The sequence below is a fragment of the Abramis brama genome, assembly GCF_963993115.1.
Source record: "Abramis brama genome assembly, chromosome: 20".
NCBI lineage: Eukaryota > Metazoa > Chordata > Actinopteri > Cypriniformes > Leuciscidae > Abramis > Abramis brama.
The window spans coordinates 12473043-12545131 of record NC_139982.1 but is presented as its reverse complement, the minus strand read 5'-3'; the positions used below and the strand labels follow the sequence as shown (position 1 = coordinate 12545131).

Here is a 72089-nt window from a genome sequence, read left to right as displayed (position 1 = left end):
TTGGTTCATTCACACTGCCAGTGATTTTCCGGAATCAGAGAGTAACACACAACCCGTAAAAATACGTGACATCGATGTGACTTGTAATGTCTCAGCAGCGTCTTAAGTTTGCTTATGAGCTGCAATTTCTCTCTTGAGAAACCACGCTTGTGCATTTTTTTCTCTGATTCGATCATAAACTTGCCCATTACGTACCGTTTCAATTGCTGGCGAACGATCCCGGCTTCAGCGTCACTACGACACGGCATTATTACAGCTTTTGTTCACACAGCGCGCGTTCCAGGACTGAACAAGGCAATGTTACTAGGTCCCCAACCCGGCATCGATGCCGGCATCAATCCTGGGTCGTGTTTTCGTTCACACAGAATGCGTTCTGGCAATTTCCAAGCAATTTGCCAGGATCATCGCGCTGTGTAAAAGGGGCTTTATACTACTGATTATGAGAGAATAATTTAAAAGGGAAACATGTCCTGTGATATCTGGCACCAAGACGTTAGCAGCAGATCCTTCAAGTCCTGTAGGTTGCACCGTGAATCGAACTTGTTGATCCAGCACATCCCCACAGATGCTCAACTGGATTGAGATCTCTAGGCCAGTTCAACACCTTGAACTCTTCATGTTCCTAAAACCATTCTTAATCAATGTGTGCAGTGTGTCAGGATGCTTTATCCTAATGAAAGAGGCACTTCTCCCAGGGAACACTATTGTCATTATTGGGGTGTTCCTGGTGTGCAACAATGTTTAGGAAGGTGGCACATGTCAAATTTACATCCACATGAATGGCTGGACACAGGGTTTCCCAGCAGAACATTGACCAGAGCATCACACTCCCTCCGCCAGCTTGTCATCCAACGGTGTATCCTGGTGCTGTCACTGGTAAACGCTGCACACGCACACGGCCGTCCACATGATGTAAAAGAAAACGGGACTTATCGGACCAGACGACCTTCTGCCACTGCTCAAAGGTCCAGTTCTGACGCTCACGTGCTTATTGTAGCCGCTTTTTGGTGGTGGACAGGTGTCATCTTAGGCACTCAGATTGGTCTGCAGCTACGCAGCCCCATACACAGCAGAATGTGATGCACTGTGTGTTGTGACATTTCTCCCATTACCATCATTAAAACTTTGTATGACTTGTGCCACAGTAGACCTTTCCCCTACATGAGCATCGATGAGCCTTGGGTGCCCAACACCCCGTCGCTGGTTTGTGTTTGTCCCTCCTCGGACCACTGTTGGTAAATTTCTCACCACTGCTGACCGGGAGCAACCCACAAGCCTGCCGTTTCAGAGATACTCTGCCAAAGTAGCTTTTGGCCCTTGTCGCTCAGATCTTTATTGCTGCACATTTCTCCTGCATCCAACACACTGATTATGATAACTGATTGTTTGCTTACCATCTAATCTACCCAGACATTAACCCTCTGGGGTCGGCAATCACGCCGGCGTGATCTGCTCGCTTTTTTCTTATCAGTGTTTTCTTATTCTGCCTTCTCTGTCAGTGAAGTGAACACAGCCATGTTGAAGACTGCAGTAATGTTTTTCATTTATGTTATGGCAGTCCACTCTGCTTATTGTTTTTCGAGAATGTTGCATTCCTGTTTGTCATTGTGCACGAAACTTCACACCAATAAATCATCAAGAATATTTGTTGACTTGTGCGCGTCTCAAGCGCCCTCTTTACGTTCGTCCTAATGCATGTTAGTTGTCTGTGGATTTGCCCATATTTGGCATTTAAAATGGAAACGTCTTTAGACATGGAAAATCGATTTTACAATCGATTCAATGAACACTTATATCTCAAAAATCGAACAGGATTTTTTCACAAAAGTGACAGCCCTAATGTACACACGTTGCTCACATATTATGGTAGCCCTGTTTGTGCTAAATATAGAGTAATTATACCTTTGCCATTAATATGTTTATAAGCAACTGAAAAAAGCACAAATGTCAGGGCATGTCAAAACATCTCAAGGACCCCAAAAAACCTTAGACCCGAGAGGGTTAAAATGTGGCCTTGTTAGGACTGGTCAATGTTTTTGCTCATCAGTGTTTGAGACCTATTTTTCAGCGGCATTCAGTATAGGATTTGACTGTTTAAAGTGAAAATGAAGTGTCAAGCTAACATTATTTAGTAAATTGTTTTCCACTCTAATAAAAAATTATAAAACAAAAGGTAAATTTGGAATCACAGTAGGAAATATTTATTTTGCAGTTTGCATCAGCTTTGATCTCTGAATGTTGTGGAATGACAGACGGGTGTTTATAATGGTTGTAGTTCATTTTAATTTTTGACAGTAATTTTAGCAACATAATTGTATAGCCAAGGATAAATATGGAAATCTTGAGACAGTGGGACTTGAGTTTGAATGTGTATCGTTCCATGCTGAAAAGTATCTCCGTTTCAGCACCAGTTTTTGAAAATGGACTCTTTTGTCCTTTGCTATAACTATGTAAAAGCAATGCAATAGTGGCCTCCCTTTTGTCTTCTGATGCCCTGTGGCTTTCCAGTTTCCATTTTTCACTGTCTTGGTCTTAATCCTTTACTATCAGTCCTCCACTGTCTGACTTTAAGTGTCTCTCTAATTATCTCACATTTATTGTGTTTGTTATATAATTTGATTAGATTGGAAATCCATTAAATAAAGTTAACTTGACTGCTTCATTTCCACTTTAGTTCATAGATTAAGTGGGCTATTTCACTCTGCTTTACTCACTGCTCAAAACTGATGTACTTCACCACAGTCTGGTTGTCATTATCCAGCCAAACAGCCCAAATATCAGTCGCCGTCAAGACAAAATCCACTACTGTCTCCTGTTTCACACAAACACATATAATTTTAAGTACAATTCCATCAGTAATCATTTAAAGGATTCAATGTTTACTGTACTGAACTCTACCTGTGTTGAAAATAGAGTTGAGATGTGATCCAGGCTATAGCGATTGTTCTCATTGGCCACCAGCTGCAGCACACAGAACTGACTGCGATTGGGAACTGCGAGGTAGACGGCGAGACACAGACCGATGGATGAGGAGAAGAAGAGTCGGAGCTTATGAGCATGTGCTGGAGAAACCTTCACATCCTCACGACCCACGGGCATATACTCCAGCATATCAGTCACCAACAGACACATCTGATGCTGAGAGACAAACAATTTATACATCAATGTGATTGTCATGAAACAGGAGATAAAGGAGTCAAACGCGCACAGATGACATTACACATAGTTGCTGACATTTAAAGACACAGTAATTACATCTTGATCTGAGAATGAAGTTGGATGTATGGATAATCAGGAGCCAAACTGACCTTAAATGACCACATCCGCAGCTTATGATCTTGACACAGCGCGAATACAAACGTGTCATCCTCTAGCTGGTGAACAGCCAGACTGACGGCTACATCAGACGTGCTCTGATCTCCCCTGTGAATGGGATCATCCGTTTAAAAAGTTTCTGCTCTGTTTTGTATTGTGTGTGATTCAATTAACATTTAAATTGTATGCAAAAGAAATAATGTACCTGATAGCAGTAGGCATCCAGCCGGCCAACCGCTGCATCATTGAACTCTGTTTTAACTCCAGAATTGACACGGCCCCTTTTTGTAACAGAAAGAGGAATCATGATTTAGTAAAACACAGGAATCTGCACATTATGTTAACCCATAAGACTTTAGAGTTCATCTTCAGAACACAAAAATGAAAATATTTTTAATATTCTCTAATTATGTTTTTCTAAAAATGTAAAAACGTACAAAGACATAGTAATCCATATGAATCAAGTGGTTTAATCCAAGTCTTGCTCAGCCGCATCTAACTTCCACTGTAAACACATGTATGATGCAAAACAAAACCATCGAGTGAAATACCGGAGTGAACATGGCTGTGAACGACTTTTGCAGATTATGTGAAGTAAATCTACGCATCCACGGTACAATCAGCGTCTACGTCACGGCTCTCAGCCCGCCCTCTGTTCGTTGATTTGCCGGCTGTTTTCAGGCCGGAGGAAAACGGAAAGCTCTGACGCTGTCTCAGACTGAGTACAGAAGCGAAATGAAATTGAGCGGAAGTACGAAGTCTGACGTAGTCAGGCTAAACATTTTTACCCTTTTGATGAAATTCAATTCAAATTCTGTAATTGTTTAAAAAGGCAAGAACTAGGGGAACTACTAAAATAGTGGACAAAAACCTGGCGAAAGTAAATAGTTCTTTACTAAATGCCCTTTGTGTTAACATTACATTTTTATAAGGGTATTTAACATGCCACTTAACTTAATAGTATGCCAAAATTTAAGACCTTCACAAACATGAATGCTCTTTGCAGAATTTACAAATATTCAACTTTTTACAAATTATGTTTAGAAGACATATACCAGATGAGTCTTATGGATCAATTTCATGCTACTGTCATGTCCTTTTTGGGGTTTGAAATTGAACAAAAACAGCTTCATCACAATGTCGTCTTTTTTGTACCAAAGCAGAAAGTCATGCAAGCTTGAAACATGACAAATGTCTATGGCAAGCATCCCAGTTGCCAACATCATGCAGCAACGGCTTGAGACAAAGCATCGTTTCAAATCCCTTTGTCCTTTTGGCATAAGCAAGTGTGTGTACAGCCGTTGCCAAAAGTATTGGCCGTGACATCAATTTAGTTTCTCTCAAAGTTTGCTGCGTCAGTATTTGTAGATAATTTTTTTCACATGCTTCAAAGGTATACTGTAAACAACAATAATCATAAGTTTTAAAGGCTTTTTTTTGTGGCAACAACATTCAATATATGCAAAGATTCAATATTTACAGTGCTGTTGACCTTCTTCATGACCTCTGCAATCCACTCTGGCATGTTGGATATCAGCTTCTGGGCCAAATCCTGCCTGATGGCGATCCATTCTTGCCTTATTAGTGCTCGGAGTTGATCACAATTTGTGAACTTCTGCTTGTCCACTCACCTTTTGAGGACGGATCACAGGTTCTCTATGGGATTAAGATCCATGGAGTTGCCTAGCCACAGATCCAAAATGTCAATATAATGATCTCCGAGCCACTTCATTATCACTCTTGACTTGTGACATGAGGGGCTTTCGCACCAGAGGAACGCTTTCATAGTTCCTAGAACTATTGGCGAAAGTACCCGGATTTTGGCGCAGGAACTAGGAACGATTTTAGTACTAGGAACTCTTTTGGAGGAACTAATTTATTTCCTACTTCAGAGTAGGGTCTAAACCAGCACTATAGGACGTTAGTGTACACGGATTGGACGAACGCACGCGAAACACCAGCACCCGCCCTTTTTAAAAAAGCTATGTAAACTCAGAGATTATGACCTATAAGTTTACTCCAGAAACTAACTATACGAACATGGATAGATGGGCCTCTTAACCTTTACGCTAAGGAGAAAATCCACCGCAACTTTGAGGGGACCAAGTGAAACATGATCATGCATTTCTGCTCAGCTAGCGACATTGGGCATCAACCACACGGCATACGCTAATAACTTTTCATATACTGTCTAATTTCTATGTATAACAGTTCTATCTAATATCGTATCAACAGATCGTAAACTAATGAACACGGTGAATGCGAGCACTGTTTGTTTGCTCAGGCTCTGGCATTCTCAGCGCCAACAAAATAAAGGTCTGCCGTGCCGTCAAAAAAGTCACAACAACGAGGCCGGCTTACGTCACTTCAAAGTTCCGCCCTGGTGGCTAGTTCCTAGAACTAAGTTCCTAGAACTATCCGGTGCGAAAGCCCCTATGGTGCTCCATCATGCTGGAAAACGCATGGATCTTCACCAAATTGCTCCTGGATCGTTGGGAGAAGTTTATCTTGCAGGACGTTTGATACCATTCTTTATTCCTGGCAGTGTTTTTGGGCAGAATTGTGAGAGAACCCACTCTCTTGGATGAAAAGCTACCCCACACATGGATGGTCTCAGGATGCTTCACTGTTGGCACGACACAGGACTCATGGTAACGTTCACCTTTTCTTCTCCAGACAAACGATTTTCCAGATGTCCCAGACAGTCCGATGGGGGCTTCATCAGAGAAAATAACTTTGCACCAGTTTTCTGCTCTCCAATCCCTGTACTTCATGCAGAATTTCAGTATGTCCTTGATGGTTTTCTTGGAGAAATGGCTTCTTTGCTGCCTGTCTTGACACCAGTGCTTCCTGAAACAGGCTTTTCCGATGTAAATTTGGGACTTTGAGCGTTCCTTCTTTTCCCTCTTCTTTGCTATTTGTTCATCGGAACGTCGTCTCAAAATTCAAGAGAATGTAATTCTAACGTTAGTCGTTGTCTATGACATCTCTCCTCTAGCTAACTTCCCTCTTCATGCTTCTCTCTCCTCCACTCCCCACACCCCTTTCATGTGCACGCGTTCAGCCTAAAAAAACGTGACATCGCTTAGAGCACCTTTAATTATTTAAAATGCATCTTATCACTCTGCACATTAATCCAGAAACAATGTGAATCAGCACGACAACAACTGAAGCAGAAACCTTTGTGAAACAAAATTTATGTCAATGCCAATTCTTTTGGCCACGGCTGTACTATGTTAGCAATAAAACAGGGCATCCATTTTGTGTAAATGATCCGGCTCTATGCTGCATCCAGTGTACATAGCATTGATTAAAATTAGTTCTATTTGCTTCTGATGTGCCGTGCAGCTCACAGCCTGTGTATATTTTCACAAGTAATTTACCAATTATTAGACTCAGATATTCGATATGCCCCCTTGGCATATCACAATTGGAAATTAAGAAACTACAACATTAACAACTTTGCAATATATATATATATTTTTTTTTCAAACTTTAAGGATCCACAAACTACAGGGTAAAGCTGCGTTCACACTGCCAGCGACTTGGGTGGGTGTTCCCACTATTGGTTGCTTATGAATGACATTCACGACTTCACTCCTATTAGTTGTTGCTCATGAAAGCCACCCTTCATTTGCACAAAGTTAAATCTCAACTTTGTGTTGCTGGATACGCCTACTTCCTGTCGCCAACGGTCACAGGAAATCGCCAGCTCTCCGTTGTAATTAATGGGATCATGTCGCTTTGTCACTGCGTGTCGTTGGAAGTGTGAAAGCAGCTTTAGACAGATAAAGATCACTATAGATAGATACAAACCATCTTGATCGTGAGGAGGTAACGTGACTATAATAATGCTGCCTGACGGTGAGGCAAGAGCAAAGAGAGCTTCCCCTTGATGACTGATCCAGGCGGCAGATGTGGACGGAGAGGTCGACTGTGTTCCCTGTGCAAACGGGAGCACATAACTGTGGGCTGGCTCATTTAAATTCAGCTTCCCAATGTCTGTGAAAATGGACTGCATCTGGAGTTCAGTGACCAGATCCTATAAGAGAAAAGGTCATACAAATTATAGATCATATCCATAAGTAATATTACATTACATTTATATTTCTTATATGCAAAAAAAATAATAATCAAAACTTCAGGACATCAGCACTGAAATTAAATAGTTGCAAGAAGGTGTTTTTATGTCCATAAAAACTTGAAGCACACTTGCTCCGTTCTGGATATGAACTGTGATCCGTGTTGATAAACCGCTCTCATACGCACTCCGCATGTTGTTGTTAGGCTACATATTAAATATTGTTAAAGTCATATTTTCCATGCTTTTGGTGGTCAAACTCCAGCCCTGACCACATCATGTGGAAAATTCAAACAACACTTTTGTGCTATTGTACTGATACACTTATGACATGTGTTCGAACGCAAAGTTGAACCATTAGAGGTGAACGAACAACACTGTAACTAGGGATGCTAACGATTAATCGATGATCGATTAATAGATGATCGATTAATAATATAATAATTTAATCGAATAAAAGTTATCTATTGTCGATTAAGCAAGGTCATACGCATGCGTGTTGCTCGCGTCAGTTTGAGCAGATATAATTTGTAATATGTTTATTTTGTATATATCCGATTAATCTCATATTGGATGCGCTTTCCATCCAACGGTTAACCCGTTGCAAAGGGTTTCAGTTTACCGTGTTCATTCAGCGCTTCAGCTTGCGCAGCTCAAACAGCAATGCTCTGCTTATAATAACTATGATTGGGACTGTCATGTTACATAACATTATAATGAGAACATTTTAATAAATCGTTGTGAATTCATTGAGTTTAGTTGTCATGTTTCAGCACGTCCACAACAGGAGTTAGACATTATGACAAGCAGGCACAACTGAGGCTGTTGTGACAGTTGTATTAGTCGTCATATTTGATTATTAAATAAGTAATTTAATTAAATGATCAATCACATCAACTCATTTTACAATACTGCTAGCCCTTTATTTAGACTAAAAACCACTCGCATTCATTTGGTGAGGAACAGCGTTTTGAGCAGCATTTGCACACCGTCATGCTATTGGCTAAATGCCACTGCAGCAGACACATATTGCAGTATTAAGGCTAACTTAACGATTCATCGACCGTTAATTTAAACGACGATCGATCATGGGAATTTGTGTAAATTGACATCCCTAACTGTAACGATCTTGTGTGACATTTGCATTCTCCGCTGTAATGCGATCTCATGCATAATACATCGCAGTGATTGCATTAAATTAAGTTTATTCTCATGAATAATACAGAGAATCAACTTTGCTTTTTAAACCAGAAGAATGAAATAGCGCAGAAAAAGCCACTTTTCTCTAAATAATAAAGTGTTTTTGTTGTTTTCATTGATGTGCATCTTGTACATATCTGTTAACATCTCAAGAAATGTTTTAGGCTTTCATGACCCTTTAATATGTAGCTCTTTGTGACAATTTGTATCGGGGGTCTCTGCTCCACATCTAACGGATAAGGAGCCGTTCACATATCGTGTCTAAAAATGCGTGGGAAGTGCGGCCGCGCCACTTTCTCCTTCTTTCCACAAGCGCTTGCGCTCCCATGGTGTGTTGTTGCTATGCAACCATGAACTGCGCTCTCAAAGATGACGAGGAAGTGTCAGCAAAAGATTAATTGATTTCTAGTCCTTGCATTAGCTTTACTACTAGATATATTTATGAAGATGAGAAATAAAAACCCACCCGTACAGCTATGATCAGCTGTTCGGTCGAGCTTTCGGTGTTGTTACGGAAAAGCTGAAGCTGATCTGTTGGTTTTTGTCACATGACCTGAGGTGCGCTTGCGGCATTCTGAAAAGTTGAGATGTATTCAGTAAAGAACCTGCGCCTACATTTGAAATAACGAACTTGAGCGTGCATAAGACGCGATATGCGAACGGCCCTAAGGGGTCTTTGCCCTGAAAAACATTTAAGACTCCTGACTTATTCTATGGCTGGAAAACTGCATGCACAATTACAGGTTGTCCAGGACTTGTTGGAAGGCTGATAATTACGAATTGTATCCTCATAAACTGAAAAAGGAACATCGATAATAGCAATACTGGACATGCTAAGCTCCAAATTTAGCTGCATCTGAAGGGGAAAAAAACATGTTGATTTAGTAGCAGTGAGAAAAGCGTAAAGATCCTGTCACTTACACTGTGGTACATGCGAGTGGGGTGCGGCAGAACCAGGCGATGGACTGATTGGCTGGTGACGATCAGAATGAGGACGTTGTTAAGGGTCTCTTGTATATAAACTCCTCCAGGCAGCAAGAGGCAGTGTGGGATACGCAAGCGGACAGCATTATTCAGAAGATTAGTGTCCAGCGACTGCTCGACAAACTGAACAGTGTCACCTGAAGTGGACCTGGAAGACAGAAGACATCCTAATGTGTAAATACTAAAAGGATAAACAAACTTATTTATTTTAACAGAGGAAGTCAGTGATATTGGGACTGTATAAAATAAATGTAGAGATACTGTACATCCCCCCGTAGAGATAATTTCATTTTCATAAACGTGCACAAATTCATTTGACAATGTAACAATGTAACATTGTTAGAATAGCGTTACATCAGGGTAGAAAACATGCATATTGTATAATATCCTTTACATCATTACAATATAGGGCTGCACAATTAGTTGAAAAATATCAGATTACAATTATTGCTGCAGTGATTAATTCAAATTATAAATTACAACACTATTTACATCTACTCCTATTGTGTCCGTTTTGTATTTACAGCGTGTTTTTGGCAGCGGTTGAATATTGTAATAAAACAAAGACTAGGGCTGGGTATTGACACAGATTTCACAAATCGAATTGATTCCAATTCTTGATTTGATTTGTTAAGGCCCCGTCCACAGGCATTCAGTCGTTTCACGGCTGACATTTGCTAACACTGAATGCAAGCATCATGTTGTGTCAAAAGCAAAAATACACGCAAGTCCAACTCAAATGTTTAATGTCTCTATTTGCAGTAGTTTATATCCAGCTGGTCAATTTTGTGCATTCATTAGCCAGTGAAGTTGAATATTTAAAGCTAGCGACGTAAGAAAGCAAATTGATATGTTCATGCAGCTGACAGAAAAACAAACAAATCAGAAACACATTCGATTTTATCATCACTGCAATACATATTTTGTTATTTTGATTAGATAATCATCTAGTGTTCTATAATAATAATAGAAACAAATGAAGTGCAAGACTATATATATATATCATATACATTTATGTAATTTCAATGCTCTGGCCTTTGTGTAGATATTTAAATATGGCCATCTTTAAGCAGGACTGTTTGGATTTATATGAAATGGCAACACTTTACAATACGATTCCATTTATAACATTAACTAAGGTTAATGCTATAGAATTATTGTTCATTGTTATTTCAACAATTACTAATACATTTTTAAATGAAGTTTTAATGTTTATTTGTTAACCTTAGTTAATGCACTATGAACTAACATGAATGATCAAGGTACAATTGTATTGCTCAAATATGAATAAATACTGTAAAAATGTATATTGTATAATTCAAGATTCAAGAGTTTTATTTGTCATTGGACAGTCTCCTGCACAACGAAATTTACAAACAGGGCCACCCAGGTGCAATATCACCATCTACGATAAAAACATGTAAAGGGGTTAATAAATAAAGATAAAATAAAATAAACAACAGTAGCAGCACCACTGTTAAAATCATTTGACACACGCGTGCAGACACACAACAGAACGACTGTGAGAATGCAAAGTCAGTCAGTGGTCTGCTTCATTTAAAGTTCTGACTGCCAGGGGAAAAAACTATTTCTCAGCCTGTTGGTCTTGCTTTTGAGGGATCTGAACCTCCTCCCTGAGGGCAACATAGTAAACAGGTGATGGTCGGGGTGAAGATGGTCTTTAATGATCGACCTGGCTTTGGTGAGACATCTAATCCATATAGTTCATGTAAGCTAGCTAATACATTCTTGTTTACAAATGGGATTTGCAAAGCGTTACCTATGAAATTTGCATACATGTTTCTAGGTTATAGCTAAAGAAACACATTTGAACTAATATTTTAATGTTTAAATTACTTTCTTTAAAATTTGTTCTGACATCATCCAGACCAGCCAGCCCTGGTCGCAGCAGGTAGTAGCACACACCTGTCAACTCAAAAGCAGCCAACGTTACCTGATGCTTTTAAACCAAAACTCCCACCCACATCTCAGCGCTCTCAAAAGATTACAAATGCATTAATGTGCTTCATATTGTAAGGATTTATGGCCATACAGCGTTGTCGAGTATAACGGATTCAGGCAATTGCTTCATGAGTGTGAGCCACGCTACACAATACCAACACGTCAGTTTTTAACAGAAACAGCAATTCCCCGGTTGTGTGATGAAGTTAAGCGAGACGTTCTGCTGTCACTCTCTGCGATGCTCGGACTTCGAGAGCAACCCAATCAGATGTTACGATAACCTGCCACTACATATCTCCACAATGGGAACTTGTCTCGCGCATTCTGCAGAGTGATGTTTGACAATCACACCGGAGCAAACATGGCATATTTGCTAAATGATGTGATGCACGAATGGGGAATAAAGACAAAGATCCAGTACTTGTGACTGATAATGCATCTAACATGACAGTAGCTGCAGAACTTGCCAAATTAGTCACTCAGCCGTCACCAACCCAAAATAGTCTCGTTCGTTTGTGCACAACTAACTGAATGGGAGAGACACTGAATGAGAGAGAATTATAGACGGTGCACCAGCCCACTTTTTTTTAACAGTAGGCTAGTTGAAGTAACAAGTTAAGACCTAAAGAATCGGCAAACCAAATCACAATATTCACTTAGGTTATGTTGTCCTGTGCGTTTTCAACTTTTAACGAACACTGCGGATCACAGGATGTGGATGCAACACAAACTTCAAGGTAAGTGTTTTTACTTACTGTATGTTGTGTTTTGTTAATAACATATATGAAATTGTCACAAATACACACACCATAATCTGTTTGCTGTGTTTATACACATGTGTGTAAAGGCCTATAGGCTACAGTATAGGCTTGGGGTCAAAAGTTTGGATGATGATTCTTTTTTTATGTCTCTTAAGCTCACTAAGGCTGATTTTTTTTATGAAACATACACTGATATTGTGAAATATTATTACAATTTAAAGTAGCTATTTTCGGTTTTAATATAATTACAATGTCATTTATTCCTGTGATGTAAAAGCTGAATTTTCTGTATCATTAGACCTACTCCAGTTTTCAATTTCACATGATACTTTAGAAATCATAGTAAAATGTTGATTGTATGCTCAATTATTATTGGTGCTCAGTTAAGAAAGGTTCTTAATTTTGATCAATGTTGATCAACTTTTTATTAATTTATTATGTCCTTGCTAAATAAAAGTATAATTTTTTATATTACTTAACCAAAATCTTTGAATTGCTGTATATATTGGTTTTCAGAAGAAGAAAAGAACTACAATAAGCAGCACAACTGTTTTCAACATTGATAATGTTTCTTGAGCATCAAATTCATAACATCAGTAGCTATATTAGAATGTTTTCTGAAGGATCATGTGACACTGAACTAATAATGCTAAAATTCAGCTTTGATTACAAGAATAAATTACTTTACTATATATTCACATATATATGTAGTACTGCTTTACACTGCAGTATTACATTGGAATAATATTTCACAATATTACTGTATTTTTGATTAAATAAATATAGCTTATATATAAGGGAACATTAAACTTTGAGAAACATTAAAAAATAAACTTATTAAATCTTTTGACTGGTAGGCTACTGTGTGTGTATTTATGTGTCTGTGCGTATATATCATTTAATTACGACGATTACTATTATTATTATTATGTATGTGGAAACTCATGACTCAATTAAGTCAAAATGATTTAACTTTTGAAATTTAATTATGTACTATCGAACATCCATTAAAAAAAAAAAAAACTTTAAAACTTAAACTTAAAAACACTTAATACTGACAAGTTACAATCTGTCTTTAAACCAAAGATACCACACAAAATAATAGACTTGAGTGCAAACTTCCATAAAATAGCACACTACTTCTCCTAACAGGAGTAAGAAAACAAGGGTGTGTGGCATACAAAAAGTTCAACAAAAATAATTGAACTTGTGAAATTAAATATAAATAGTGCAATCAGTCTTTTGTGTATAATACAGCATGTGGGCATATTTTGTTTTTATCTGACGCTCCTGTCACTCCACTTCTCAGGTCGTCATACATCTCCCAGACAAATGGAGACCTCCTGCAATAGGCCACATAATGTCCAAGAGCATCCTGGGTTAAGCCTCCTCTAAAAGCAATGACTGCCCGTAAAGTAAATCTCTTTCCCTGGAGCATCAGATTAGAGGGAAATTCACTCAAAGGCAATTCTGTGGAGTTGCTTCCCTGGTCAGTGTCAATCCACATAAGTTCTCCCAGACTGTAACTGTGAGAAACTTTCCCTGCACAGAGCACTTTTTCTGAGGTATCTGGCTTGATTGCAGAGGGACACTGTGACGGACTTTGGATCGGCCTGAGGCAGGGGGACTCCGGAAGGTCAAGGCCTTCTTCCACCACGGTCTGAAGATGAGCCATGCCAGAAGCCTGCAGTACAGCAACAGAAGTACAAACAAATGCAATTTCCCTTGTGACTTGTTTGCTGAGACACAATACTGTGAAGAGCACTGTTTTGTTAATGAAACACAAGTGCGTTTTGTCATTGACTTTTCAATGATAGTGGAGATGTGGCATTGAGCATCGATTTGGAGGGCACCAGACTTCAGTCGGACAGCTTTGAATATTTCGCTCAGCAGTTCTGCTCTCTGTATGTAGGCCTGTGCATTCAGACCCTTTGTGGTGATGGATTTCACTAGCTGGAGGAGGTTGTTGGAATCCTCATTGCAAACAATATTTTCTAAAGTGACACTATCACAGTAAGCACAACATAAGCATTGACAAAAAGCATCAAATGCACATGTGTTCAGCACAGAGATTCTTGATTTCCTGAGTTTAACAGGCTGTTGATTGTTTCCATTTTTCAACAGGTCCACTTTGAGTCTTTTCCCTCTCACAGATGGATCTGCATGGAGCCATTCAGGACAAGGAGAGAGGTATGAACTCCTCTTCCTCTTTTTGGGTGGAACTGCTAAGCCTCTCCAGTTTTCAACAGCTTCTTCATCTGTTGGATGGATGTTTGTGACGGTGTCAGACTTCCCAGAGCAGGAAGCATCCATTTCTGGCTTTCCATCTACACTGGAGGTTGTGGTGGGTAGTGGATTGACTCCTGTGTCGCTCACTGTCGTAACAGCCTCATCCTCTTTACCTTTTTCCACACTCTTTTGTTTTGCAGAAAAAATACGCATGTTGCCTTCAATGAAGGACAGATGTCAAGCAATGAATCGATCCACTCGAATAGGCAAGTGTTCATGCTTGAAAAGGCCGCGTTTGATGTTTTTAAACTCGGCTTCGACATTGGCTGAACTTGCGGTGATTTTGGAGCTCCGGAAGTGAGGGATCATTACATCTGTCAAGCCAGATTATATTTGGAATAATCTCAGGGAGGAAGTGCATATTGTCATGATCACCATTAGATGTGGCAAGTGACCTGCTCTCCTCACATATATCTGTTACCCACTGCTGCAGGTCTGTCAGTGTTTGGTCACATGGATCCACTTCTTCCAGGTCCGCACCCTCTACATCTGGAATGATGACACACTCTTCTGCAATTCGGGCTTTTAGGTATTTCTTGCACCTTTCTGAAATGAGGGGGGCTCCAGAGCTGTCACTGCCCTCTGTTTAGCTGAGAGCCACAATAGTAATGCATCTTAGTAGCTCTCTTGCATCGTCCATGGATTGTGACATGAGAAGCTGAGCTATTGACCTAACAAAGAAATCTTTAATGCGATGTGTTTTTTTTTTCAAGCAGTCCCACCGGCAGATCATCTTAATGCAGTGTGCAACATCAACCCGCACAAAACAAGGTGGGACTTTTGCTGACTGTCTACCAAGTAAGACACCACAACACTCATTGATGTAGGTCTTAAGATCAGGATGAGAAGTAAAAGCCTTGACCAAAGCTCCGAGCAAAGCCAGAGAAAAGTCACTCACAACCTCTTTTGGAGTAGGTGCACCTGCGCGTATCCATTCTGTCAGCCAATGTGTTATGGCATTAACATCATGTCTCTCTGACTGCATTTGCACCACTGGGACACTTAAGCTCTCACCCCCTGCCACAACACCCTGATATAGGAATATGTGGCCAGACTTGCCATTTGGTCTCTGTAGTTTCCTCACCACTGAGCCAGTTGCATCAAAAACTCACAGTGGGGTTAGAAGATGTCTTTGATAATGTCTTGTACATATACATTTGTGTTTGACTCCAATAGTGACAGAAAAACTTGTCTAGTCCAATGTCTTTAATGCTACCACTGTGAGGTGCACTGTATTTTAACATCTGCAATGACAGAATAGGATCCTTGTCGCCTAATTCTAAATCATTTCTCTCTTGCTTTGCGCAGGGTGGCCAAATTAGGCAGATGACTTGGCTCAGGATCTCCAAAATCCATCAGCTTTGATGCCCTCCATACATGGGGTTCCTTTCTTCCCTCACACAGTTCTTTGGATATCTGCACACGCAAGTTACCAGACATCGCACGCTTGGAACAGCCAGTATGCAGGGAGTCATCAGTGTTTTTCAGTGAACACCTGAACATCATTGTGCTGTTTATTTCAGGCTTTTTGTCACATTTTATGTGAATGTGGCCACGACACTCCTTACAGTTGCCACTGATAACAATATATTTGTCTGTGACTGATGGATAGACCTTGGCTCTTTTAAAAGCAAATGTGCAGGGGCATTTCACTTCTTGCCAAATGTGATGATTTATCACATGCGTCCAGATACCAGGCTTCAAAATTGTGTATTCCCTTTTTTTTGTTTTAGAGAACTTGTTTTTGTATGTTACTGTTTCAGGCATGAATTCAATCCATTTCTGAAATGGAACTTCAAAATCAAAAGTGCAGCAATCTTTTGGACTGGAGGAAAGGGACCCTGGCTCAAAATCAGTGTCATCACTACTGCCACTTGTTTCATGATCACTTTCATGAGTAAACCCTAAAGCATTCCAGATGTTGTGTCTGTTTAATTTAACAAAAGTGTATAGTGCCTTTGCAGTGATCTTGTTGTCTAGCTGTTTACTAAGCTCTGTCCAGATGCTCTGATTAGGAGTAGCTATGTTGCCATTTTGGACTATGGCCTCTTTAGATGAACACAGGACTGTGAAAATGGAATCCCTATCGACTGCTGGTTTCTTGGGCATCTGGCATAAGCGAAACATAATTACCCTCAATTATCCTGACTCCAAAAATATCATGTACAGCATAAATTTGTTTTAATATATTACTGTATTGGTCTGAATATAAGGATAATATAATATAGTAAGGATAATGTAGATGGATAGATGGATAATATATCTTATATTAGGACCAATATGGTAATGTTGACCCTTAGATTGTCAGTGTTTATTGAACCGAAAACTCATTGCTAACACTAATTTAGCTATGAAATGTTAAATACAGTTGCACATGGTCGTTTTTTAATACTAAAAGGCAACTTTGTGCAACTGTAATCAGCATTTCATGGCTAAATTAGTAATATAAGCGTTATTAATTAGGTTTCTGTTCAATAAGTCTTAGCTCTCTTGAATGTTGTACAATTATTCTTGAAGCTACTAATATTGTAACTGACAGTTTTAAAAATACTTACATTGGCCAGAAATTTGGATTAGTAATGACTTTTGTAGTTTGATTTATATCGACCTTTTCTCCACTAACTCTACACCATTTTATACAAGAGCATTCTTGAACAGAAGTGTCACTTGCCCCAGTGGTGGCAGTGAAGTGTAGCAGATGAGACTCATAAAAATAAAAAACAATCAGGAGAGATAATTGTTTATTGAACAAATTATGTGATGACAGAATGTCTTCGTCAATTCTACTTTAAAAGTGTGCTCACCTCGAGGATAGTTTGCTGTTCTCTTGCCCAAAAATGCTGAAGTTACATTAAACTATGACTTGATGGCACACGCGCACAAATCGACAAAAAGAGTGGCAGAAAGAAAAAGTCTGACATAATGTCTCAACAACATGACGTTTTTAATAAACACTACAGGGACTACAAAAACACTGATAAGAAGTTGATGTTCTATTAAATCATCTTTATTAGCATCTAACATTTTAGAGATTGAATATGACAAACCCGAAATAAAATTCGGCTAGGCTATACTGACTAACTTCACACAAAAATACAGAGCTGTCTATAACTATTTTTGATCTTGTGACAATTGATTGATCTATTTTATTCAGTCAGCCTTGTATAGGCCTAATAAATATAACATTTAATTTGATTTAATTTCTAATATTTTAAAACCCAACGCGTGCAGCACAAACAAACATTTTAACGGCACAAACGGAGCACAAACGAACGAGACTATTTTGGGTGAATTTGGAGCATGTGGGGGGGCTGGTGACGTCATCAACAATAATTTAATGTATAATATTTTAAAACCCAACGCAGCACAAATGAAAATTTTACCGGCACAAACCAGCACAAACGAAGCACAAACGAACAAGACTATTTTGGGTAAATTTGGAGCATGTGGGGGGCTGAGTGACCTCAGAATGACCTAAAAAATATTATTTTAATATCTAAAAAACCGAAACAGCACAAACGAAACTTTTTACAGCACAAACGGAGCACAAACGAACGAGACTATTTTGGGTAAATTTGGAGCATGTGGGGGGGCTGGTGATGTCATCAACAATAATTTAATGTATAATATTTTAAAACCCGACGCAGCACAAACGAAAATTTTACCGGCACAAACCAGCACAAACGAAGCACAAACAAACAAAACTATTTTGGGTAAATTTGGAGCATGTGGGGGGGCTGAGTGACCTCAGAATGACCTAAAAATATTCTTTTAATATCTAAAAAACCGAAAACTTTTTACAGCACAAACCAGCACAAACGGAGCACAAACGATTGAGCATAGTTTGACGACGTTTTGCGTTGGGTGGGGGGCCAACTTCACGCAGGTTGGATTATTTACTTCAGCTGAAAAACTTCAGATGCGAGCTGTTCATCATGATGGTTTTGAATTGCTTGATATGATTAGAATCACTTCAAAAAGGAAGATACAGTTAAGTGCAACAAGTGCATCACAAATCTGTCATAATACGCTTCATAACATTATGAGAACATGACTGTAAATTAATGTTGTGAATTCTTGCTCACCAGTATTTCAGTGCGACGTGAGCGCATTGTGGCGGAAAGAGCGCATCTACATTGTCAAGCCTTCATGACAAGCACAGTCAAGTTCACTTGAGCATTCGTAGCATTTTGTGCCATTGTAAGTTGTAATATGTTTATTTTGTGTATAGATATGTATATATGATTAATCTCATATAGGATGCGTTTGGTTGAGTTGATGAATGCAGTAAAGCGTTTCATTGTACCGGTGATGATCTTCCGCTTTAGCAAGCGCAGCTCAAACAGCAATGCACATAAATAACTATGATTGAGACTGTCATATACATGACATTATAACGAGAGCACTATTGTAATAAAACGTTGTGAATTCTTTAGGTTTAGTTGCATTCTTCAGCAACCGTTGAGTTCATTACATTCATATAAGATGTGTTTTGTTTGAGTGTGTGTGTGTGTGTGTGTGTGTGTGACAGTGTACGCGCACACTGTATGGTTGCAGGCACTGAGCTATGGCCTATAGCTTAATAATAGTCATCGATCTAGCCTGTGACGTGGTTGTGTATGATTTGGCAATAGGGGACAGCCTATACGCTGGTGAAAATCGGGCCGACTCCCCGAATATTTTAAACATCTTTAAGTTATCAGGAGGTCCGGAGGTGCTTGTAACGTGCTCGGCTTGGCTCGTAATTCCTCTCACACACCGCGACCATACGAGCATCAACGCAATTTCCCCCGAGATAAAAAAAAAACATCTGCAAGCTCGTATGACAGCAAAAATCCACACCGTGTACGCCCGGGGAGAGATGGATTTTTTTTGTCTTTATTATTATTTTGGGCTGTATTGTTTGGTTATGGTGTTATGTTTCAAAAGGCAGCAATAAATAACACTTTAAAATCTAAGGAGTGTTCATGTGATTACATTGTTGTGAATTTAATGAATGCATAATAATTGTGAAACCGTGATTATTCCTTAGACTATAATCGTACCAACAAAATCTATAATCATTGCATCCATAAAACAGATTTACAAAGACGCACATACTGTAGAAAACACAGACATTCAAATGCTTGCATGGCACATGAAAACAACATGACAGCGATTAAATGCAGGATTTAAAATTTGGGATGAACTAACCATTTACAGTTTGGGAATAGTCATTTTGACATGCTTTCTTGCAATTAGAACTGTGATTGATTGCATCGATCATCTGAAGCGCTCGCGCTGGAACGGCATGAAAGCACAAACATCAGAAGTATAGAAGTATGATTATTCAAAGAATTTTAGATGGTTTATTCTTCATTTGTATAATCCATTAATCGCGGGAGAGGCGGAACATAGCGAGAACAGTAAGAGTGTCTGTGTAAGAGATCCAACGAATGCCTGCATTAAGAGTGTGAGTACTGCGCGAGAATTTTTTTTAAATGTATGGAGTTTCAGTGACATTACTACATTAAACTACTATATATAATGTTGAATATAATGTATAATAATGCAATGGGGGAATATTTGTGGGCCCTGATAATAATAAAATAATAATAATGATAATAATAAAAAAAACTCTTTATTTTGGCTTAACATTATCGTGACAGTGTCGTTTAATGAGTTCAGTATCCCAATTTTTTTATCGAATCGTGACATGAGTATATTGTTACACCCCTAGCCAATATATCGGTTATCGGCTTTCAAATATAAATAATTATCAGTTATCAGTAATGCTACAAACAATCAAGGTCTTAAAATGCCCTTAGTCAAAACATATCTAAAGGAAACAATTTGATCTTAAGCCCGGGACACACCAAACTGACACCAAAGAACTAGCGCTGATGTTGTCGCCTCGCATCAGGGGAAAAAGCTGCACTTGAACACAGCGAGAGAACTACAGCCGACTGTCAGCTAGAATGGCCATTCCCAAACTGTGGTCCGTGAGGGTACTGCAGGTGGTCCGTGGAAAGGCAAAATAAAATATAAAATAGTATTTTTTTTACCTTCATTTTACAAGGAAATTCCCATAAAAAAATAAAGAGTAAAAAGAATATGTAGGCCTATATTGATATAAAATTTAAATTAAATTGTCAAGTTATTGTGTGATTGCTAAAATAGGCTAGTGGCGCTCGGCCGTGTCACGTTCAAGTTCAGTGCCGTTAGAATCACAACATGGATCGGTGGATAGCAACAGGTTCTCTGAAGAGAAAAGAGGCAGAGGCAGATATGTTCTCATTATCACATCACACGCATAACCTATATAGGCAGTTTATATGAAACGAAATGTTTATAAATGGAATGAATAAGGCCTGTTATTATTTTAATTTTCAGTTAGTTTCTTGATCTCGCGTTTCTGAAATGTTTTGCGGATGTGCTGTTAAGTAACGTTAGACAAACTCAAGCCTACTTTTTGAGGACTTGTAAAACTCTTAAGATTAATAATCTATCCCCTAAAATCGCCAAAGGTTTTGAAATGTTGACTATATCCAAGTGTTCTTATTACTGTATAGATTTCATACTCCATTGCTATGGAAATAAGCCTGTTGTTCAAATGAACCTGATTATGCCCTCGGGCGCTTGAGTAACGTTAAGTTAAATAAATAAATTAAATATGTGGCAGCCGTTGTGTGCAGAAAACTTTCTTTTAACAAGCCTGTTGTACTGATGTGATGACCAGTTATAGTTTTAGAGCTAGTAAGCCCAATTAGAGGTGCGGATTAATTCAGGTAGGACTGTGTGTAGACATATTTTATTATGTGTATTATGAGGTGGTCCGCGAACATTCTTGATTACAAATAGTGGTCCACACACACAAAAAGTTTGAAAACCCCTGAGCTAGAATGAGCGTTCTGCACCTGCGTGTAAATGAGACAACTGTCTATTTCTGCAGATATATTCATCTATATTCGTCATTCAAAAAGGGAAACCAACGGTGCAGATACACAAACCATAAACAAAGCATTGTGTGCTTACCGTTTTTGAATATCAATTCTGCTAAACACTTTCTTTATTCCACTCCGCTCATGTTAATATTGAAATATTGAATATATGGCTGACCGTCAGCTTGGTGTGTCCTGGGCTTTACATGTCTTAAAACATTACTTAAAACATTTTGGCACACTAAACTGCACTGTGATCTGCTGTTTAACCAATAACGTCACACAATTTTGATTGCAATAATAATAATAAAGTACAGACTCAAGGACACTTCAGTATATATTTCTAATGTTGTTCCAGGCACTCTTACCTAATCCAAGTTTCTGAACATGAGGAGGGAGATAATTTCTAAGAAGGTGAATCACTTTTTATTTGATGGAGAAACTACAATATAGGCAAAAGCATTAAGTTACTGTATCAAAAGAGAGCCTACTTAAGAGTTACATAATAAACCTCAACAACATCATTCAAACGAGTGAAAAGCTCTCACCAGTGGATGAATCTGTTGCTGGTGACTGAGAGGAGTTTCCCACTGTCCTCATAAGAGAATCCACCAGCACTGTCTGCATACTTAACACCGCCAGAGTTCACCCCAACACCTGCTGGACGCATACAAACACTTCAGTGAGTGAGTGGATTTATATTTCTCATCATATAAAAAACGCTTAGGCATATAAATTGTTTTCAGTGTTTAAATGCCAAAAAAGTGATAACTTCAAAATGTGTTTAAGTTACATATGCATACACACACACACACCTAACATATTTAAGTGCGACACACTTTTAAACAAGTTTATCTAGCGCGGGTTTGGTCCTTCTGCAAAAACAATCTCCTAACAACACGTTTGAGACTTTTGCCCTCTAAACTAGAGGCAAGTTATGTAGTAAAACCCTTTAAAAAACTGTAATTTCTGGATACTGACAGCAAATATCACAGTCAGATTAAAAAAAAATATATATATATATATATATATTTAATATAGATTTATGTGATCGTTATACAGTATGACCCACAACACCAGTTGTGAGCCTGCCATGGCGTCACACACGAGCTGCTAACACTAAAGCCACCATTTAATCGCTCAGCCTATTTTAACGCACATCTGATTGAAAATGCCGTGTCTACAACAGTTTAATATTAAAAGGAGTTACCTAGATTCAGTGTTATCTGTCTGAATCGTGAGACAGTCTCTCTTTCAAATCCGCAGATCTCAATGTAACTCCTCTCCAGAACACCCGCCATCTTCACGCGCTGCACGCTGGGACTGAGCTCGCGCTTCCGCCTTTCAAAACCTTAAAGGGCCAGTAAACTACAGTTTCTTCAATCCTAACGTTACAACCACCATGGAATCTTCTTCTTCTTCTTCTTCTTGTAGTTTCCGGCAGACTAGACGCATCTATGGCGTATTGCTGCCCTCCTCTGTTCTCTAATCGCTATTTACAACTTATTTAATACTACTTGTCTATATCTTTTTATATACTCCAATGTTTTGCAGATACTCCATCAGTTTTTTCAATTTGATCCACCTATCCAAGTTCAATAAAGAACATAAATTAAAAACAGTTTCTCCAGTTGCTCCCAGTTCCCTGAACAATTTCTTCCTTTGAGGAGAGTACCTCCTGCACTGCACTAATACATGCATCACTGTTTCCTTATCTCCACATTCACACTGTCCATCAGGATGTTTACCAATCAGAGCCAGCCCACTCCTCAGTCCACAATGTCCAAACCTCAATCTAGATTAGACTACTGCATCTCTTCTCTGACATCTATAATTACATCTGTCTTTCTCTACCATTCTTTGTACTGAAAAATAAGCTCTCCCTTTCCTTTCACAATCCCATGACCTTTGCCACATTTCTTTTACTGACCTATTTATTATTTCTGTGTAATCTGGTGACCCATATTGCAAATTAAGTTTAACCCTTTCCTCCTGCACTGCTTTCTTTGCCACCTCATCTGCTTCCTCATTACCCTCCACACCCATGTGCGCCGGAACCCACAAAAACCCCACCTTATACCCTGCTTTGTAAACTCTATACAACACCTGCAAAATCTCCACAAGTAAGTCAGGTCTTGACTTAGATTTCATATCTTTAATTGTAATTAGAGTTGCGGCTGAATCACATATGACTGAATATTCCCGTTTGTTATCTTCTACCCACTTTACTGCCCATAGGACTGCTACCAACTCTGCAGTAAATACTGACAAATGATCAGGAATCCTACAACCTTTTTTATATCCTATTTCAGGTATGCTTATACCAAAAGCCACTTTACCACTCTCAGGATCCTTCGACCCATCAGTATAAATTTGTAGATGACCTCCCCACAATTGACTCTGCCGAGCTTTTATCTCCTCCACTACAAACTCTGACATCTTTCTTTTACTTGTTTTCAAAAAATATAAATCAACATTGGGATCTGGAATCAACCACAAAGGTACACCTGATCGACATATTGGTGGACATACATTCAAATTCATAATACCATTTTCACCTGCCATGGATTTGAGTGTTTCTGTAAAGTTTGTTTTAACCAATCCTGCTGTTCCCATAAACTCCCAATGCTGACTCAACAGGTTTTTTGTTGGTAATTTTCCAGTCTGTCCTTTTAGTTTCATTAAATACTTTAAACCAAGTTTATGTCTTCTTATTTCTAATGGCATATCCCCTGTTTCTATTAATAGCGCAGGTATTGGAGTTGTATGAAACGCCCCACTACACACTCTAAGAGCTTTTGCTTGGACTATATCAAGCTGTCTAATTACTGAAGGGGCTGCTGCCCCATATACCATACAGCCATAATCAATAATTGATCTAATCATTGCTCTATATATCATCATCATAGTTTCACTATCAGCCCCCCATTCAGCCCCAGCCACACACCTTAAGACATTAATTATTTTCCCACATTTAAGCGAAAACATCTCAATATGCTTTTTCCATGTCATTCTTTCATCTAACCACATCCCTAAAAATTTAAAATGTTTAACTTTTCCAATAGTCGTATTATATATTTGTAACAGCTGTGTTGGCATTTTCTTCTTACATCCAAAAACCATGTATTTTGTTTTTTCTGTTGATATTTTAAAGCCCCAATCATCGGCCCATTCAGATACACTCTTTAAAGCAGTTTGAATTTTGCCAAAAATATAAGAAAGGTTCCTCCCTCGCTTCCAGAGGGCCCCATCATCTGCAAATAATGAAAACCGAAATTCTTTTCCCACTCTGCTAAACATACCATTAACTAGTATATTAAAAAGAACTGGGCTTATAACGCTTCCTTGAGGTGTTCCATTCTCTATCTCAAGTTCCTCTGATAATTCACTTCCCACCCTTACCTGAATAGTCCTATTACTTAAAAAATTCTTAATCCAGTTAAACATTCTTCCTCTGATTCCCGCATCATAAAGTGCAATGAGCAACCCCTCCCTCCAAAGCATATCGTACGCTTTTTCAATGTCCAAAAACACTGCGACAACATTCCTTATTAGCGATGGCTTTTTTGATGTCAATATCTATGTCTAAAACAGCATCCATTGTTGACCGCCCCTGCCTGAATCCACTCTGATATTCCACAAAATATCCGCTTTTCTCCAGTTTATCCACAAGTCTATCTGTTACCATGCGCTCCATAATCTTACATAAAACAGCGGTTAATGCAATTGGTCTATATGAACTAGGATTATCTGTTTTTTTTCCTGGTTTCACAATTGGAATGATTACAGCATGTTTCCACTCTTTAGGAAGACTTCCACTCTCCCATACATTATTAATTAGGGCAAGAACTTTTCCTCCAAACATTTCTCCAGAATTTTTAAACAATTGATATCCTAACCCATCCCTACCAGGTGCGGTATCTTTCCCCTGAATAATAGCTTTTTGTAGTTCTTTTATTGAGAAAAATACATTAATATAATCAGAATTATCACAATCAATTATCAATTTAGCCAAATTACCTCTTGATATTTGACTTCTCCTTCTCCTATTTAAGTCATCTACATTTTTGGAGCTATGTACTTTTTGGAATTGCTTGACTAACATACTTGCTTTCTCTTTACTATTTACAGCTTCTTCCCCATCACAATGGAGGACAGGGATTTCTGTCTGCCGATAGATACCCGTCATTCTATGAACTAGATTCCAAATCTTTTTTAATGGCGTATCCGGTCCTAATTTATTACAAAAAGTCTTCCAACTATGCTTCTTTGCCTCCTTAATTACACGTCTAGCCTTAGCTCTAAGCCTTTTATATTCAATTGCATAATTCTCTAATAAATGATTCTTTAATTTTTTATATGCCCTATTCCTATCTCGGACCGCAGAATCACATTCTTTAGTCCACCATGGTACCATTGCTCCTCTTACTGGTATTTTTTTCTTTGGTATATTCTGAACTGCTGCTGTCCACATCATTTTGCTAAGGGACCTATTCCAATCGTCTACTCCTTTTCCACTCCTTTTCCTATATCTATTTTTGATATTCCCATATTCACTTGTTCCTCAAACTTGATCCAATTAGCTCTTTTATAATTAAGCCGCAGGGGACAATGTACTGGCTCCTCAATCAGACACCTACCAAATTTACTAATTATTGGCACATGATCACTTCCCATTGAATAAAGATCCATTGTCTCCCACCTACTAATTGATGCTAACTCTGCCGTCACAATTGTAATATCTATGGAGGATGACATTGACCGACTCGCACCAAACCATGTAGGCCGACCATCATTTAACACAACTAAATTATTTTTGTCTATAAAATTTTCTACAATTTGACCATTTCTGTCTCTCTTCTCACCTCCCCACATTTCATTATGAGCATTAAAATCCCCAACCCAGATCCCCTGTACACTAATCTTATCTATAATGTCCTGAAAATGACTCTCTTCTAGCTTAATACACGGATTATATAAATTTACAATAGAGATTTTCCCTCGATCAGTCCAAACTTCTGTAATGACGCACTCTAATACCGTTTTAATTTCTATTCTTCTATACTGAACTCCATTTCTTATAAAGGTGGCGCAACCCCCTCCTAATGTATTCTCCCTATCTTTCCTTTCACACTTGTACCCCGGAATTATAAAATCTAATCTTGGTTTTAACCAAGTTTCCTCAATACAAAAAATTTCTGGTTTTTCTCCAAGTCCATCTATCAAACGTTTGAACTCTTGCCCATTCGCAATAAGACTCCTTGCATTCCATTGCATTATGAAAAACATAATACAAAAAACACTAATCACCATCATATTCTTCATGTCTGCTATCCATTTCTTCTCCCTCATTATCGTCCAACTCTACCTGCTGACTTCCATTTATTCTTTGATCTGCACTGTCCTGAGTATAAGTAAATTCCCATAATTCCTTTGGATTAATCCCCTTAAATCCTAGAAGTTTTTCTGCAGCAGAAGCAATTTCACGAGCCACATCTGATTTTTTGTTTGCCACCATTTTAACTCTCCACATTGTTTCAACCATGAACGCCAGTAGACCTTTTTTGCTAATCACAACTAAGTCATCCTTACAAACCTGTCCCTTTGCTAGTTCTCTTGCCATGGCCTCACCTTGGCATCATCATCAGATGATGAGTCATCATCATTCAGAGTTTCTAATGATTAGACCAAAAACCTCCGCACATACTAACCTAGAATACTGTCTAACAATTGATCAAAAGTTCTTACCAGAACCAGGAAGTATGACCATATTAGCCCGGTTCTGTCAACACTGCATTGGCTCCCTATAAAACATTGTATAAATTTTAAAATATTGCTGATTACTTACAAAGCACTAAATGGTTTAGCTCCCCAGTACTTGAGCGAGCTCTTAACGCATTATAGTCCTTCACGTCTATTGCGATCTCAAAACTCTGGCCAGTTGATAATACCAAGAATATTAAAATCGACTGCTGGCAGTAGATCCTTTTCCTATTTAGCACCAAAATTCTGGAACAGTCTTCCTAACATTGTCCGGGAAGCAGACACACTCTGTCAGTTTAAATCTAGACTAAAAACACATCTCTTTAACCTGGCATACACATAGAAAATGATACATTCCTATTATTCAAATCAGTTAAATGATTATTAGGCTGCATAGATTAAGTGAGCCGGAACCGGGACCTCTTCCTATAATACCCAATGTACCCGTTACATCATAAGAAGAATGTCATCTACACTAATGTTAGTCTTTCTGCTTATTACGAGGTTCACTGTTATCAGCTGAATCCAGGCCGTATCCAGATCAGATGGAAGACCTGCTCCTAGACACGACCACAACGCATGATGTAATCAGCTGGATCCGGGCCGTATCCAGACCAGATGGAGGACCTGCTCCTAGACATGACCACAATGCATCCCTGAAGTGTTAGCAGAGATTGTGTCAACTAGACTCTCCCCTGTGAAGGCCTCATCGACACGACAGCCATCGGCACTGATCCTCAACAAACCTGTCTCCATACCGACGTGACTCCGATATTCAACCAGATGGAACTGGATAATATTCTGATTGTTCCAATCCAATCTGACTTCTGACTTGTAATGCTGCCTGAATTATAATCATACACTGTTGGTTCGTTGGCCAGAGGAGAACTGGCCCCCCGACTGAGCCTAGGTTCTCCCAAGGTTTTTTTTTGTTCTCCATTCTGTCACCTGATGGAGTTTTGGTTCCTGCCACTGTCGCCTTTGGCTTTTGGCTTGCTTAGTTGGGGACACTTAATATTCAACAATATTATTGATCTGCTAAATCAATAACTAAATTAATAACTTTTTTTACAACAAAAATGAACCATCACTGAACTTACTTAAGCTGGACTGTAACACTATTTTCTTCTGTATCTGCTGTACAGCAGAAACAAACTTTGTTGCATTATTTTCCTGTTATCACTGTAAAGCTGCTTTGAAACAATCTGTATTGTAAAAAGCGCCACATAAATAAGGGTGACTTGACTTGACTTAAAGTCACAGCAGCCTAATAAAACAGTTGCTGTGATGTCTGTCATTAATGTTCATCAAAGAACAAGGGCAACAGAGAAAATTGTTAATTAATCTATATTTAATTTATTTGTTTATAATTTGTGAAGTGTTTGATAACTTTATTCAATTTCTGTATATTTCTGTATATATCAGTATACTATATTCCTGTTAGACAGGCAGGAAGGCCACAATATCATTTATTATAATAGGTTTATGTGAAGAGTGTTTTAAGTTCACTTAAATAAAAAAAAAATGTTTTAAAGCCTAATAAATGTTGAAATTGATAACTTTCAATTATACTGTGATGTTCAATGCCTATTATTCATTTTTAACTAACCACTTATTAATGACTTACAACTGAACGTTATTATAAAGTGTTACCGAAATCTCATACAGCAATCATGAGAACAGCAACATGAAAACAAATAAGAACAACCCGTCAAAGTCTTGAACTCATGATTAGTTTGATTCCATAATAACCCAATGGATGAATTGCAAAGCTAGTGCATATTTATTATCTGGAGGGCAGGCTACACGAATAAACAAGGTATGCAAAGTGGCGTAAAGGATCGCTGGGTCCTACCACCTTGGTGAAAACTTGCTGGGACCCGAGGGGTACATATGCCTCTTGCAAAGGCTTCACCAGAGACCATTGGGGAACAGGCTTTGACCCCATAGGTGATATCTTTTCCCTTCAAGGTTTAGTCATAGAACATTACTGGAACAGAACAATACATCCACACAGAGCAAACATGAACTAATATAAACTTCTTATGATTAATTTTCACACTTTTATCATATAGTGACCAGTGGTGTTGTAAATACCTAAAGAGTTACATAATACCAAGTAAGAAAACATGTAAGTGGCTACATGTGGTGTGATAGAACTTCAAGACCTTAAAAAGCCATAGAGACATGAGTACAGTATTAGTATCAGTGAAACTGGCCTTCATTCATAAAAAGATGCCATTACAACAACTATTTAAAATACACTGTCTTTAAGTTGTTTCTACATTAATTTGGAGATTAACTGAATTTTTTTTTTTTACATTTTTTATTTTGTTTGGAAAAGGCATTTTCCATCACGATCAACAGTACAAAAATACAGAATTGGTGTTTACTTAAGTCCTTTTCCTGTTTATGCAACCGTTTACAGGTGAGTAACAAGAGTCATTGAAGGACATATTTTGTGCAGTAAAGGACAGTCCTCCTGTTCCATCATGGGCATCCCTTGTCACTTTCCTGAGAACATATCCTTATATATTCCGCTAAATATGAAAGGTCCAGCACATTTGCTTTCATTAAATTCTCTCTTCAACCCACATGCTTGCAACCTGCAAAGTTGCGTTTTATGCATCAACATATTAACAATCTTAAAAAGACAACTATATACAATAGCGTGAAGGAACTTGCTTATTGTTGTTTCCATCCGGGATAGTAAACTGACAAAAAATAATAATCACATAAAGTAATAAATATTTTTTTTTTTTTTTTTTTAAACTTCAGAGGGATCAAACAAAGTCTGCTCTAATCGGGGTTATAAATTCAATCCATTTTTCCCAAATTTGATAGAACTTAACCTTTTGGGTTCTCAGACAATAGGTCAGCTTTTCCATTTTGAATATTTCAAGAATTATTCCGTGCCAGTCCTCAATTGTGGGTGATGTTACATTTAACCACTTCCTGGTAATGGATTTTTTACTTGCAGCTAGAAGAGCCTGAAGCAGCTTTATGTCCCTCCTTAGGGGTATTTGACACTTGAACACTGTATTTAATGTGTTGTGAATGCCGCTCCAGTACTGGTTCAGTTTGGGGCAGCCCCAAAATACATGGAAATGGTTTGCCTCTGGTGAACCACATTGTCTCCAACAGGTTACATTAGTGTTCTTGTATTTCTCTTGACATGGGGTCTTAAAGTATCTTATAACATTCTTCCAACAGTGCTCTCTCCAGTCCATGGAGTTGGTTGAAGACCATTGAAAAGTGCATATTTCCCCCCAAACCTCCTCAGAAAGCCTTATTTCTGCCTCTCTTTCCCATTTTTCTTTAATATGAAGTGTACTTTCATTGGTGGCGTGGAATAGTGAGTTGTATAGTAATGAGATACCTTTTTTCAGAGTTGAACTGTAGGCTAATTTCAGAATTCTATAAAATGTTGATTCTGCTGCTGAAAGGTCTGTTATTTTGCATTTCTGGTTGAAGTAATCACGGATTTGAAGGAATCTAAAAAAATCGTTTTGTTGTAGGTCATGTTTGGTCCTCAAACCCTGAAAACTTTGTATCGTGCCTTTATGTGTAAAGGAGAGATAGGTTGTAAGACCCTTCTCGACCCATGATTCACATCTTTTATCCCCCCTATTAGGAAGGAATTCTGTGTCATAGGCACACCATCTAAAAAGTTTTAGCATCCTATGAATTCCACATGCCTTAACCACCTTCTGCCATATTTTCAGTGTTTGAATAATCCAGGGGTTATTAATTTTTTCTAATTTGGCTGCCAGACCTCTATCAGCAATTGTGGATTGAAGGGGAAACATAGGGGAAAATCCAAACTCTAATTCTTTCCACTTGGCCTTGTATTCCCCATTGCACCAGTGCAACAAGGGAATTAGTTGTGAGGCATAGTAATAGTTTCTTAGGCAAGGAAGTGCAAACCCGCCTCTCTCCTTTCCTAGCTGTAAAATGGTAAACCAAATCCGTGGTTTCTTTCCCTGCCAGATAAAGCGAGAGATCCACTTGTCCCATTCTCTGAATTGAGTGTCACTCACCTCTACGGGTAGAGTTCTGAAGATGTATAATAAGCGGGGGAGGATATTCATTTTGATTTTGACTGCACTTATCCTTGAGCTCAGATTAAGAAAGGGGATGAGGTTCCATCTGTGCATATCCAAATTTATTTTTGAGGATAATGGTTCATAATTTGCCTGTGATAATTTTGAGAGATCCTTTGTCAAATTTATACCTAAATATTTTATTGAATTGGCTTCCCATTTGAGATTATATTTTTCCTGTAGATTTCTTGGGGCATTACAGTTTAATGTCATGACCTGTGTTTTCAAGATGTTGAGCTTATAGCCTGATAGTTTCCCGAAGTCTTCTAGTAGGGTCATCAATCCTATAAATGATGTCTCAGGTTCCTCCAGGTACACCAAAACATCATCTGCAAACATTGCCACCTTCTGTTCAGTCCCTGCCATGGTAATGCCTTTAACAGCTTCACTTTGTCTTATCAACTGGCCCAAGGGCTCAATAAATAAAGCAAAAAGTAGAGGAGAAATCGGACAACCCTGTCTTGTTCCTCTTTCCATAACGAAGGAGTCAGAGAGATCTCCATTAATCTTTACTCGAGCCACTGGTTTATTATAGAGGGACTGAATTGTTTTAATAAAATTATCATGAAAGCCAAACTTTCCCATAACTCTGTATAAGAATGCCCATCGAACCGAGTCGAATGCCTTCTCGGCATCTAGTCCCACTATCAATGATCTAGTTTTGTTTTTGTTTGTTTGATCTAGAATATGCAATGTTCTTCTTATGTTATCCAAAGTTTGTCTCTGCTGGATGAATCCTGTTTGATCTAAATGGATGAGGTCCGGCAAAATTCTTTCTAATCTGCGAGCTAAAATGGATGTGAATAGTTTATAATCCAGATTAAGAACACTAATAGGTCGGTAGTTACCACATTTCTGCCTGTCTTTGTCCTCTTTAGGAATGACTGAGATGGTTGCTTCCCTCCAGGAGGGTGGTATTTCTCCTTTCTGTAAGACCCAATTAAATGTATTTAGTAATATTGGGGATAGCTCTGGTTTAAAGGACTTGTACCACTCGGTATTGTAGCCATCCGTACCCGGGGACTTGCCAGCCTTCAATTTAGAAATTTAATTCACTGATTGATATTGGTTGTATTAAGTTTTTGTTTTGTGAGTCTGTGAGTTTAGGTAAGTCTAGAGAATTTAAGAAGGATTCAATTTGTGCTTCATCCGAACCTTGAGGTTGAGAGTATAATGTCTTGTAGAAGGTTTCAAAACTCTCCTGAATTTTTTCTAATTTATATTCAATCACCTTTGTTTTCGGGTTCTTTATTTTATAGATAGTATTATCCACCTGCTGTTTACGTAATTTGTATGCAAGAAATTTTTATGATTTTCCTCCCACTTCATAGTTCTTTTGGTTCAGGAAGATAGTTTTTTTCTGAGTTTCTTGTGTGTATATGTCGTCGATTTCACTCTGTAATTTTTTAATTTCCTCTTTCAAGTTTGAGCTTACATTTCTACTGTTAGAAAGTTGTAACTGTTTTAGTTTTCCTTGAAGGTCAGACTGGAGTTTTTTCATGTGCGTGGTAATGGATATTATTTTACCTCTCAATACAGCCTTCAATGTGTCCCATAAGATTGTAGGCGACACCTCCCCAGAGTCATTAAAATCTAGAAAATCTTGAATTTCCCCTCTCAGTTTTGCTCTGATTTTTGGATCATTGAGTATGTTTGAGTTCAATCTCCATAAGTTTTTCTTAATCTTCCCTCCTAATATTAAAGATAAAGAGATCGGGCTATGATCCGACAGGTCAATTGTCTTTATACTACAGTCCATGATTTTAAATCTATCAGCGCTAAACATAAAGAAATAGTCTAGTCTTGAGTATACCGAGTGAGGAAAGGAGAAATGTGTGTAATCTCTACAGGTAGGGTGCAATTCCCTCCATACGTCCATTATTCCCAATTCACTCATCAGTGACATCATTCTCTTAGTTAGGGTTTTGTTCTGGGTAGTTGCTCTGGATGAGTCCAGTGCGGGGTTCAACCTGATGTTAAAATCACCTCCACAGATTACCACCCCCTGTGAGTTCACCATTAAGTCAAAAATAAGTTTATAAAATATCCAATCACTTGCTGGGGGAGCATAAACATTTATTAACGTTATTTCTTTCCCTTCTATTCTCCCTGTGATTTTAACAAATCTACCATCCTCATCCCGGACCTCAGATATGTGATCATAGTTAAGTGTGTTTGATATAAGAGTGGCGACACCTCTTTTGTGGCCTGCCTTGCATGAGGAAGAATAAACATGCCGGAAGCCCATCCTTTTTAACTTAATGTGTTCAGATTGAATCATGTGTGTTTCCTGGAGGAAAGCTATCTGAGCTTTTTCTTTTTTCAACTTTGACAAGATTTTACTCCTCTTGATTGGATTTAATAACCCGTTTACATTAAATTAAATTATTTTCACAGACTCTCCTTGCATTTTGTCATAACTAAAATTAATTGGTCATTCTTTCCCTCTGGTGAAAAAGTAAGCAGTCCCTTCACAATAAGAACACAAAACAAAAGAACATAACCAAAACAGTTACTATGAACTTGTAACATATAAACCTCTGTCCAAGCTTCCAAAAATAGGGCCAGTCTACTGCCCTGCTTTAGACCCGAGGGATAACCTCTGTTTCCAAACTGGAATAGGGGGCCCTCTGCTGTGGTAACAGCCATATAAATGTCTCTCTCCCCCCTTCTCTTTTTATCCCGACCTTGTATTATGAATTAAGCCGTATATAAAAATATATAAACCTTTTCAGACATTGCTTTCGTTTAAATTACCCTGTGTCCTGAGTTTTTGTGCGTCTGAATACTTGCAACTTGTCCTTGTAGCTTGGTAGAGCTTTGCCGGACTGAGCTGCGCCCTGCGACCGTGCTGGCTGCCACGACCAGCGCTGAATCCTTTCCATCAGGGATTTCGGCTGGGTGATTACTTTCACCGGGAAGCCCCTTCTTGCTAGATCCCCGGTTGCATCCTCCACCGTCTCGTATGTTGTGGCCCCTCCTCATAGAAAACTTTCAGTCGGGCTGGGTAGAGGGTTTGGAACTTTATGTTGTTTTCCTTCAGAAGCCTCCGCGCCTCGGCGTATTCCCTCCTCTTGGCTAGGATTCCTGGTGTGTAGTCGTGATCGAGGTTGATCTTGGAGTTTCCCAAGGTGAAGCCTTTCTTTTGCCAAGCCAGTTTAATGATTTCTTCTTTCATCGTGAAACTGAGAAATCTGACCAAGATTGATCTAGGCTGTGCGCCGGCCAGTGGCTGCGGCGCCAGCGCTCGGTGGGCTCTTTGTATTTGCATGTCCCTCGAAGGTGGAATGCTGAGGTTCTCTCTGAGCAGCTTCTCCACGAAGGGGATCATTGACTCCGGTCCACCCTCAGCTCCTTCGGGGACTCCGTATATCCTCACATTTTCTCTGCGTGAGTGCCCTTCTTGGTCTGTTATCTTAGCTTGGAGCTGCTCTTGTATTTTTACCATTTCGGCTAACACCTCTTCTGCGCTTTGCAGCCTCTCCTCGCTCTCCACTATTCTTGCTTCAGCTTCATCCATTCTCGAGTTGGTTTTTGCGATCTCTTCCTTGATATCTTTAAGCTGATGTTTGTTGTCTTGCCTAAATTCGCGTAATTCTCTGAGAATTAAAGTCAGATTCGCGGACTCGCCTCCTCTGTTCACTTCGTCTTTGTCATGGCTAACGTTAGCTGTGGGGGAGCCAGCGCCAGCACCTTCTTGTTGGTGCGCTTCGTTGCCTTCGTCAGCACTTGGAGCAGTTTGTTTTTTATGGTGGCTTTTATTCGGCATCTTCGCCCTCTTCTAGATTTTCCAAGATATCGGTAAACACGTCTGTAATTCTAACTTTGGGGCAGTCTTATTTTACTTTGGTCGGGAGGTTTCTGCCTAAGCTGCCATCACTAGGTGACCCAGAAGCGGAACCTCCGTAGATTAACTGAAATTTATAACAATTTAAAAATATTAAAAGCTCAGATGTTTTTAATCGTAATTAATCACGCTTAATTACAGAAAAAAATTTGGATTAATTACTTAACTTTTTTTCCAAGGCTTCCTTGAATCTGATGTTCATGAAAAAGAGGGAACTCTGTAATCATAACTAAGCCAGAAAACAGTTTGTCTGTCTCTCAGTTTTCGAGGTGTGATATTTGCTTTTTTAAATTATTTAATTAAGAGACCATGTGCAACAACCTCTTCCACTCTTAGATCTGCTTAAAAGAAAAAGGCAGGGGGATCAGGCAAAATAGGGTCAAGTCTGTCTTCTGTTGGATGCCATGGCAATCAAAAAGCATGTACAGTATGACAAACTGTCACGGATGCAACCAACAGGCTCATTGTTTTCTAACTGAAAAAGCCAAGATAGCCTACATAATATCTCTCCTCTCTAGTTGCGCTCTTCAGTGGGCAAACACCATCTGGTACCAAGACAGCCCACTCACTCGCTCTCTTGACAGCTTTATCGCACACTTCAAGGAAGTGTTTGGTCATATCAGTCACCATACCTCGATCCACAATCAACTCTATCACCTCAGTCAAGGTAAATCTTCAGTTGGCGATTATGCTGTCCAATTCCACACCCTAAGGGCTACAAGTGGGTGAAACGAAACAGCATTAATAACTGCTTTTCGTCAAGATCGTTCCCAGATTTAAGGCTTCAAATGGCGATTCACGATGACACAATGGGATTAGAAAATCCGATTCAACGATCGCTCCAGCAGCATCAGCTAGCGAACCTAAGCAGGTTTATTAATTCAGTCTTACCCAAACTGAGTGACAACGACATATCCACAACAATATGTGCTTATACTGGGGTCCTAAAGATCATCTCATCCCAGACTGTCCAGTTCGTCCTCCTCGACCAATGGTGAGTGCTGTCCAATTTCCCTTAACCATCTATACATTCGAACGCACACCAGTGACAGTCATTTTTTTAATCTCAAAGGAACTTCTCAAACATCTCCGCATCAAGAAACTCCCCTTTTCACAAACCTTGAGCATTCATTCTATCCTGGGTAAGCCGCTTGGTCGAGGAGTCATTACTCAATGCACACCACATGTCACGCTCAGTATTGGAGTCCTGCATAGGGAGGATATCTAGTTTCTGGTGCTAGAAGGTTCTGCAGTTGATATCATCCTGGGATGTCCCTGGCAGCAGATCTATTCATCCATCGTTTCCTGGTCCACCGGAGAAGTTACCAAATGGAGTGGGTTCTGTTTCGATCATTGTCAAGTCAAGTCATCTTTATTTATATAGCGCTTTTTACAACACAGATTGATTCAAAGCAGCTTTACAGAGATTACAGGAAAATGATGCAACAAAGTTTGTGTCTAGAAGAAAATAGTCCATAGTCCATCTTAAGTAAGTTCAGTGATGGTTTAATTTTTGTTGAAAAAAAGTTATTAATTTAGTTCATGTATATATTTATAGCCACTCTGGAGAAAACCGTGATGTCATTGTCCAGCTCAGTTCAGTTCTCATATAATGGTGTCAATGCAGGCAGATCAATAATATTATTGAATATTAAATTAAATGTATTGTATACATCTATATTGTATACATTGTAATTGTATACATTTTCCTCAGAAAGATCCCTTATCTCAACCTTATCTTAGAATCCAGGGTTGATCTCCACTCCACCACCACTGAAAGTCCAGAAGTGCAGTCTACCGTGACGGTGGCAGAAAAATACGGGGATTTCCAGGACATTTTCAGTAAACAGCTGGCTATTAAACATCCACCTCATCAGCCTAGGGACTGCGTCATTGAGCTGGTACCTGATGCCACACTGCCCAAAGGTAGAATCTACCCCCTTTCGATCCCGGAGACACGGGCCATGGATGATTACATCGGGAAAGCTCTTAAACATGGATTCTGGACCTGCACAGAGCAAACAACTTGTTCCGTATTCGAAAGGGCGACGAGTGGAAAACAGCCTTCATCACACCCTCTGGGCTCTATGAATACCGCATGCCGTACGGGCTAGCAAACTCGCTTTCAGTCTTCCAAGGCTTCATGAACGAGGTATTCCGAGATATGCTCCAAAGATTTGTCATCTACATTGATGATATCCTGATCTACTCCCGTAACCTGACTGAACATCACAATCACGTTGCGCAGGTCCTTCAATGCCTTAAGAGATGATTAAGATCATTACCACCTTCCTGGGTTACATCATCGACGGATGTGGTATCCAAATGGACCAGGGGAAGGTTGGCCAACATTTTTATGAAGTTCATCGCCGACTTCAGCCTGATTGCTTCTCCAATCACATCACTACAGCGCCCAATCGGCCCAAGTCTCTGTCCTGGAGTCCAGCTGCCACGAAAGCCTTCACCCAGTTGAAAGAAGCCATTTACACCACTGCCAACCTACCCTTTGTCGTAGAAGTAGATGCCTCCACCAATGGTGTGGGGGCGGTGCTCTAGTAGCGGCAGGGGGAACAAGCTCCACTTCATCCATGTGCCGCCTTCTCTCGAAAACTGTCACCACCGGGGCAAAATGATGATATAATTTTACAACCGTGAGCTTCTAGCCATGAAGTTAGCTTTAGAAGACTGGAGACACTGGCTGGAGGGAGCTGAACGTCAATTCCTAGTCATGACTGATCATCGTAACTTGGAATATCTCCAAAATGCAGGCCGCCTTAATCCTCGCCAAGCCCAGTGGGCTTTGTTCTTCTCACGTTTCGACTTCAAAGTCACCTACCATCCAGGAGACAAGAACACTAAAGAGGATGCGCTTTCCCGCCTTCAGTCTTCTGAAACCTTTTCTCTTCCAGCCTTCTTCGTGTGTCCGATCCAATGGTCTCTGAATGACCAGATCACACCCTGCTCCGCCGGGAGGTCCTGAGGGGCACACTTACTTTCCATCTAACCTGTGCGTAACCCTCATGGACTAGTTCATTCATCTCCGGGATCCAGGCATCCAGGTAACCAGCAGCCCCTCTCGCTCCTCCGTGAACGCTACTGGTGGCCAAGTATGACCCAGGATGTCCAACACTTCATTCGAGGATGTCCTATCTGTGCCACCTCCAAAACACAGAGACACCTTCAGGCAAGCTTCATCCCCTACCCATTCCTCACCGTTCATGGTCTCACCTGGGAATAGACTTTGTCACCGATACCTCCATCTGATGAAAACACCTGCATCCTTGTAGCTATCAACTGCTTATCCAAAGCCTGCAAACTCATCTCATTCAAAGGCTTACCCACTGTCATGGAAACCGCCGAGGCCCTTTTTCATAACGTCTTTCGTAACTTCGGGTTACCAGAAGACATCGTGTCGGATAGAGGCTCACAATTTACCTCTCATGTCTGGAAAGCCTCCAATGACAGCAGATGAGGATGGTGTTGATTGTTCACCATTCCAGGATGCTTGCCCACTCGTTTGCGGGCTCTAACCGAAAAATAGTTTACACTTCAGGATTTGTCATGAGGAGTGTGTTTCTCCAAAACTTAAGTGTGAAGTGTGTTGTAGTAGCCTGGTAACTGATGCAGTACCTCACAGCAGAACGCTGGATTCAGCCAACCAGAAGCATTTCAAATGTGTTTCAGAAATGCAGTCTTTCTAGCATCAGCCTGCTTGTATACGGTCTGAGTTTGACTCTGAGGATGTCTTCTCTCTTGGGACCCACATAACTGACACTTGACCTTGAATTGACAACCGGCATTACCTTTTGTTCTCTCTTCTAGTCACCAGCTTCTGGCAATGAGATGGTACCTTAAATTGTAGATTATACAGACTACGTTTACAAAGTAGAAATACATGGAATAAATTGTGCAAAATAGTACAGCTTCAAGGGTATTAGAGAGTAAAGGTGTTTGTAAAATATAAATTTTCAGGAATAGCACTGTGTATTTTATTTTTATATGCACAACTCACTTTATGGTCTGAAAACATAATAGTATAAATAAACTAAGCTGTTATTATATAAACATAAAACAAAGGAGAGACAAATATAAGGAATAAAATATGCAAAACAACCCTATTTCAAGGGGTTTTTTTAGAAAACAAATGTAAGTTTGTAAGAAGGACGGAGGAAGAAGTTTGGAAGTTTAGGTAGAGGAAAAGCACTGTGTATTTTCTATTTAAAAGTTTTCTATTTTGTTTTAAGTTTGTTAAATACCATACGTATACTGTACTTTATGTGTTAATTTAAATCATATGATGTATTTGTTTATTGAATACAAATCTGAATAACATATTTAGTGAAAATACATGATTTGAATAAAATGCTGTTTATTAAACCATTAACCTGTATTAACCTTAACTGTGGGTCTCACACATCCGCCATGTTTATAGTCTTTTAGCACACTTTATAAGAGGCTGCACTGGTTACACCACCCTGAGGATGGCCCTGCCACCACCCATCAGATCCACAGAGGTGAAGCTGGACTAGTCAAGTCACCTTCATTTATATAGCGCTTTTAACCATATGGACTGTTTCAAAGCAGCTTTACAGTGATAATAGGAAATTAAAGTAACAGAGATTGTTTTGGCTTTACAGCAGCTCTAGAATAAAGTTATTGTACAGCTAAAGTTAGTTTTGATCAATTCACTTCTGTTGCAAAGATAATTAGTTATTAACTTGGGGCCGCTAACACGACACTGTTCTAACAGAAAACCCTTAACGTGCTCCGGCCCGCTCATCCACACAACAACAGCAAAAAAACGCAAACCTGTGAAAACGCTGACTGCATGCACATGCGTATTACACGTTTAGTCTATAGGTATGCGCGTTTGAATATATATGTGCGCAGGCGTGTAGTCTTTCTTTACAAATTGACCTAAACAAATGACTTGTCTGGCCTTAAAAAATTATAATACAGAATTATTTATCGCTTCTGTAGCCATGTGAACCGGAGCTATTTTGACAACTTTTTATCTGTACAGAGGCAAAGGGAAGGAGAAGCGAGCCTTCACAGTAGAGAGACTAGTTGACACTTCAGGACTGCATTGTCGTCGTGTCCAGGCGCAGGTCCTTCATCAGATCTGGATACAGCCTGGATCCGGTGGACTGCGGTAAACCTCGGGATAAACAGAGAAATTAATATTAGCGTAGATGATGTAACACTTATGATGTAACAAGTACATCAGGATTTATGGGGAGTGTTCCCGGTTCCGGCTGACCTAAACAATGCAGCCTAACATTGAATTATAGAAGTTTATAATGTATTATGAGTATGCTAGGTCAAAGAGATGTGTTTTTAGTCTAGATTTGAACTAACAGAGTGTGTCTGCTTCCCGGACAATGGTAGGAAGACTGTTCCAAAGTTTTGGTGCTAAATAGAAAAAGGATCTACCGCCAGAAGTCGATTTTGATATTCTAGGTATTTCAACTGGCCGGAATTTTGAGATCGCAATAGACGTGAAGGACTATAATGCGTTAAGAGCTCACTCAAGTACTGTGGAGCTAAACCATTTAGTGCTTTGTAAGTAATCTGCAATATTTAAAAAATGTATACAATGTTTAATAGGGAGCCAATGCAGTGTTGACAGAACCGGTCTAATATGGTCATACTTCCTGGTTCTGGTAATAACTCTAGATGCTGCGTTTTGGACCAGCTGTAGTTTGTTTATTGAGCGTGCAGGGCAACCACCCAGTAGAGCATTACAATAATCTAGCCTTGAGGTCATGAACGCATGAACTAATTGTTCCGCATTTGTCATTGAGAGCATATGACGTAATTTAGATATATTTTTAAGATGGAAGAATGCGGTTTTACAGATACTAGAAACGTGACTTTCAAATGAAAGATTGGTATCAAAGAGCACAGGCAATGGTCCTAGTACTGAGCTTGTGGTACTCCATACTGAACTTTTGATCGATGAGACATCTCTTCATTTCCTGCTACACACTGATAACTGTCAGATAAGTTTGATTTGAACCATGCTAATGCAATTCCACTAATGCCAACATAATTTTGAGTCTATTTAAAAGAATGTTGTGGTCGATAGTGTCAAATGCAGCACTAAGATCGAGTAACACTAATAGAGAGATACAACCACGATCAGATAATAAGAGCAAATCGTTTGTGACTCTAATGAGAGCAGTCTCAGTACTATGGTACAGTCTAAATCCTGACTGCAATTCCTTGCAGATATCATTTCTTTCTAAAAAGGAACACAGTTGTGAGGATACCACCTTTTCTAGTATCTTTGACAGAAAAGGTAGATTCGAGATCAGCCTGTAATTAACTAATTCTGTACGATCAAGTTGTGTTTTTTTAACAATCGGTTTAATCATAGCCAGCTTAAAAGTTTTTGGTACGTATCCTAATGACAAAGATGAATTAATGATATTAAGAAGAGGATCTATGACCTCTGGGAGCATCTCTTTCAGTAGCTTAGTCGGAATAGGGTGCAATGAATGAATCAAATTTTTCCTCAAGGGAGACTACAATCCACTGCCTGACGCGATACTGTAGTAGACGGTTGCATAGTTATAATTTTCTCCCTGATATTATCAAACTTGTAAGTAAAGAAGTTCATAAAGTCATTACTGCTGTGCTGCTTGGAAATGTCTGGGGTTGAAGTGTAAATGTTTCAAATAAATACCTAGGGTTTTGTTTTTCTTCTAATAGGGTTGAAAAATAAGCAGATCTAGCAGCTTTTAAAGCCTCTCTGCAAGTAATCGAGCTCTCCTTCCACAAAAAGCGAAAAACTTCTAGTTTTGTTTTCTTCCAGTTGCGCTCCATTTTTCTGGCTGTTCTCTTAAGGGCCTGAGTGTGCTTGTTGTACCACGGCGTTGGACTATTTTCTTTAATCTTCTTTAAGCGCAAAGGAGCAACTGTGTCTAAAGTGCTGGAAAAGAGAGTTAAAAGTGTCTGTCGCAATATCGAGTTCTTCTAAGCTATCTGGGATGCTGAGATGATGAAACTGATCGGGAATGTTATTAATAAAGCAATCTTTAGAAGCAGAAGTGATAGGTCTAATATATGTTTTTTTATCTGTTGAACATCAATTACATTTTTACCCTTAAATGGGTTTGGGAGTTTTTTATATTTCCTAATTCGGGGAACAGACACAGTCTCTATATGATGATATCTAGGTGAAAGAGTCTCTATGTGATGGGATTTATCTGACCTTGGTGAGGTGAGACAGCAGACGGTAGGTTTAGCCAGTCTGTCTGCTTCCTGACCTGAGCCCCAATTCATGTTTGAGCTCTAAGACTATGTCCATATTACTAGAGAGAAGAGCAGCACCATCCCAGGAGGGATGAACACCATCTCTTTTCCAATTGTCTATGAATTCTATATTATTTTGTGGACACCACTTAGACAGCCACCCATTGAGTGAGGACAATCTACTAAGTATCTCCTCACTCCTGGAACAGGAAGGGGGCCAGAGCAAATTACAGTGCTTGACATCGTACTTGCAAGTTCACACACCTCTTTAACGTTAATTTTAGTGATCTCCGACTGGCGAAGTCAAACATCATCAGTGCCGACGTGAATAATAATCGTAGAGAATTTACGATTAGCATTAGCCAGCACTTTTACATTTTCTTTTATGTCAGGCGCTCTGGCTCCCGGCAAATGTGACTATGGTGGCTGGTGTCTCTACTTAAAGAGACAAGTTTAAGTTAAGTTTTTTTACTTAAAAATAATACTGCTGAGTTATGAAGCATGCTGTCTGTTACTGAAAAAGAAAAGTTCATACACTCATGGCTTCAAGACTAGATTACTGTAATACATTATTGGCTGGATATCCTATATACACTATACATATGCTACATATTCTGACCTGTAATGCTGCCTGAATCATAATCATACACTGTTCGTTTGTTGCCCAGAGGAGAGGTGGCCCCCCCGACTGAGTCTGGTTCCTCACAAGGTTTTTTCTCCATTGTGTCAATTGAAATTGAATTGAGTATGAACTCAATTAGCTCAAAATAGCAGAGTCAGTTTCTTCTAAAAGTACCCTTTTCAAAATCAGAAAAAACATTTAGAATTTTGTCAATGTAAAATTTGATGAAATTACACTTCTTTTGATAGTATGTAAGTGATGTTTTCAATTTTTCATGGATAATTATAATAGGATCTCCATCTGATCACACTAAAGACACAGAAATGCAATTCAGCAAAACAGTAAGCAGATAATATCTGGATATGAAAGGCATGTTTATGGCAGGTGTAAGGGGCCACAGTGCATGTATTATATTAGTGTAGTACAGCTTCAAACTAAAAACCTCAATCAAACAAAATAGACTTTTATTGTGCCAAGTATTGAAATCTACTATACGAAGCCAAAAATTCAAAATGTAGTGTGTGAAGTTATCTTTAGATACAGATTTTAAAACATCTTAGTCACTTTATAAAGGGTAAATAAAGGAAAAAACAAACATATGATCAGTAATACTGATTTGTACCGTATGGAATGGACCTGTGGAATGTTGTCCAACCTTGTTATTAACATAATAAAACAAAATAAACAGGCACTGAAAAACGAGTGTAAGAAAAGTAGTAGTATATTACCATAGGAATAAAATGAAGGTATATGGCGAGCTCCTCTGTTAATTTTCTCAAGCCAACATGAGACAGAGTGACACTCTTTTAACTACATGAAATCCCTACAAGTGTTACAAACAATACAACATTTGTGATATTAAGTCCACCTGCCTTTGGAATAAATTGGGAAAGTTTTAGAAACAAACAGGAGTGTCTTCCAGCAGTCCCAGGGATAGGTCACATGGGCAGATCAACACTGTTATGGCGCGTTTTCCTGGAGGTCCCATCGTAACGGGGCAGTGCTTTCTGCAGGCTCGACATGGCAGCCGTGCGCTCCACGTCAATGACCGCATACAGCTCTGTCCTGCGGGTGGGCGTCTGGGGCAGGGGGGACGTGGGCGTCTTCGGAGTCTGAGGGTTGCTCGAGTTCTCCGTCTCAGTCTCCACCTCGATGTAGTTCAGTCTGTGGGACTCTAAACAGGGGCGGCGGAAGTCGAAGCTAAAGAAGGTCGGGGTCGAGCGGTCCCGCCAGCGGGCCGACTCCAGCTTGTGAGCGCTGAGGGGGGCGGTCACGTTCTCTGTGTTGATGTAGTAGTGAGTGGGGTCAGGGCTGTACTGCCGGTGGTTGTGGAAACCGTTGATGGTTGACGAGCAAACCTCTTCCCCGTCCTCATCTTCCGAGCCGCCCTTTGGGTGTTCTCGTAAAGGAGGCAAGGCTGGGAGGTTCTCGTAGTCCAGTAAAGCGGTTCTCCGCTGGGCTGAGTTGTTGATGTTGGCCTCAGGAGTGAGAGGAGGGGGCGGCCGAGTCCGACGGCGAGAGAGAGCTACGGCGGAACCATTAAAGTTCTCAGGAATGATTGAGACTTCAGGAGAGATTTCCTCAGATCTACCGCTGTCAATCACATCTGTGCTGCTTGTGTTTTTAGGGTGTGAAATAACATTCCCATTTGAGTTCTGGTTTGAGCTCCTCGCCACTGCCTCTGCTCCAGCACACTGATGTCCTGACAAATGTGCCTCTTTCTGCCTCTGTCTCTGCACAGGAGTCGGGCCCAGCACGAAGCGAGCACCTTCAGGCTCCAACTGCACTCGAGGGCCAGGATCAGGAGCCTCTTGAGCGAAGGGTTCCTCTCCATCAGGGAACGGGACATTCAGCACTGCAGGAACATCGGACACACTTGGGCTGTGCTGCTCCAAAAGACCAGTGGTGTTCACATAGGTGTGTCCCTGAGGAGACGTAACAGAAGACATGCTTTAGTGACGATTGCATCTTTAATAAGAATAACCAACAGCTTGTTGTGGTCGTTAACCAATAATTATACTACTTTCGTTTTAACTCCTTCCAACTGGGATGGCAGCTTAATTCCTTAAAAACACTCCACCAAATAGGTGTAGCTTAAAAGAATGGTATTTACAGTACAATGCAGTGGTTTTCAATCCTGGTCCTGGGGACTCACCGCTCTGAACATATTCTGTCTCTCTTCATTAACGCACCTGAATCAGATCATCAGCTCATTAGAAGAGAGCTCCAAGAACTGAACTATTGTATCAAGAGACATACAAAATGTGCAGAGCAGTGGATCCCCAAGACCAGCATTGAAAACCACTGATATAATGCATTTAGATCAACACTTAAAAACTTGTTTTTAATTTGACAACTGTGTTCCATTTTAATATTTATGAAACATGATCATAACAATTACAATAGGAATCGGAACAAACATGCAAACTGTAGTGTTATGTCATACATCATTAATGAAGTACTAGAAGAATAGCAGGGTTTTTTCTTCATTGAAAATATTTTGGTGGCTGCCAAAATGAATCTTTGTCCTGCCAAATATGTATTTGCTCATCTAATGTGACTATAGGGCTGTGACTGTGGCAGTTGTTTTCCACCACGGTGGTAATGGACCAACTACAGCCTGTAAAACTAAAGTTACATATTATTTCAATATTTTTTAAATATTATTATAAACGTTTTATATTTCCCGACAAAGATGCGCCATATAGCCTACCGATCTGTGCTTTGAGAGGGATGTGGGACACGAGCAGGAAAGAGACAGTCATTCTCTTTTCTAATATCTTCATGTTTTCTCCTAACTGACACTTGTTGTAAAAAGGTCTGAAGAGCAAATGTTATCTTCCGCAGTGTCAAGACATTTAGGCTGTTTGATTTTGTGCTGCCAGAGAAAGAGAAACTAAAATCCCAAGCGTGTGTGAAATGCGCTATAGCTTACTATACAAATAAACTTGATGCACTTTACCATAATAACAAGCACAAACTGTGTTAAATAGTATCAAGCCTATTATATTCGCAGTTTTACTATGGTAAAGTAGAGGACCCCCCGCTGTAGGACAAATTAAAAGCGAACCAAAGGAAGAAACGTTTATAATCCCCTGTGAAAATGGGTGAGACGTGAGTAAAGATTTAGGAAAAGAAACAAGATATTCAATGTCCAATGGAATATTGTTAAATTTGATGATAATCGGGTGACCAGATCGCAATGTGCCCTATGTGACGACCTCTGCCGTACTGCAGTACTGGTACCCGCTGATAACCGGCTGCTTTAAATTGCTCCTGTGAGTGTTTGTGTAAACGTTCTGTGAAGAACGCCAAAGTTTTCCATTAACAACGTGCTTTTGATGCAATTGAAGAAATGTAGGCAATCACAGACATATCTGTTGAGCGTGTGAACGCAATGTCCAATCAGATGTGTTTATAGCCCTGTTCGGACGGGATTAGTTTTACATGGAGAGGTGGGGTAAAGTAATTATTACCAGAGCATCTCAGTGATTTTAGTCCCGTCCGAATGTATCTCTATCTCAGTAATCATTACGGACAATGTCAGTAAAGATTACAGCGACTTTTGCCTTCTGTAAAAAGGTCCTGAAAAATTACCTCAGGTAATGCTTATCCTGTACGAATGCTAATGTTGTATTATCCTAACGCTTCCCCTCGTGTGTTTTTTGACCTACCTGAGCTACCATTTGCAAACCAATCATCAGCATGCTTTCATTTCATTTTAAAATGGATAATATTCCACGACAAAAAATAAAATGAATAAATAGAGCCAAATCGCAAAAAATAAACTGCGAAGACTATCCATTTTAATATCAGTGTCAGGTAAGAATAAGATGCTTGTCTAGATTTCGCTGCTCACTTACGTGGGTTAATTATAAACAGCCACTTCTATAAACTAAAATTTTACTCAAATAAGGTTTATATAATCAATTTAAATTATAATAATAAATTAAAAGACATATGTCATAATGCACGCAAGCACAGCACATGACCTTCTGTAACAGCCACATCTAGAAAACACACTCCCACCTCTGTAATAAAAACGGAGATGTTATTCCCATCCGAATCGGTACATGAAATCACAGACGCTGAGTGATAATTAAAAAAAAAAAAAAAAGACTGCCACTCCAGGTTAGCGTTTGTCTCTGCAGTTAAAAAGAAAGCTAACAATTCTGCCTATACTTTCGTTATTTTTAATAATTTCTTTATTCTTATTTTATTTATTGATCACTCAGAGTTATCTAATTTAACTTTTTGTGGCTTGTGTTTTGAATAGATGTTCCCCTGCACTTCAGGCATTTTGCAGACATTTGTTCTGCACCTTGTGACTTGATTCTGACTTATTTCGTTTTTTATTTTTATTTATTATAAAGGAATATTCTGTTGTAATTAATTTTTGATTGTTTTTCGGTGCATCGATGTTGCGCTGTACACAGGCAATTTAGCCGATTTAATTTGATTTGTCGACATGTGAAATGCAAATCCTGTCTGCAGTTATCTATGTTATTTCTTAGTTTTATGGATCCAAAATGTTTTTATACATTTTCTTCTATATCTTTGTGTGATGTTCGTAAAATGTTAAAGCCCCGTCCCTCCCCCCCTCACACACACACGATTCGAGTATTAGTTGACTATAGGCAAGACTTGACAATTCTGATTCGACTGTAAATCCTTAATTGGGGACACTACCACTTTCTTGTTCACTTTTCAAATCAGTTACATTTGTTTTATGATCTGTCCTGATAATGATTATCTTTTAATTCCTGAATAGGATGATATGAGTTAATATAACAAACTTTGCATTTATTTTGGATTTATTGTCATTACTGGGCTCGCCGTTCACATGGGTAGGGCACTTTGTATTGTGTGGGGGGATGACCATGTTCGTTTACCACCACCTAAGACCATTTTTTCAAACCCTGAATAGACTACAATTATATAAAAAAAAAATGTATTGTAAAATTAGCAAGTGGTGCATGAAAGTACTTAAATGTAAGGTGCAAATGTAAGGGGGCGTTCACAAGTCACACCATGGCAGAATAGTAGGAACTCGAAAGAAAAGTTGGTTGGGACAAAACTTTTATATTGGCTTGACAAAGCCTTGTCTGAAATTTCTAAATGCCTCCTAGCATGATTTATCATGTTGTTAGCATGTGTCTAGCATTATTTTATATTTAGCTAACATGTTTGTTGCATTTTTAATTCACTGCTGGTGTGAATAAGCATGTTGCAAGCACTTTAACAGGTTACTAGCATGAATTAGCATGTTGCTAGCATGTTTTAGCACATTGTTAACGAATTAACATTTGTTGTTAGCATGTTTCATAAATAAGCACACTCCTAACATGTTTTAGCACATTGCTAACATGATTTAACATGTTGCTAGGATGAATTCATTGCTGATTCTTTGCTAGCATGAATCAGAATGTTAACATGTTTCAACACACTGATAACGTGATTTAACATGCAGCTTGATTGTTTTAGCATTTTGCTAACAAATTAACAAGCTGGTAACGTTTTAACACATTGCTAACATGATTTAGCATGTTGCTAACATGTTTTAACAAATTGCTGATATGTTTTATTATGTTGCTAGAATGAATTAACATTATTTTGCATTTTGCTAGCATGTTTTAGTACGCTGTTAACATGTCCTAAGCTATCTGCTTAGCATGTCCCAAGCTAGTTGCTAGGCTTTGTTAGTGATATATACTTGGTGGATTAAGCTTAAATAATTACACCGTGTCTGGACTGGACTCGACCATTGGCGTTTCGCATGCGTTGTGCTGCTCTCGTGAACGTGTGAGACTGATCCGGAAGAGAAGAAATTGTTGAATAAAGTTGTTATTTTGTTTTTTTCTCCTCGCTTTATAAAATTAAGGTTGAACCACTGCAGTCACATGGAATATTTTTATGTCTTTATGTCTTTCCTAACTTTCTGGACCTTCTAAGTGTTAATTAAATAGCTGTCAATGGAGCCCCCCCTGAGCCATCGGATTTTATCAAAAATATCTTAATTTGTGTTCCGAAGGTCTTACGGGTTTGGAACGACATGAGGGTGAGTAATTAATGACAGAATTTAATTTTTTTTGGGTGAACTATCCCCTTTAAATCACTGTCATTGTGAATAGGGTCTGAGACTGGTTAGGTCTTAAAAAGGCAAAAGGAAATAACACATTATTCATTAAAAAACATTAATTAAATTACATTAATTACATAATTAAATTTTCCAAGTTACTGATGAAAAATAATCTGCTGCCTCTAGATATTCCATTTACACCTACCCTTACAGCCTCTTCCGCAGCTAAGAGAGGGTGTGTGGACTCCTCGCCCAGTGAGGGAAGGCATGTGCTCCCCACAGATGGATGCCGACTAGAGGGGTGAGAAGACGCATCGCCCAATGAGGGATACCGTAAGCTGCCATTTGGTAAGGTGGGGAGAATGATGCCAGGAGCTAAAGCAAACAATCAAACAAACAAGCAAAAAATAAATAAGGTATTATCTATATACATTTATTTACATTTTTGTATATGATTCTACTTACAATTAAACACTGCATTTGACATACAGTGAGGAAAATAAGAATTTGAACACCCTGCTATTTTGCAAGTTCTCCCACTTGGAAATCATGGAGGGGTCTGAAATTGTCATCGTAGGTGCATGTCCACTGTGACATAATCTAAAAAAAAAAATCCAGAAATCACAATGTATGATTTTTTAACTATTTATTTGTATGATACAGCTGCAAATAAGTATTTGAACACCTGTATATCAGCTAGAATTCTGACCCTCAAAGACCTGTTAGTCTGCCTTTAAAATGTCCACCTCCACTCCATTTATTATCCTAAATTAGATGCACCTGTTTGAGGTCGTTAGCTGTATAAAGACACCTGTCCACCCCATACAATCAGTAAGAATCCAACTACTAACATGGCCAAGACCAAAGAGCTGTCCAAAGACACTAGAGACAAAATTGTACACCTCCACAAGGCTGGAAAGGGCTACGGGGAAATTGCCAAACAGCTTGGTGAAAAAAGGTCCACTGTTGGAGCAATCATTAGAAAATGGAAGAAGATAAACATGACTGTCAATCTCCCTCGGACTGGGGCTCCATGCAAGATCTCACCTCGTGGGGTCTCAATGATCCTAAGAAAGGTGAGAAATCAGCCCAGAACTACACGGGAGGAGCTGGTCAATGACCTGAAAAGAGCTGGGACCACCGTTTCCAAGGTTACTGTTGGTAATACACTAAGACGTCATGGTTTGAAATCATGCATGGCACGGAAGGTTCCCCTGCTTAAACCAGCACATGTCAAGGCCCGTCTTAAGTTTGCCAATGACCATTTGGATGATCCAGAGGAGTCATGGGAGAAAGTCATGTGGTCAGATGAGACCAAAATAGAACTTTTTGGTCATAATTCCACTAAACGTGTTTGGAGGAAGAAGAATGATGAGTACCATCCCAAGAACACCATCCCTACTGTGAAGCATGGGGGTGGTAGCATCATGCTTTGGGGGTGTTTTTCTGCACATGGGACAGGGCGACTGTACTGTATTAAGGAGAGGATGACCGGGGCCATGTATTGCGAGATTTTGGGGAACAACCTCCTTCCCTCAGTTAGAGCATTGAAGATGGGTCGAGGCTGGGTCTTCCAACATGACAATGACCCGAAGCACACAGCCAGGATAACCAAGGAGTGGCTCTGTAAGAAGCATATCAAGGTTCTGCCGTGGCCTAGCCAGTCTCCAGACCTAAACCAGAAACCTGACTGATCTAGAGAAGATCTGTGTGGAGAAGTGGGCCAAAATCCCTCCTGCAGTGTGTGCAAACCTGGTGAAAAACTACAGGAAACGTTTGACCTCTGTAATTGCAAACAAAGGCTACTGTACCAAATATTAACATTGATTTTCTCAGGTGTTCAAATACTTATTTGCAGCTGTATCATACAAATAAATAGTTAAAAAATCATACATTGTGATTTCTGGATTTTTTTTTTTTAGATTATGTCTCTCACAGTGGACATGCACCTACGATGACAATTTCAGACCCCTCCATGATTTCCAAGTGGGAGAACTTGCAAAATAGCAGGGTGTTCAAATACTTATTTTCCTCACTGTACAAGTAACCAGATCTTATTTGCAGTGCAGTTCATTGACTTCCACTCACACCACTGAAAGTCATCAGTAAACTTTTATACACATACATAATGCTAAAGTCTCTAAATACATCTGCAACATTCAGCATCAACTAAAACTGAAAATAAATTGAAAAAAAAAAACAACCTAAAATAAAGGTTTATTAGACATGATATCACTAACACTATAGATGGTTCTGATAAAGCAACATCAACAGATGTTTTAGGAGGTCTGACAGCAGGGCAACACACGCCTATGAGTTTCATAAAGAAGAGAGTTCCTTGGTCAGAGTGAAAAGGCTTATTCATGAGTTGGGGTTATACTGTGATTATAATTATAATATGACGTATAGTGTAGTGGTTGATAATTTAAGTAGGGCTGCCCCCTGGTCCACTAAACATTAGTTGACGAGACACTTATTAGTTGAGGACACTTAATATTCAGTAATATTACTGATTTGACAGCATTGACACCATTGGATGAGAACTCAACTTAGCTGGATGATGACACCACTGATTTCTGCAGAGCTGCTTTATAGCTGAATTGAACTCATTTCATAATTGATGTACTTTACACAGGTATTGAACTGAAATGAATCAACACTGAACTCATTTCAACTGATTTGATATTTATTAATTAGGTAAAAGTCAAATTAGGTAAAATGCATTCAGTGTTCAAAAATAAATGTGTTTTTTGAACTACACTAAACTAAATCAAAACTCACAATTAGTGAAGGAAAACTAAACTAAATTGGAATAATAGATTCATTTAAAATGGAATTACAAACTAAATTCTGTAAGACCCATGACTGACAATTTCTTTAGAATTTGGGTGGAAAATATGCTCATTTGTCATCACCATAATGCAAAAGTTTTCAAACTGTTTAGTTCCTGGAGCCTTCCAGCACTGTACATTTTGGATTTTTCCCTTATTGGACACACCCAGCTCAGATCACAGGCCCTGTTTTTACACCTGGTATTAATATGCGTTTTGGTCGATCAGATCACAAGTGGACGAGGGAGACACATTCCTGTTTACACCTGGAGTTTTAATCCGTCTCTTTTGTCCACTTTCAACCACTTCTGTCCTGATTTCTTCGAAGGGAGGGTCTATGGGCGGGTAAATGTATGTTTTTTTTTTTTTTTTTCAGATCTTTCGATTTAATGGATTTTTTTTTACATATGAACGCACATGGAGACGACGGAAAAACAAGAGCAGCAGCTTTCGTTTCTCCTCTGATAGCAGCAAATTCACGCCGAATGCTGCTGAGAGAACATTGTGCTTGGTACGTCTTCAAACCAAACTTGGAACTCCAGCCGACAGTTTAAATCCAGTCTGGCTAGCTGCTTCCCATTATGTTTACGCATTAAGCAGGCGGTTTCCGAACACTTGGAGCAATCCGGTTGAATGTGTTTTCGTCTACCTCTGGAAGTGGTGGAAAGTGAACTAGCTCAAAACGTTGTAAACCCCATTTACACCTGTATTTAGTGTCATCCATTTGTGATCCGATCAATCAAAACGCATCTTAATACTAGGCGTGAACAGGGCTCTACTAATCAGCTGATCATCTTTCATTCCTGCATTACAATATTTTTGTATCTATGCAAATAATTATAAATTAAACAATACATAAAAATACTATGATATACAGTACTTTACAATTTAAATATTTTTTTGTTGCTGTAATGAAATTTATTTTTACATTACGATAATGAGAGTTGGAATGTCACAATGCAGAAATCTTAACGGTCTTAAAAATACTTCTAAGTAAAGACCAGCTCCTAAAATAACTATTGCTACTCTTCAAGATCTTGGCAATATTTTGAAAAGATTTTTCTGTATTTAATAGAGCTGTACATTAATTGTTTAAAGATTGAGATCTTGACTCAAATACCCATACGATCTTGATTCTAAATGACAACGATTCAGCTAGATATCTATTAAACCTTTTGACATGTACAGATATGAAATAGTTTCACAAACAGTCTTTTCAATCACAGAGTATCATTATTTCTGTCTTACAATAATTCTAATTATTAAGTACTGGTATAAAGGTTTATAGTTTGAATATAAACACTAATGTCTATGGTAGTTATCAAAATAGAGTAAATCACCTTTTGAAAGCAACATAACACTTAAAATAAAGATTGTATCATTAATTACATCGTTATGCCAGAAGGTGGCTTGTATTTGAAAAATGATTTGTCATTGAATCATTCATTCAAAAGATTTGTTCAAAAACACCGATTCATTCAGTAATGAAACAAGTGAAGTCTTTATGAGTGAGTCGTTGAATCAATCAAACCGATTTAAAAAATAAATAACTAATGAATTCGATTTAATTAAATATTTTTTAAACAGACAGCAGCAATTAACATTTTGTTAAAACCTCTACGCTAACTATGTAAAATAACTACGTTATTTTGTTTTGTATGTTTAGAATCGTGATCTCTATTTTAAACTAAAGAATTGTGACTGTCAATTTATCCAGAATCGTGCAGGTCTAGTATTTAGTTTAACATCCAAACCCAAGTCTGGAGAACCTGTTTTGAGTGTTTTATAGAACTTAGGTCAGGTGGTGGAGCTGTACAAAGTCACATGTTTCTGTTCAGAGCTCTGATTAAATGTTGATGAATGAATGAAGTGCAGACATACTGGTTGGTGTGTGTGGTGTGAGAGGAAGGTCTGGTTCAGCTTGTGTGAGGGTGGGCTCAAACACCGGCTCCTCTACTACGCTGATGCTGTTATTATGCATGATGTCCTGCAGCATGTTGAAAATCTCTTCAGCACGTGAACACTTGAAGGCAAATATCCCTGCAGATTGTGAACACAAACGGTTAAAAACACTTGCTGTGCTGCTGTAACAGATTACTAAAAAAAGACCAAAAGTGGACACTAACTGTTGCATAAATGGTGGCATAATAAAACAATATTCTAATACATACACCTTAGAGCTGCACGATTAATCGCTAAAAGATCGCAATCTCGATTCAAACACCCAGGCAATCTCATTTATAAATGACAACAATTAACCTATGTCTATTAAACTTTTGACAAAATCACACTGGAACATTCAAATTTGAATTGGCGCTGCCACTGACCAAGAGAGAGCAGTAACTTATATAGGTATGGTATAAAAAAAACACATTCTTTTCAACCACACATTATCATTATTTCTGTTACAAATATATATATATATATATATATATATATATATATATATATATATATATATATATATATATATATATATATATATATATATATAAACAATTTATGAATTATATTAATGCTTTTTACACATTAGAAAATGAAGACTACACATAATCTTATCAGCATGATAAGCATGAACTCCTGCAATAGATAGGCAGTGCCAGGAGTGATTGCTGTCCATAACTTGGGTCAAGCACGAGTTCTCACAAAACTCCCATTAAAATCACAGAAACTGACGACACTGCAACATGAATCTCTTACATCGAATCTGCACTTTGTTGTTTATGATGGGAGAATCTGCGAGTTTCAGTCAGGATTCAATCAGAAGGAACGCGCACTGAACAAAACTTTTCGTTTCAGCGATGACTAACTCAACGGAAATGTGTCGATTGGTTATAATGCTCAACGCTGCAAAACGAAATTTGATGGAAATGCCGCAGTCGGATGGATCGAACGAACGAACGTGAAGTATTGTAGATTGTTTAAACAATATTATCACTTAAATATATTTTATTTTATAATTTTTTTTAAATAAATGTCCATGACTTTTCCACAACTTTCTGGGTTTATTTATTTTTCCAAAACCATTCCAGGTTTTTCATGACCGTACAAACCATAATTTTACTCACCGGTCACAGTCTTGTGATGTTGACCAGCATCTGACCACCAGTGCACACTTGGGTTTCTACCCACCCTCCCCCCTCCATTTTTTTTTATTACTGATCTGCATGATTCACGTGGGTCATGATTTTAGCCTGATATAACCAGAATTCCGGATTAATCCGAAAGAATCACATCCCTGGTTATTTTGTTTAGTTGTTTGTTCAGAATCGTGGGAGATTCATGATCTATGTTTGAAACAAAAAAATGTATCCAGAATCGTGCAGCTCTAATACACCTTATGATGGACAAACAAACACAACACAAAACATGTAGCATTATTCTGATACTTATCAGGAAAGCCAACATTTGCTAATCCTGCAAGAGGCTGCAGTGTTGAATCTAAATGTTGGGAGCACATCAAGTCGGACTTACCTGATCAAGCATGCAAACGCTCTCAAGCTCATCCTTTTGAAAGCATGGGTTCAAATGTTAACAGTCGTATATTAATAAACTGTGCAAAGAGCTGGTGATCAGACCTCAATTTGGATGCCTTCAAATGGCTGAAACGTCTGTACCAATTATTTCCAAGTCTCACAATATATATTTCTTAAAAACTTGTAATTATATTTAAGTATGATGTGCCAGAGTGTATGGTATGGGAGATTTTAGCTTTACCTTGACCTGTCTGACAACGACGGCCACTCTCAAATGAGAAGAGATTTGAATCGTAGCCATAGCGACGCAGGCACAGGTAAGGCCACTTGACAGCATCACATTTCCGTGTGCGTAGGACCAACTCATCCTCCGTCAGCTCCATGATTCCTGCTCCCAGCTCATTCCCGTCATCATCCACATTCACCACCTGAACACACCCAACCAAACCAAACTCAACACAACCAAATGGACTCAGCAAACAAAGCCAACCCACCACAAACAGAATCATTGTAATGTAATGCAAGTATGCTGAAAGATACTGACCTTAAATTTACTCTGGTGATTGTCAGGGATTGATTCTTTATCTGGACAGCTAAAACAGCTTCCCATGGCTTCTTCAGACCATTTGATACCTAAAGCACAACACAAAATTCAGCAGTGTACAACTGGCCTGAAGCACAAATCAATTTTGACAGTAAAAGGGAAAACAGGAAATGTGGATTGTTAACAATCTGTTCTTCCAAGTCCTGTGGATTGGCTTGATGGGCGCAGTTTTCATCTACGTGTTTATGCATTTCTGATTGAAACATGAAGTTGGGATGGGACATATCAAAGAACTCATCCAGAACTCATTACACACAGTACAAGAAAGCTTGATTTCAAACTTTGAATTGAATTTATAAAAATATGAACTATAAATAAAATATGAGCTAATTACAAGCAATAGCACATATAAATACAAGAGAATAAAGAAACAAATGAAATAAACAGTGCTGTAAGTTTTTCAGGTACAGAAATACTACAGAAAATGAATAAATAAATCAAATATAAAATAACACTGGAATACTCTATAAAAACAAACAAACAAAAAACAGATTAATCCTTACAATTAAAGTTGAAAAAGGTTATTTCACATACCTGGCAAGTTTTCATAAAATAAAATAAAATATAGCCTAATGCTGTTGATAAAAAATATAATTCTTCCGCCAAGCAGTATAGTTCTTCAGAAGCGGAAAGGTTGCTTTACTAATGTAATGGTGTGTATGCTTGTGATTAATTTACAACGGCTTAGAACGTGGCTCAACCAATTATAATTAACCTATCCGTTTTATAATAACTCAATTCGGTACTTGCAAGCTGTTAGAGACGGCTCTGATTGTGTGAGCGAGGGCACAGAAAACTGCATTTATTTTGCAAGTGTATACATTCTTATCATTATTTTCACATTTTCCACATATTTTATGGGGGAAAAGTTTTTTGCAGCGGTATAAAAGCCCTTCTGTTTTCATTAATTTAAGGGTTATTGTGAATGATAATAATAATAACCGTGTAATGCTGTGAAACCGTGATATTTTCTGAGAGTTATCGTACTGTAATAAATCACATACAGTTGCAATAATAGTGACCAGTATATTGGACCCAAAAGTAATGTCAGACCACACAAGGATGAGTAACCATTATAATTATACTGCTTTATCTGTTAAAGCTAGTTTAATATTTCCTAAGCTGTTACGCAAGCATAGCAGAGGGCATTTAAAGGAAATATGACCCTAAAAATAAGTGTTTAAAACAGAAGGGCAAAACAGAGCAGACAATGACCAATTTCTTTAAATCATGGATTATAAATTATGAAGCATGACCCCTTAAAAGAGTGAAATGACAGTTCTTACCCAGATCCAGCCACCAGGGTTCCTGGTTCATTCCCCAGCCCGAAGCAAACAGTCATTCTCTAAATACAGAAAGGGTTTTCAGATGTGACAGCTGCGTCTGAAGCACTTCTGTAATGTTGAAAAAACAAATCAAATAAGAAACATTTTCACAGCGCTCTTTACTATATAGGGGCCAATTAACACTGCCACAACAAACTCCCTCAAACAGTTGTTCGGTTTTGTTGGGTCAGTGTGTTCACTCTGCTTGTGTTTGTTGGGTCAGTGTGTTCAGTCTGCTTGTGTTTGTTGGGTCAGTGTGTTCAGTCTGCTTGTGTTTGTTGGGTCAGTGTGTTCAGTCTGCTTGTGTTTGTTGGGTCAGTGTGTTCAGTCTGCTTGTGTTTGTTGGGTCAGTGTGTTCACTCTGCTTGTGTTTGTTGGGTCAGTGTGACAGTGATAGTTATGTTTTCCAACATTCTGAATCCAACTGCTTCCAACCACCAACTTAATTTGTAAATGTACCCACAAACACATTAACTAATAAAATAAAACATACACTAACTAAATCTATTTAGCAACTCCATCTCCACTCACCATAAATGAGGTGAGCCTTCAGATGTCAAGTTTGGCTGTACATAATATCTACAAAACATCCTTTATTTTAAAGTCATTTTGGCCACATATAGACTGTTAAGTTTAGGAGTCTCAACCTCATTTGAATATGGGCGTGAATCCTCTAAATTATCGTTCCGTGTGTGTATGGAACAGGATTCACTCCCGAAATTGTGATGATTGACACTGTGGTAACTGGGGTTGTGCCAGAAGCCTAAATCTAAAATCGGAAAGGCAAGGAAACTGAGTAAAGCATTCTACGGAGCCCCTAAAGGGACATGGTTAGGTTTGCTGTGGCAGCCGGTTACATTACAGTGCATCAGACTTCACACTGCAAAAAATGCTTTTCTTATTAGTATTTTAGTCATTTCCAGTCCAAAAAAAATTCTTAAAATCAAGATGCATTTACTAAAGTAGTAAAATGCCATAAGATTATGTCTTGTTTTCTGGGGAAATAAATCAAAATTAAGTGAGTTTTTGCTTAAAACAAGCAAAATTATCTGTCCATGGGTTAAGAAAAATAGTCTTGTTTCTGTTTGAATTAAGATTATTTTTCTTACCCCATGGACAGATAATTTTGCTTGTTTTAAGCAAAAACTCACTTAATTTTGATTTATTCCCCCAGAAAAAATAATATCATATCTAATTTTACTTCACTTATTACGTGAAGATAATAAGGAGAGGTGACAGACAGGACGATGTCGGATGAATTGGTGCGCAACAGATCCTTAACATCACTGACACACATCGTATATTGTAAAATGTTCGGTCAGTACCACCTCTACCTATACACAGAGTACATGTGATCACAAATTCAAAAGTGAAAGTAAATAGCGAACGCGCATTCAAAAGTGATTTCAATACCCAGCATATTGATAGCGGTTGCATGAATCCTGCAAATTACATACAATATAGTTACTTGGGGTGTAATGATACTCTCACGCGGGACACACTGAAGCCGGGGACACACTTAACGACTGTAAGGCCAATTATGAATGTAATTTGATACTTATGACTGATCATGCCCAAACGTGCCGAGTCAGCGACAGTTGCATTCAGTCGGTTGTTCACAGTCGGTGTTTAAAATCTGCTCCAGTCTTTGGAAACAGTCTGTAAGTGTGTTCAGTTCAGTCTTAGAATGTTTCAGCTAGTTGTTAAGTGTGTCCCCGGCATTAACGACTAGCTGAAACATTCTAAGTTTTCTGTTTCCAATGACTGGAGCAGATTTTAAACACCGACTGTGAACACCGACTGAATGCAACTGTCTATGACTTGGTGTTTGGGCATGATCAGTCGTAAGTATCAAATTACATTCATAATCGGCCTTACAGTGGCTAAGCGTGTCCCCGGTTTTACACAGACAAGCCGCACACTTTTACAGTGCTCGCTATGTCCCGCCTCTCCCACTATTAATGCTCAATACAAATAAGAATAAACCATCTAGAATGCTTTGAATAATCATGCTTCTAAAACTAAATGTGACAGTGATTTAAATGATGTTTTTGAATTTACATGTTTAAATGAATTTATTCATTATGCATGATTGCATAATGCATAATTTTGGGTGAATTAGGCTATACCTTATAAATACAGTAAACTGAGCCATGGGCAAAACTATTAAGTGGACCTGTCATATAAATGGCTTCCAGTATGAATGAAACAGACATGTGTAAAGCGCTTAGTAATGCTCACTCCATCCTATTTAAGGTTAAAAATAGGAAAAGTAATCCTTCTCTCCAAAGAAATGTATATGATAATCCATATGTTTTTCTCCAGTGTGCAGATTTTTTCCCCCACATTGGATGCATAAGAGGCTCATATTTCATATTTAAGACAGAGTCATTCTTGATTTTGCATACCTCCTGACAATAATTAAGAAATTATTCAGATTTTGTCTCAGATTGTCTCAGACTTTTATAATTATTTATATAATATTTTATAATAAATCCTTAGACCTTTCTAATGATTTATAGTAATAGGCTGCCTGGATGTCAGGTAACCATGCAGTAATTCATCAAATAATTTTCTGTGAAACATATATATTATTATTATAATGTTATATTTATAGATTACCTTAGATTACTAAACTGTGTGTACAGAACAGATTTAAGCACTAAAGGTGAACTGGCAACTGAATTTAGCCTTTCAGGTGTATGTAGCCTTTACGTTGTGAGAACAAGCCTCTGACAGGAGGTAGAGGTGAGCTTTCTTAATAGAAAAAAATGGTTTGGAAAATGAAACATTCCTGACATATTTTCATAAAGCAATTCACTTCTCACATGCACGCATTTGATACCATGATATTAAAACTCATTCTAAAAAAAATACATAGAAAAATAAAAATCTTTTACCGCCTTTGATCTTTATGACCTAAGACTTAAGAAATTGAGGGAAAACACAGCATTCTAATTTAGATTGATTTTACAGATACTTGTTTAACCTTCACAATTACAAACTGCAAAACATTTTAGAGTAAATAGACTTATAACTAATGTCATTAATTTAGATGTCTGTCTGTCTGCCTTGCTGCTGATCGATTGCTCCCGTCTGCCTTGCTGCTGGTTTGCGTCTGTAAGCTCCGTATAGCTTTCTATTTTGAATCTATATTTACTATATTTCCTTTTTGTTTATATTGCTAATGTAACTTACTCATCAACATATATTAGATATAGTCTATTATTACACGGCTCTGTGGAATACTTGATTCTGATTGGTGAATCGCACCATCTAGCGGTAAGTTTTTCCCAGATAACAGCCACTGAAAACAGAAACGCAGGCTCATCCGGGTCACTGAAGTCAGCAGTGCTACGCCTGCTAGGAGCAGGGTCCGAAATTAACTTTTTGGCTCACCTGCCACGGGGACTGGTAGATGAAAAAATCCACCAGCCAAGCATATTTTTTACCAGCCAAAATAATAAACAGACTTTTTTTGTCACATATACATTAATTTCAGTACATTTAATTGAGATAATAAGGTATTATGTTGAATACAAACATAAAAAATTGTCCAGAGCAAAATTTGAAATGTATAAAAAAAAAATCTATATATTGATCAAAATGAGAGAAATATATGAAATATTACTATCATTGGGGTGAAATAAAAATATTTTTTGTCAGTTTTGTTACCTGACTCATGTGGAAGGGAAGGCAGAACGTACTCGGTTACTTACGTAACCTCGGTTCCCTGAGAGATAAGGGAACGAGTATTGCGTTGCAGACACTATGAGAAAACTCCTTTTCTCGAGAAAAGAACGGCCATGGTGTGTAAAGCAGAAGCAGCCTGGCCAGCGGCGGAGTATGCACAATCCGCAAGTGCTGAAGACGTTCTGCACGGCTAGATGGGTGCGCGGCCTTTGCTCTCCAACTGCCAGCAGTGGGAGGACACAAATGGGTGGCGACCGCTTCTTCCAGTGGCGGGAGATTCACATATCCTTTTTCCTCAGCGGCGTCAACAGATGAGAGCATTAAGAGGCAGAAGAGTGCGTGCGCGCTGAAAAGGGCGTGCTGAATATTTCATATTTTGGTATGAACATTCACCCGCCAGTGTGGCGGATAGCCTTTTGAGATTTACTTGCCAAACGGAAAATCTACCCGCATTTGGCGCTTGGCGGGTGTTAATTTCGGACCCTGGCTAGGAGCGTTTTTTATTCGTGGAAGTTTTGTATTTGGTGAGTTAATAAAGTATTAAAACTCAGTCGAATCAATATTTTGTGTACAGTTATTTAATTATGCCATCCAGTATCGTGGACTCGCTCTCTCTTATTTCAGCGCTAGCAATTGTTCTCCATGGAAGCGTTTAAAGACCTAATAAAAATTTCAACTCAGATCAATATTTTGTGTCTAATTATTTACTTATGTGGCAAGTACCTGTGTAATAAGTGGGATAATGTACATCCAGCCGGTGGTTCTCTCAAAATAACCCCCTTCAGGCTGATTAAGACCCCAACGCGAACCTCATCACCCTGTCGGGGGTTATTTTGAGAGAACCACCGGCTGGATGTACATTATCCCTGACATATTGCCTATCACATTAATCTGGCATAGCTAGCTTTTATCTAAATCATTATCGCTAGCACAACACGCTAGTATCTTGCTAGCTTGTTAACCTGCCATCTGTGTTTGCCATCTTTTTTTTTCTCGCGCACGCTCGTGCTTTTTACAAGTCTATCAAACAACTGTGGTAAGTAGGATCAGTCAACAAACACGGTGAGTAATGTCTTCTCCTGTTATTGTCACTTGCACTTCGTTTCACATGTATAGCATAGCCTTCTCTGTCAGTACTGAGGGTTTTACAAGTGATAAATGCAGGGAGATAGTCAGGCCGGCGGAGAAGATTTCAGAACTAGAGACACGCATCCAAAATTTAATTGAGGATAGTTAAGAATGCAAGGGCTTTAGATATGGCTTTGGATGCGACTAGCTTAGCGAGCCCCGTACATTGTTGGGTTCCGGCTGTAGAGCCTGTGCAGCAGGGCAACCTGGTGACCGTGAGACGCTGTAGTCGCGGGACAAAACACCGTTCTTCCGTTCCGATTACCATAACAAATAGATTCTCCCCACTCAGTGAAACACCCACTGAGAATTCTGTTTAATGTGCCCTAGTTATTGGTGATTCTATTACACGGAATGTGAAAATAGAGCCACCATAGTCACATGTTTGCCGGGAGCCAGAGTGCCTGACATCAAAGCAAATTTAAAAGTGCTGGCTAATGCTAATCATAAATTCTCTAAGATTATTATTCACATCGGCACTAATGATGTTCAACTTCACCAGTCGGAGATCACTAAAATTAACGTTAAAGAGGTGTGTGAACTTGCAAGTACGATGTCAGGCACTGTAATTTGCTCTGACCCCTTTCCAGTTCGCAGGAGTGATGAGATAGTTAGTAGACTGTCCTCACTCAATGGCTGGCTGTCTAAGTGGTGTCCACAAAAAATATAGAATTCATAGACAATTGGAAAGGTTTTTGGGGCAGACCTGACCTGTTGAAAAGAGATGGCATTCATCCTACTGGGATGGTGCTGCTCTTCTCTCTAGTAATATGGCACATAGTCTTAGAGCTCAAACATGACTTGGGCCTCAGGTCAGGAAGCAGACAGACTGGCTAAACCGACCGTCTGCTAGCTGTCTCATGTCACCAAGGTCAGATAAATCCCATCACATAAGCCCTATTCGGACGGAACTAGTTTCACAGGGGGACGTTAGAGAAATTTCTGTTTCACAGACGTACTTTGAGATTTTAATCCTGTCCGAATCTGCCATGTCTGTCTTTTTCTCACACAACCTCTGTAAAAATTCCAGAGCAAATGACCTACTGTTTCTCGTCAAACTCGGCGGTCCTCAGAGAAATCTAATCCCGTCCGAATGCAAATGTCTGTGATTGCCGAATTTTTTTTTCTTCCAAAACGCTTTTCTTGTGTGTTTTGGTCAATGTGAACTACCATACAATCTCTCGCTATCGCGCCGGTATTCAAGTTTCTGCTTTTTGCGCACAGATAATGGATATAGATGTGTTCGGTACACTGCGAAGAAATAAAAAAATGAAATCAACAAGAAGAGCCAAATCATGTAAACTGTTAAGACTGGCTACTGTAATATCAGTTTCAGGTAAGATTACTTTCATTTCTGCACTTAATTACATAACGTGTAAATTATATAAGTTAAAACTTTTTATTTATTTAATATAATAAATATTTGTTTATTATAAAAACCCAGTTCTATAAAATCATGATGATAAATGTATGTTTAGTTTTTTTATACTACAATTTTTATAAAATGTTTACAAAACACTAAATACGTTAGGAAGTTTTACTTTATATTTCAAAGTGCTTAATTTTAAAAGTACTTAATTTCAAAATACATTTGATCAAATTTCATAAATTGTGTTCAATGGCAGTTTTTAAGTTATATTCCTGAAATGTACTTGTATATAGTTTACAGCATGACAACTGTATCAAGTGCTAAGAAGGAGCGCACCAGCACCTTCTGGGAGACAGATGACCATACGCAATCCACACATTCTGAACATGTGATCTTCTGCAATGCCCACATGTAAAACACAGACACTCCTACCTCGGTAATAAACACGGAGATGTTAGTCCCGTCCGAATCCGTACATGAAATCACAGACGTAGGTTGATAAGAATTGTAACTCAAACGTCGTTTGGAAAACTAGTCCCATCCGAATAGGGCTATAGAGACTCTTTCACCTAGATATCATCATATAGAGACTGTGTCTGTTCCCCGAATTAGGAAATACAAAAAAAGAAGATTAAAGAAAACAGTCCAACGCCGTGGTACAACGAGCCCACTCAGGCCCTTAAGAGAGCAGCCAGAAAAATGGAGTGTAACTGGAAGAAAACAGAGTTTTTCCGTATTTCATGGAAAGAGAGCACGATCGCGTACAGAAAGGCCTTAAAAGCTGCTAGATCTGCTTATTTTTAAACCATATTAGAAGAAAATAAACAAAACCCTAGGTAGGATTTGAGACTTGACTTGACTAGATAGATTCATTTAAATTAATATAAAAAAATTATAGAATAAACTAGGGTGTATTTTCATTTTAACAATGCAACACACACTACACTGTACCGTTTTAAAGAAAGATTATGCCTTGTCCACACTATAAAGGGTGTGTTTTACACGGCACTATTTTAAACTGAAAACGGAAAACTTTTTATGCGTTTAGGCCATTTATTTACATGACAACGGTGACAAACACAAGCTTTTGAAAACAGGTTTCAAAGTGCAAACTTTTGAAAACGATGCCTTTACCTTCTCCATGTAAACAAAAAAAAAAACGTGAATATGTGAAAACGGTGATGTCATGCACATGCGTATTATGTGTTCGCGGGGAGTTTCTTGAGAAAGTCACAATGCCAACTACTGGCCTGGCATGCATTATGCAGCCTTTTTAATCATTTTTCCAGATCCTTGTGAACGGGGATCGTTTTGACAACGTTGTCTTCTGTTTTTAGTACATCCTTGTCATGTAAACATACCCTAATACGCAGGGTTCGAAATGACTTAGGACTCTTGGGGGGTCCCCTAAAATTTAATTATTAAATTATTAAAAATTCTGAAGACTACCTTGCTACACTATAGCCTACTGTAGGCAAAATTATATGGACCAATGTTGAAGGTGGGATAATGGTCTTGGGATGTCAGAAATTATGTGTTATAAAGTCAGAATTGCGTGAAATAAAGTCAAAATTGCGTCTTATAAAGTCAGAATTCTGACTTTTTTCTCACAATTCTGATAAAAGATGATATATATAAACTAACAATTGTGAGATATAAAGTCCAATTCTAAGGGAAAAAAATACAGATTTTTTTTTTTTTACCTCAGAATAGTTTATATCATGCAATTCTGACTTTATATCTCCAAATTGCGTATTATAAAGTCAGAATTACGAGATATAAAGTCGCAAAAGTTATATTCCTCGCAATTGCGAGTTTATATCTCATAACTTTGACTTTATAACACGCAATTTTGACTTATTAACACACAACTGCGACTTTATACCACGCAATTCTGACTTTATAACCTGCAATTGCGACTTTATATCACGTAGCCTAATTCTGAGATAAAAAGTCAGAATTGTGAGATTAAAAAGTCGCAATTAACGTTACCTTTTTTATTTTTCACTCTGTGGCGGAAACAAGCTTCCATAGTCTGCTGTTAGCTGGCAGATCATTTGGCTTCATACACATACAGCTAGCAAGAAACGTTGACAAACGTACTCTTCTAATCATTGCACTGGGTATCTAGTTAATGCAACTTTTGATATAGGAACTCGAACTCCTAATATTTTACTATAAGCAATTATGGAGATATAGACATAATCGAAGCACTTACAGGATTTTCATTCAGAATTTCACTCTTTGTGAGGTCTCGTTTTGCCGCGTTCAGCTACAGTGCGTGTCTGCGGGAGCACCACAACAACAATCTGTGACGCTGTATAGGAACTCACTCGGCTAATAGCTGCCCTGATTGCTGCCTCGCGCTAGGAAATAAAATAATTACTGTTATAAATATAAAACGTCACTAAAGACCTATAATTTTCACAATAATTTTTAATGTTAAAATATATTTGTCGGGGACCCCCCAAAATCCAAAAATAAATTCTTATGGGGGGTCCCTAATGACTTATGGAGGGTCCGGGACCCCTCCAGACCCCCCTCATTTCGAACCCTATACGTTTTCGTTTGAAAACGCATCTTTTTCTCTGCATTTTGGCCTTCCGTCTACACTGAAATAGCATTTTCAAGAACGAAAACAAAGCTTTTTGAAAACGCTCTCCAAAGTGGATATGTAGTCATGAGACGCATATTGTACCGATAGATATTCATGTTTATACCGGTATTGTGCCTGTTATGTGCTATTCACTTTCACACAGTTGCTAAAATATGTTACTTTGTACACTCTTCGTATAACAGTCCTGCAAAGATGACAGAAAATGTACTCGCATTTGCTGTCCGGCGGCAAAACATGAGCAGTATCGTTTTAGAGCAAACATATAAATGGTGACTGAGTGAGACCTTGACACATCAGTGAATGGGGAGTTATTTTGCTAAATAAAATGATCCTGCTGTTTTCAGATGTATCCGTATTATTGTAGACATAGCCCTAGTTGTAAGTAAAAAAGAAGACATTTTCCTTAAACACACATAAATGCATACATCGTAACCATTTTTTTCCCCAAACAAAATGTTTTAAATATAATATTTTTAAGGTAAAGGGTATTTTTAAAAAAATGTATAATTAACCAATTTTTGTGGAGTCACACCATGTTACGTTGCAAACTGAACTAACCTTGCCTGAGGTTAGTTCATTATCTGATATTTTATTGACCCTGACACACAGACATGAGGGTCCACAGGGGCTCTCTATCATGACATATCGTCCTGTTTGTTTGTTTGTTTTTCTTTGGTCGCACCATGCACATCAATTTTATTAGGCGGTCTGAGGTTTTAATTTACATATATGAATTTTATATAAAATATAAAAAAAATACAATATAAAAAAAATATGCAGTAAATACACATACTCCTTATATTAATAAGCAGCACACCGTTTACATTAGCAGGGATAGTTTCAATGCAGGGTTCAATTCAAATGTGTAACGTTAACTCACATTTAAACTCATCACGAAATATCTGAACATTTATCAACTGACAAGACTCAAAGTGAAAATAGAATAATATACAAATTATTGTTACTCGATCAAATCACAATAAACCAAATAAAGTTTGTACTGGCACATTTTTGTTGTGTATTTCTTTCACATATTAATTTAATGCATGAATTCCACTGGATTAACGTAGCCCAGCTAACATATACATCAGATAAGATTAGCTAGATAAACATATTCTATTAAATAGATGGGGAAAATACTTACGATAAGCGTGTGATCAATCAGGATGGGTACTTTTCATCGATTAATATTCCACATATTATCACAGGTTCATATGTTAACTTTATGAAGAGTAAGAATCATTAGCCAAACTAGCACAAGTCCGCCCGAGCGCCAAAATAATGTCCCCTCTTTCACTCAATAACCACACGTTAACTATATAAAGCACGTTTAACGGCCCGTCGTAGCGTATGATGATGTAAAGTTAGAGTTCGCATTAAAGATTAAAATCGGAGTTAGGGTTATTTGTTGGTTAATTTTGTTGCTATCTGGGGCCGCTGCAAAATAGTGTGTGCTAGCATTAGCATTTAGCTAGGGGACACTGCGCATGCGCGGGTGTAGGTCATTTTACGTGGGTTACGTTGGGCGAGTGTTGGAGGCTCAGCGCAGAATGGGTGGTCTGAAGTGCCGTAACAACAACAGTTTACAGTAGGTCTCCAATACAGAGTGCTACACCTAGCATTATTTGATGTTTCTTGAACGATGGACAGTTTTGGACTCAATAAACTCAATTAAAACACTTTATTAATCTCCACTAGTTTAATTTAAATAGGCTAATGTCCAACAGTGAATTAACTGTACATACATCACATGGATTTTTTTTTTTTTTTTTTTCATTTTCTTGAAACAACAAATGTCATTTACACCATTAAAGTTCTATAGGCCTAAAGGCTGTATCTCGATAACATTCTGTGGTAAACAAAAAAAATCATATGGCATACTCTTTGTATCATTTTGTGTATCCTAAATGCACACAATTAAGGTAATCACTGGTTCTTGAGATAAGGGACAAAACATGCCCTACACACAAAAGCCCTCTTTATGTTAAAAATAAAGAGATTCGTCAAAATGAAAATACTTAAAAAGTTACATTTAAAGGAAATCTGGACACTCAGGACATTCTTTGCTTTTATTTTTAAATAATTGCTTTAGTATTATGCATTCTCTATACTTGTAAATACTGCCAAACAAAGTGTTTAAAAATGCAACAAATTCAAAAATATACATTTAAATTGAAAGGCACACATCTGTAATAGAATTATATTTTTTCATTAAAAAAAATGCCTTTCAAAGTTGTGTCCTCCTCACTTTGCATCAACTGCATCTTTGATCTTTTATAATTCTGAATAAATCAGGCAATGTCATGGTCATCTTTAACTCTGAGGACCTCTTTCCTAATCTCACAGTAGGACTCATAGTCCTGAAAGTTGTATCTTTTTTTTATTTTATACAAACAATGTTGAAGTCTCTGCAGTCACAGCTTTAACATGTCAACTCCGCCATAATAGTTTCTGTAAATAGTTGTGGGATAAATCTTTGCATTTTTAATGTTTTTATTATGCAGCTACAGCCAAGAGAATATTTTTTCCCCTGCTGTATAACATGTGGTTAAGGTGGAAAAATATTCAGTTTTGTCAACTCCATCAGACATCAAACCACCACATATATATATGTATATTTCTTTCTTTCTTTTTTTCACGAATTCAAAATGGATGATTCTTATTTTTTTATGGAATATTGCTGTTCTTATTATAAATAATTAATCTGTACAAATTTTTTACATTTTACAACCTGTCACTGACATGAGATCACAGCAATCACAAACCCTAATATAATGGACTTCATAGAGAGCGAACATATCCAACGGCATTTCCCTCTGCTTAAGTCATGCAGGTCTGCACAAATAAAATGAACGTAACTGATGCGGATTAAAGACAGGCTACAGATCCTTTGGATTCACATTGGGAACATTTCTGTTGCTGCTACAGGGCGGCACATAATTATGCTTACCTTTACACTCAACCTAACATATAAGCTTCTTGTATTCTGTGAGCTACTGGAGACCCAGAATGAGACGTACAGTTAAAAGGAGAAAAACAAAACACTGGAAGGATTGTTGTATTCAATTAAATGTTAGCTTAAAAAAATTAGTTAGTTGTCTTAATATGTTGTCTTGTCAATCACTTGTTGTAACCTCAGGTGGACTCTGTCAGTTTTTCATCAGATGAAGGTTTCTGTTAATTTTGAAAGAAGTATTTTATTCTTCTTTCCATTTATTTTGTTAAAATATTAAAATATCAACTGAACTATATGATATTATATCTGATTTACCAAAGAACATTGGTTATATATGTTTAATATTAAAAAGGAGGGTAGAGAATTAAGGAATTTAGGAACACCATTATTACATAATTGAAGACTTTACACTGTTGTTGGATGGATCAAATTAAAATAGCATGCTTTTTAATGCGTCTGACGGAGTTGACAGATATTAAGTTATGTAGTGAATAAATGTATATTTTTAGATAAATATATTTTCAGAAAAACCTGTTCCCTTAAAAGGTTCTTAAACCTTTGTCTATATATCAGTTTATAATTAATGTATTATTAAATAATAAAAACTAACTTCTAAAACATGTTTTGTCCCTTATCTCAGGAATCAGAGTAATATTTTGTTTTTGCAAAATTTGATAAAATTACAGCTACTGGAAATGATGCACAATAAAAAAATATTCTGTCCATATATTTACAGATATATATATTTTTTTAACATCACACAAGTCTCTTCAATGACACAGTTGTCTTCATGGTAAACAAGTAGGCTTACAGTTTAGTCCTAAGGCTTATTTCAATCTGGTTTTAGATCAGGTCATAGCACAGAATCAGCTCTTCTTAGGGTAGCTAAGCAATGTAGCCTTAGTCAAGTCATGTTACGAACTGCTCCGAGACACGAAGGTTGAGGATCCAAATGCAGTTTATTTAAAGTGTTATTCAGAATCGCAGTCAAAATCCAGGCAAAGGTCATACACAGGCAGGCAATCCAACAAACAGACAAATCCAGAGGGTGAGGCAAAAACAGGAAAACCAAGAAACATGAAACCAGGGAAAATGCTCGGAAATGCAGACTAACAGTACAACAAGACTTCGCGGTGAGTGAATGAATGAACGTGGTATAAATAGACAGACTAACAGGATGAAACAGGTGAATGCAATCAGTGAAAGAGGTACAGGTGAATGTGATCAGTGATAAGTGATGATGAGACCAGGCAGTGAGTTATGGGAACTGTAGTTTGTGAGTGAATAGGAGAGTCCTATGTGGAGTGCCCTCTGGTGGCTCTCAAGGGCACTCCAGCTGGTGATCGTTACAAGTCAGGTCACCTTTATGGCTCTTTTTACAATATAGATTGTTTCAAAGCAGCTTTACAGTGATAACAGGAAAATAATGCAACAAAGTTTTTTCTAGAAGACAATAGCATCATAGTCCAGCTTAAGTTAAGTACGTAAAATGATGGTTAATTTTTGTTGTAAAAAAGTTATTAATTTAGTTAATATATATAGTACAGGTCAAAAGTTTGGAAACATTAATTTTTTTAATATTTTTGAAAGAAGTCTCTAATGCTTATCAAGGCTGCGTTTATTTGATCAAAAATACAAAAGAAAAAAACAGTAATATTGTGAAATATTATTACAACTTAAAATAATAGTTTTCTATTTGAATATACTTTAAAAAATAATTTATTCCTGTGATGCAAAGCTAATTCAGCTTTGCATCACAGGAATAAATTATTTTTTAAAGTTCAGCATCATTACACCAGTCTTCAGTGTCACATGTGACATCCTATCTATCACATGATCCTTTAGAAATCATTCTACTATTCTGATTTATTATGAGTATTGGAAACAGTTCTGCTGCCTAATATATTTGATGAATAAAAGGTTATAATATAAATCTTCTTTACTATCACTTTTTATCAATTTAACACATCCATGCTGAATAAAAGTATTGATTTATTTCAAAAAAAGAAAGAAAAAAAATTACTGACCCCAAATTACTGACCAGTAGTGTATATTGTTGTTACAAAAGATTTCTATTTTTTTAAAAATTGCTTCTTTTTATTTTTTTATTTAATTTTTTTTTTACTTTTTATTCATCAAAGTATCCTAAAAAAGTATCACAGGTTATGAAAAAATATTAAGCATCAGAACTGTTTCCAACTTTGATAATGAATCATCATATTAGAATGATTTCTAAAGGATCATGTGATAGACTGGAGTAATGATCCTGAAAATTCAGCTTTGCATCACAGAAATAAATGATAATTTAAAGTATAATAAATTGAAAACCAATTATTTTAAATTGTAATAATATATCACAATATTACAATTTTTTTTCTGTATTTTTGATCAAATAAATGCAGGCTTGATGAGCAGAAGAAACTTCTCTCAAAAACATTAAAAATAGTAATGTTTCCAAACTTTTGACCTGTACTGTATATATATATATATATATATATATATATATATATATATATATATATATATATATATATATATATATAATACTGTATATAGTTGCTCTGGAGATAACCGTGATGTCATCGTCCAGCTCAGTTCAGTTCTCATAATGGTGTCAATGCAGGCAGATCAATAATATTGTTGAATATTAAATGTCCCCAACTAAGCAAACCAAAAGCAAAAGGCAACAGTGGCAAGGAACCAAAACTCCAGTGACAGAATGGAGAAAAAAACCTTGGGAGAACCTAGGCTCAGTCGGGGGCCAGTTCTCCTCTGGCCAACGAGCGATCAGTGTATGATTATAATTCAGGCAGCATTACAGGTCAGAAGTCAGATTGGATCAGAACATTCAGAATATTTATCCAGTTCCATCTGGTTGGAGGTCGGAGTCATCACATATGGAGACGA

General features: G+C 38.2%; 2 protein-coding genes across 4 annotated transcripts in view; both read right to left on the bottom strand.

Moving 5' to 3' along the window:
• nup160 (nucleoporin 160) overlaps positions 1–22916 on the bottom strand; it is a 70081-nt gene extending 47165 nt beyond the window's left edge. The window contains exons 1-8 of one of the 2 annotated variants that reach the window (XM_084094948.1): positions 22723–22916; positions 22061–22169; positions 9518–9728; positions 7132–7357; positions 3521–3596; positions 3309–3423; positions 2899–3138; positions 2715–2812 (exon numbers count right to left, since the gene is read on the bottom strand). In XM_084094948.1, the coding sequence (XP_083951074.1) occupies positions 2715–2812; positions 2899–3138; positions 3309–3423; positions 3521–3596; positions 7132–7357; positions 9518–9728; positions 22061–22169; positions 22723–22813 (1166 nt within the window). In that variant the 5' untranslated portion in view covers positions 22814–22916. Of the gene's footprint in view, positions 1–2714; positions 2813–2898; positions 3139–3308; positions 3424–3520; positions 3597–7131; positions 7358–9517; positions 9729–22060; positions 22173–22722 lie in introns of both variants that reach the window. The other variant, XM_084094947.1, reaches the window with a different exon arrangement.
• Positions 22917–43551: 20635 nt separating this feature from the next.
• On the bottom strand, positions 43552–67709 carry frs2b (fibroblast growth factor receptor substrate 2b). Of its 2 annotated transcripts, none has more exons than XM_084094771.1 (7): positions 67371–67709; positions 57381–57488; positions 56035–56123; positions 55732–55918; positions 53896–54054; positions 49389–49558; positions 43552–45029 (listed from the first exon to the last, which is right to left on the bottom strand). In XM_084094771.1, exons 2-7 carry the CDS (start codon positions 57409–57411, stop codon positions 44043–44045), a joined length of 1623 nt encoding a protein of 540 aa, XP_083950897.1. In that variant the 5' UTR covers positions 57412–57488; positions 67371–67709; the 3' UTR covers positions 43552–44042. The 2 variants fall into 2 exon arrangements, with proteins under 2 accessions (XP_083950897.1, XP_083950898.1); XM_084094772.1 differs by having other exon boundaries at positions 57381–57439.
• Positions 67710–72089: the final 4380 nt, after the last annotated feature.

Coding starts and splice junctions, on each gene's coding strand:
- frs2b (XM_084094771.1), bottom strand. CDS start 57,411: ATGAACCAGGAACCCTGGTGGCTGGATCTGG. Junction 54,055..55,731: donor TCGTTGTCAGACAGGTCAAG/GTAAAGCTAAAA, acceptor CACAATCTGCAG/GGATATTTGCCTTCAAGTGT. Junction 49,559..53,895: donor CACACCACACACACCAACCA/GTATGTCTGCAC, acceptor TGTTTGCTTTAG/CTCCTGGCATCATTCTCCCC.